Source organism: Aspergillus multicolor (assembly GCF_047715735.1).
Source record: "Aspergillus multicolor strain CBS 133.54 unplaced genomic scaffold BDW74scaffold_64, whole genome shotgun sequence".
NCBI lineage: Eukaryota > Fungi > Ascomycota > Eurotiomycetes > Eurotiales > Aspergillaceae > Aspergillus > Aspergillus multicolor.
Genome location: NW_027396015.1, coordinates 1 through 53,036, shown reverse-complemented (window position 1 = coordinate 53,036; position 53,036 = coordinate 1). Strand labels below are relative to the sequence as shown.

Below are 53,036 nucleotides of genomic sequence, written 5' to 3'. Positions count from 1 at the left end.
GTATATTTGGTTTTCTCCGCAAGCGAGTGGGCTTGGTCCTCGGTGCTTGTGAAGGGGGTATCTTATTATTCACCCTTGTGGATAGGGGTAAGCCGCGAGGATCTTCTTGGTCTAGTTATTATAAATAAGCTAATTTCGCAGGTTAAGTATTAAAATTATAAGAAGCAGGTTCCCTAATAAATTAAAATTAATATATCTATGATACCAGCTTAGGGAAAGAAGGAAGTAAAGGCGTTTAATAAAAACCTAGTTTATTATGTAGATTAATACTAAAGATCAGAATTCCCCCTTCGCGGGGATCTGTCTTCAGTGCGCGCTTAGTCAGCGCTTGGAGGGTGCCTCAGGCATCCACGGATGGTAGGTAGGCGTCACGGTAAGTGTGGCCTTACAAGTTCCCTCTTATATTTCTTTCTTAGCTTTGGTTATATAGCCCCTAGTTATATTTTATTCTGGTTTAATCCTAAGCAAAGTGTTACCTTATGCTTCTTATTTTTATCATGCCCATCAGGAGATTTCCCTAATTCTTTATTAGTAACTTAGATTTATGTTATTTATTATTATTCTTTCTTTATTTGCAATTAAGTGCCTTTTACTAGCACTTCTCTAGTTTTCTAGTTAATTTCTGGGTTCCTTTAGTAAAGCCATGTTATTCCAATAACAGCGTTATAAAATCCTTAAGGCGTGGTTAGTATAATTTTAAATATAATATTCTTAATATATTTACCACTCTTTATTAGTGTCCTATTAGTCACAAGCTTAGGTTCTTAGTGTAGTAACTTTCCTTTAAATCTAAAGATTCTTTGGTATTTTCCTGTAGGCTTAACTGCTAGTTAATATATTTTAATAAACCTTTCACTAATAAACTGCTTAAAATATCCTAAGTTTAATAAGATTCTTGCTTGCTTCCCATCTAATTTTAGAATAATTATAATAAATGTATTATTCTTAATTACAAAGAGCGTTGTTTCCTTTTAGTGTTAATAATAATATTGCTGTTATGTGTTGACCCATTTTTCTGGTAAAACCTATCCTATTATATAAAATACATAGTCCTTAACTTTGCAGTTATAGTAAAAGACTTTTACAAGATTTAAGTGTCCTAGTTCTGTTTCCGCGTAATCACAGTCTTGCTTGCCTAAAAAATAATTATAATTTAGTTATTTAATAATTTTTAGTGTTTGCGGATTCCAGTAAAATTATTATTTAGCTTTGCCATGCTAATAACACTTATTATTATAATATTCCGTCCAGCTAATATCTTAGTATAGCTTCTTACTTAGTTTTAGATAATACCTGCAAAAACATTCTTTTACGTGACCTAAGACTCCACTATATAGGCTTATTCCTTATTTATTTGATACTTACTTATATTCCTTTGCAAATTCCATGTTAACTTTTCTATATTTAAGATAATTTATAAATATCTAATCATAACATTTATTACATGTTAAAATATAATCTTGCTATGTTACTTTAGATTTTTCCTAATAAATTACTTGTACTGGTTTACAACTGCAAGGTTTATTTACTTTAGTGTTACTACCAAACAGGGTTTTTATCTATGTTTTATAAGTCTTATAGTAACTTATAACTATTTTATTATTAATCTAAACTATTAAAGGTGTATGGAACTCTTCCTTTAAATAATATAAGGAAATCTCATCATCGCTGTTTTCCGGATAATCTTCTTTTATTTTATTATTATTACTGTCCTGGAGAGGTTTGTCCTTAGGTGATTTTTTCTAATCAATATTATACTTAGCCTTTCCTTAAGACTTACACAGCATTCTATATGTCTTTTTAATTTAATACGCGCGATTCCTGTGTTAACTTTTATTTTAATTTTTATTTTATTTTCTTGGGTAGTAATCCCTTTATTTTTATTATTTTTTATGAAGTTCTATAAAATAGGTTTTATTGTTGCATAGGCAGCGTGTATTTCTGCGTTATAAGTAGCTGGTCCATAACCTTGGTGCTTTGCTTAATAATTCTGTTTAATATGCCTAATCTTTCTATATTTAAAGCACTTTCCAGTGAACTTCTTCTTTTCCTTGCCATCCTTTTATTTTCTAGTGGTAATAACAGCATTTATTTTTATATTTTTATCCCTGTCTTGTTGTGGGCCTTGCTTGTTTCTTCCTGCCTTATATATATGGTTTTATTACTTTTTATACCATTATTTGTTTTGGTGTGTCTTGATTTGTAATACTGTTTTAATAAGTTTATTAAAAGTGTCTGGTTAATTATTAATTAATGCTAACTAGTTCTTTATCCTAATTTTAAGTCCTTTATAGTACTTTAACATAAAAGCTAACTTATTTTAAGTTAAGTTTAAAGCTATTTAGTGAAACTTCGCAGTGTATTTACTAATAATTAATTTGCCTTAGTATAGGGCGTCCATTTTTCCTTAAGCAGTTTATTTAAGGTTCGGGTTGCCAAATACTTTAAAAATTTATATCTTAAACTTGTTATAATCTCTAAAGATTTTCTTGGTTATTAATTTTTAATCTCTAGCCTTATTTATTTAAAAAGTCGCGCATGTATGGTTTGAACTAATTAAATACAGGTTCTTTAAGGTATATTCCTGTGAACATAACTTTGTCGTGCGCATCCGCATTGCTAAGGTTATTAATATATATATATATATATTCATAAATGTTAAATAACTTTGCAGGGTAGATCTCTTACCTTTAAATAATTCTGCTTTATTAGCTTTAATTCCCTTAAAGCTCTTTAACGCACTAAACTTGCTAGCCAGAGCAGTAATTACTCCCTTTATATGCTTTAGTTCCTTGGTCAGGCTGGGCTTAGTTGCAGTAATCTAAGCCTTTTAAGAAGTTTAAGTGCCCATGTTAATGGTAAATATCTTTGTTTTCTTATGCTTAGGGTTTGTTATTATTAAATAAAGCCTGCTAATCTATCTTAAACTAGTAGGATTTAAGGATATTCTGTGCGCAAGAAAGAAAATATAAGTCTTAAGGTTAAAGAGCTTATACGGAAGACTGAATAAGAACTAAAAGATAGGGTAGCTTAAGTTCCAAGGATAATAAATAGTAACTAAAACTATTTAACACTATAAAGATAATCTTTTAAATATATAATTATATTAAATCCCTATAAAGTGCCTAATATAACTGCCGTTATATCCCATTAAAGCACCCGCTTTGTAGCCTTATATTATTTAATATAATTACAGTCCTGTTTTAGCTTAGCATTATATTATCCAGTATAATCGGGCGGAATAACTTTATAATTCAGGGATGGCATGGTGTTCCTTCAAACTATAGTATAATAAGAATCCATTGGCTGACAGAGCCCCGCGCTGGCCGCGTCCTCTGACATAACCCTTATATATAGGCTTTATAAAATTAAGTAAATTTACTACTCCATGGGTAAGAAGTATTAAGCTTTTACTTTTATAATAACTTTGCGGGTATAAAAAAAATAAAGGCTTTGTTACCCGCAGGGTATAAATATTTTATTTTTACTTTTACTTCTTTCTTTTCTTTTTTTTCCTTAACTTATATTAATTTTATATAGATAAGCCTTTTTAAACTTCCCCCTGCTTGGCCATCTTAGCCTTTATTTTGTAAAAGCCTTTACTTTGTAAAAAGCTCTGCCCTTGCCTTGCGGTAAGCCTTATTTTTATTTTATAACTAGCTTAGCTTTTACTTTATAGTAAGCTAGATTTTATATTAATTTTTAGCCTTACTCCGCGGACGGCTTTTTATTTTTATATTAATCTTAGCCTGCTTTATAAAGTATTCTCTTTGTAAAGCACATGCTTACTATTTTTTATAAGTATTATTAACATATTATATTACTAGTTTATAAACTCCCCTGCGCCCGCAATCTTAGTAATAGCAGTAATAATTATAATAATTCTGCTGTTATTATATTTAGCAAAAACTAGCTAATGCTAACCAGGCCTTATTTTTTTTATTTTTATAATGCCCGTGGCTGTTTATTATAAATTAAATATTAATATAACCCTGCCCTCTGCAAAGCACAGGATTTTTTAGGGTTAGCCTTCTGCCACACCTATAAATTACCTGCCTTTACAGGCTATAACCTTAAATTATAAGGCTTTATAGCTTATTAATATTTACACGTGGCTTTTAATATTAATAAGTTTTTATTAGCCTTTTACCCTTTACAAATATTCTTATTTTATAAGTATAAGGCCTTAGCACCCCTGCAAGGTTAAGCACTAGCTAACTTTTACTTTTAGCTACCAGCTAATTTAATTATTATAACCCCTGCCTATTTAAGGCCACTTCTCTAAGCATACTAAAATACTTTACCTTTAATAATAGTAAATAAAATAAGCTAGTTATTAGCTTATTTTATTAAGTATTCTGCGGGTCCCTTGCCGCCTTATAATATAAAAACCCTTTTACTTTTTTTTAGCTTACCTTTATAAATAGGCTAAAAGCCCTTATTTATTTATAAATAAGTATAAATCTTTACCCCGGTGCATAAATATATTTAATTTATTAGGCATTACTCCCGGGACTAGCTAGTAAAAAATGCTAAACTTATAAAATAATTTTTATAATCTGTGCTAGTAAAAAATCACCCTATAAGTAAAAGTGCAAAAAATATATTAAGTTATACTTAAGGCGCTCGCGAGTATTTCTTATATTTATTTAATATATTTTTAGGGGTATTAAATAAAAATATAATAATTATTTTTATTACTTAGCCGCGTGTTTTTTCTTGCAAGCCTAAAAAGTCTTGGCAGTATTTTATTTTATTTTAACATAGCTTTATTAAAATATACTTTTAGGCACGTAAGTAAGGGGTTAAAAAAAATAAAAGCGCCTGTGCCTTGTACATCTGCGTTTCTTTTATTTTTTTTATTTTTTCTTATATTCTTGCTTTTAGCGGGGCTAGTAAATAATTAAGCTAAGGGTTTTCCCCTTCCGTGGGTGCGCTTTATAATAATTAAAGGTTTTTTTTTCCTAGCACGCACCTCTTATAAAAACTTTTTAAAAACTTATAAATATTATAAGCTATTTATAAATTTTTAAGTATTATTTTTTTCCGCGTAGCCCTTTTATTTAATAAGGTATAATTATTTATTAATCTTATTCCCCTTATTATTAGCCGCCTGCTTTTTTTTTTAAATAACCTTAGGTATTTATTCTTGCGTGCTTTTATTTATAAGCTATATTAAAAATTATTTTATAAAATTTATATTATTAAGTTATTAATACTTATAAAATATAAAAATATAAAATATATTATATCCGCGAAAGCTAGCAGAAGTATTTAATTAATATATATTTTATTAACATACTTACTAATTTTTTATAAACCATAATACTATTAACCTATTTTTTAACTTAGTTAAACACTATCCTAGTTTTTAAAACTAACCTAAATAAACTTGCCAACCTTAAAGATCTTTATAATATACTTTTTATTATAATACTTTTTTTAGTACTTGCAAGCCTGTTCCAAGGCTTATATAGCCCTTTTATAAAGCTTTTAAAACTTTATAACATGCTTAATTATGCCTGGCTTAGCTATATTAATAATATCCGGCTATTAATTTAATATAATTATTTATAAATCCTTCCTAGTTACCATGTAAAAAAATATTATCTTAATAAATACCTGCTTTATATTATTATACGCGAACTTTATAAGTAATAAAAAACTAACTTAATTATTTTGGTTAAAGTTTATATAACTTTATAGATACTATTCCAGAATGCTATTTAGCTATTTTATTTACTTATTAATTTAGGGATGGTACGCGGTGCTTATTATATACTTTATACTTAAGTAATATATAAACTTTAACTAAAACCCCCATATAAAAACTAATTTATAATTACTTATAATTATTATAAGTATATTATATAGTTTAATTATTTTATAAATAAGAATCTTAGCAAGCTTTAGTCCCTTAATAATTTTATAAATTAAAATAAAATAAGTTATTTTACTTAAATAATTCACCACTATTAAGATAGCATTATATAACTGCTAGTTTAAATTTATAAATTACTTATTAGCTAGTAAATTAATAATAAAATTCATGCTAATTTATTTTTAAATATTTTATAAAACTTATAATAGCTATAATAGCTTTTATTACTTATTATATAAAATTTTAAAACTTAAGTATACCACGCAAGCCTTATAATATTAAGATATAAACTATTATATCCGCGGCTAATAAAATTACTGGATAATAAATTTTTATATTTTTTTCTTAATAAAATATCCCGTAAGGGGATTATTATATAGCTTTATAAGTATTTTTAGGTGTAAAAAATATTAATTAAGAATATATATTTTTTTATTATAAAAAAGCAGTCCTCCCTAATTTAACTAGTATGCTAGTTTTAATCTACCCCTGTTAAGCATAATAAACTTTTTATTAAAATTTACTAGGGCTTTGTAAATATTTTATATAACCTAGTCCTGCTTTAGTAACCTAGGCAACCTTTTTTTTAAATTTACTAAAGGATTATTATAGTATGGTTTAATATTATATATAATTTTATAAGTTTTTACTTATATAATATAAAGTACTTTAACTTCCACGCTATATACTACTATAATTTTTATAAGCAGCCACTTTTTTATATATATTAAAATAAGCTAATCTATAAGAATATTTATAATTAATATAAACCCCTTCACAGAGCTATTACACGGACCTGGTTTTTTTTATAAATATTAAATTAAGCTGTTTCTGCAGCTTGTTTAACACTTAAGTATTATACTTAAGCTTATTTTTATAACAGGCTAAATCTATATAATTTACTTAATATAAAGGGCTGTTCGCAGGGTTAAGTTTACTTAATTTATAAACCACGCAGAAGTTAAATCTTATAAAAAATTAAGACTAATAAATCTATATTTATAAAAAAGTCTTAATTTAAAATTAAAAGCTTTGCAAAGCTTTATAATTTATAATTATTTTAATTTTTATATAATAACCTTTAAAATAGTGCTGCTATTTATAAAAGCTTTTAATAATAATTAAAAGCTCCTGCTTGCTAACCCCATAGTTATACTTAAATAGCTATATTTTTTAAAAAAATGCCACAGGCCTTTAGTGCCTGTTATTATATAGCTAGGTTAAAATATTATAAACTACTTGGCTAGAAGTATTACTTTCTAGCCTTATGGGTAAAAACTTATTTTAATAAGTTAAGCTTACTATCTTATAAAAAATCTTTTTAATTATTAAAAAGGCCGCGCAAGCTAGCTTTATTATAATATTTTCCTAACTTTTCGCGGATTTAGAAGTCCCGTTTATAAACTTTTTAAGTAGATTTATTAAGGGAGTTATTAATTAAAAGTATTTTTTATTAAAACGCCTGTATTAGTTTATAAATTTAATAAAGGTAAAAATTTTATAAATAATATATAGCTTAGGCTAATTTATAATAATTATAACATATAAGAACTTTATTTTAATATCTTCCGGGGTAATAATATACCTTAAAAAGTTAATTTTTTTTATTATAAAAATATATTTACTTTACTTATAAAATAAGCTTATATTATACAGGCGCTTAAGCACCTTATAAATATAAGTAATATACTTTTTTTATCCTATAAGTATATAATTATATTATTTATATATACCATAATAAAAATATTATAAATATTATAAAACACCTAGTTTACAAACCCCTGGAACACCGCTGGTGTATTAGTTATACTAAATAGCATAATCTTATACTTATATAGGCTATATTTTATGTGAAAAGCAGTTTTTTATTTATGCCCGCGGGTAATATGGATTTAATTAAATATATTATAAAGGTTTAGCTGTGTGTATACTTTCCCCATGCTAAGCCTTGTAATTATTTTCTTAATAAATAAAAAAGGGTACTAGTTTTTAATAATAACTATGTTTAATTTATAATAGTCTATATATATATATATATTATTATTATTATTTTTTACAGTGTATAATAATAAATACCTGCTAGGGACTTAAATACCTGGATCTATCTTTTTATAATATTTATAAAAATATACTTATAAATTATAAGGGCCTCCCGCGGAGAGTAATTATATAAAAAATTAAATAATAGTTTCTTACCCTTTTTTATTTTAATTTAAAGGTTTACCCCCTTATAATAAAATAATAACTTATTTAATAATTTAAAAACACGTCCGCGAAGTCCTAACACTATTTAGGTAGGTCTTTATTAATAAGTACTTTTACCTAGATTTTATTAATCTAAAGTATTACTATTTTTTATAAAATAAATTTTTTATTTATTTTCTCCGCGGAGACTAAGCTAATATTTATTAATTTATGGTTTTTAAATAAAAAAATACTCTGCCTACTTAATAATAAGGTTATAAAATACTAGCTAGACTATTTTTAAAATAGGCTATAAAATATTTAGGGTTATAATAGCTAGCTTATAAAAGATTTTTTGCATGCTGCTAGTATTTATTAATTTTATTTTTATTTTTATAACGCCTTTATTACAGAGTTTTTACTTATTATAAGGCGTACACACTACAACGCTGACCGTCCGTGGATGCCTGAAGCAGGCACTTAGTTGGTTAATTTTAATTTTAAATTATTTATAAGCGTGCTTTTATAAGTTTTAATTATTTAGTTTTATAAGCTTAAGGCGGACTTATAATTATTATTTAAGGGTTAAGGCCCGGTGTTCTTTATTAAGAAGTTTTAGGTTAATTTACTCAGGGGTTTTAGCCCTAGTAAGAAAAATAAGCTTTGCGGGTTTATTTTTTATAAAATATATACTTATTAATTATACTTGCTCCCTAAGCTAGTTAGTATTATTAATATTTATAAAAAAGTATATTATTTATTCTTATAAATAAGGGTAAGCTGCAAGGATTTTCTTAGTTTAGTTATTTTTAATAGGCTGATCTTACAGGTTAAGGATTAAAATTATAAAAAGCAGGTTCCCTAAGGATTAAGATTAACGTATCTAGGATGCTAGCTTAGGAAATTAATAAAATAAAGGCATGTTTTAGAACCCAGTTTAATATATAAATTAATGCTAAAGATCAGAATTCCCCCTTTGCGGGGACCTGGCTTTAATATATACTTAGTCAGCCCGCGGCTAATTAAGTGCCTGCCTAAGGCATCCGCGGATGGTAAGCATTATAGTGTGTACGCCTTACAGTCCTGCTTTAGGCTTTAGCTTAATTTTTAGTTTTTATATAAAAAACTAGACTTTAGAAGGCTGTTTCCTTGGCTTTAGTACCTTTTTTATAAAAAAAGTAGTTTATATAATTTTTTAGATTACCACATAGATCCCCTTCTTAGGATTAAAGTTTTAAAAAAGGTTAACAGCTGATTAAGGCTTATTATCCAACCTTGGCAGATAAACTAGATTCATGCCCATGACTTGGCAGGCAAGGTAAAAGGTATTTAATGGTTATTACTTATATATATCTGGTTTTTAAAAAAGATCCTAAAAAAGATATATCTATATCCAGTGCTTATATAAATTAATAAGCACAGGCTAAATATAAGCCGCGATGGACCCTAAGTAAAGATTAAGATTAAATTAATATTTTAAGTATAAAAGGTTATTTAAACATATAAAGTGGGGAGCAGCTAATAACTAAAAAAACATTATTAACTATACTTTGCCGCAAAAAATAAAAGTTATACAATATTTTTATACCCCTGTTTAATAAAAGGGCCTTTATATAAGCAATAAAACTTTATTGATATTACTTAGATTAATTAGTATAATAGCTAAATCATTGTGTTAGAGGCGGGGAAATAAAAATATAAGTAGATTTTTAAGGACTTAGTAAAGAAAATTCCTAATAATTTTTTAATAAATATTCTCTGGCTTTTTTAATTTATTATGATTATATTACACCTTAGCTTCCTGTACAAGCTGCAGCTACTTATTTTTAGTAGAATTTATACGGGGGTCCTAGTTAAATGCCCTAGTTAGTGGTTAAAAAAGCCAAAGAATTAGTTAGGCGCTAGCTTTAATATATACTTAAATTTAGGCATAAAGATTAAGATATATTATATAAAATAGTATCAAAGTATAATCCCTAGATAAAGGCTGTATAGAAGGCTGCTAAGGATTAAAAAAAAGCTTTAGTAGCTGATTCCGGGTTTAATTATAGGTATTAAAAGGTAAATACTTATTATTATTTATAGCATAGTTAGTAAAAATATAAGTAAAGGCTTAAGAATATACCCTAATCCTAAATATTATTTTAAAGTTACTTAAATAGCTTTGTACAAAAGCTAATGCCATAATTTTATATATTGTTTAGTAAATAATAATAGTTCATTTATAGCTTGCCTAGAACTAGGTATAACTAATTTGCCTGGCTTTAAATTTAATACTAATTTTAGGTGCGTATAAAAAATATAATTTATATATAAAGAAGGGGCATATTATAAGGCATACACACTATAATGCTTACCATCCGCAAATGCCTTAGGCAGGCACTTAATTAGCCGCGGGTTAATTAAGCATATACTAAAGCTAGATCCCCGTAAAGGGGGAATTTTTATCTTTAGCATTAATTTATATATTAAACTAGGTTCTTAAACACGCCTTTATTTTATTAATTTCTTAAGCTAGTATTTTAAATACATTAATCTTAATCCCCAGGGAACCTGCTTTTTATAATTTTAATGCTTAACCTGTAAGATTAGCCTATTAAAAATAATTAAACTAAGAAGATCCTCGCGGCTTACCCTTATTTATAAGAATAAATAATATATTTTTTATAAGTATTAATAATACTAACCAGCTTAAAAAATAAGTGTAATTAATAAGTATATATTTTATAAAAAATAAACCCGCGGAGCCTATCTTTTTTATTAAGGTTAAAACCCCTAAGTAAATTAACCCGGAACTTTTTAATAAAGAACACCAGGCCTTAACCCTTAAATAATAATTATAAGTCTGCCTTAAGCTTATAAAACTAAATAATTAAAACTTATAAAAGCACGCTTATAAATAATTTAAAACTAAACTTAACCCTTTTATAAAAAAGCAAAATTAATTATTATAAATACCTAATAATAATGTAATATACTTCACAAAGAACTTTATTAATTATTAAATTTTTTATAATTAAATAAATCAGCTTGCGGTCCTAAATAAATATAATAAAAAAAAGAAATTAAAATTTGTAATTTTTTATTTAAATAGCATGCTTAATATGCTATGGCAAAATAATAGCTTATAAGAATATTAAAAAAAAGGTGGATTAACCTTTATAAGTTTTTTAAAAAGTAGCTTAAAAATTTTTATAATAAATTTTAAAAAACCTGGATAAGGGCCTTATAAATAAAGCCGCAGGCTAAAAAAAATTCCTATGCTTACCTTAAGCAGTTTAATAAAGTTATTACTAAAATAAGTAAGAATACTAAGAATCCTAAGTTAATCTAGCTATATATATACCTAGAATCCCTGTTATATAAAGTTTAATAGTGGGTTTATAAGTAACTAAAAATACTAATAAATTAGTAAGACTTAATCTTATTAGTAGTTAAACTTTAGTTAATAATTAAGTCTTTATAAAATAAAAACTTAAAGCTTTTTAAGTCCGCAAAAAATTAAAAAAAATATATATACTTAAATTAAATAAGGTTCCGCGAAGCCCCCGCAGTTTAAAACTAAAAATAATAAGCTTTTAAAAATAAAGGCCGGTCCACACAAGTAAATACTAAGTAATAAAAAAAATATAAGGCGGGCACTTATTATAAATATTATTAACTAAATTACTTTGCAAGAAATTATTTATTAAATAACTAATTTTTTAAATAACGCAAGAACACGGTGCTGTTAAATATAGTAGATTTAAAGGTAAAAAATTCCGGGAATCTTCTTACAGGGAATATAAGCTAATTAACTTTATAAAAAAAATTAAGGCCTTATTTATCCCTGTGAAGCAACTTAAAATACTGCTAGCTAAAGCTAAATTACTTATGGAAAGATTATTTTTATTTATAAGGGTTAATCTAGCTAATAATATTAATATAAAACACCAGGCGCTTATAAATAGCAAAAGTATAATAAATATAATGCCATCCATGCTAGCTAAGCAAGCTAAGTAAAAAATACTTTTTTAATAAGTGTTTACCTTTATAATAAATAAGCAAGAACTTTATAATAAAGATGTTATAAAAATAAAAATAAAATTATTAAATATTAATAATATGCAAAAAATCTTCTGCAAGCTAGCTATTATAAGCCTAAATATTTTATAAATTATTTTAAAAATAATCTAGCTAGTACTTTATAACCCTATTACTAAGTAGGCGGAGTATTTTTTTTATTTAAAAATTATAAGCTAATAAATATTAGCTTAGTCTCCGCGGAGAAGATAAATAAGGAGTTTATTTTATAAAAAATAATAGTGCTTTAGATTAATAAAATCTAGGTAAAAGTACCTATTAATAAAAACCTACCTAAATAATATTAGGACTTCGCGGACGTGTTTTTAAATTATTAAATAAATAAGTTACTACCTTATTATAAGGGAGTAAACCTTTAGATGAAGATAAAAAAGGGTAAGAAACCACTATTTAATTTTTTATATAATTACTTTCCGCGGGAGGCCCTTATAATTTATAAATATATTTTTATAATACTTATAAAGTGTCAAAGCCTCGGGGTAGATAATCAGGTACAAAACAAAGTACTAGCCTAAATGGAATTAATAGGAAGGCGTATATATGTATATTCTTAAGGCTTTATATAGACAGAGACTAACTCCTGCCTTACTAATTCTTGGTGGGTGTTAGCTTTAGATACACCTTTAAATTAGTAATAATGTTATTACTGTATGGTAGGGTAACGGGTGCGCGATGTCTTATCTTATCTAAATCCCTTATCTTATTATTACTTAGCACCTGTGGGTGTGACAACTTGGCCCTCTCCTAATTAAGATTAACCTAATCTTTAAATAGCTTCAAGCCTTTCTAAACATACTTGTTTTGCACTTATTTTATAATGGTTTGGTGTTATTTCCGTGCTCCCAAGTTATAATTCAGGCGTAGTGTTAGCAAGTGTTATAAGGGGTTGTCGCTTAATTGCTTTATTATTATTTTGTTAGGATAAAGGTCTTGTTTAGTTATTTTAAAAAGCTTGTTTGCCCGGTTTTCTATATATTCTGTCTTAAAAGCTTGTTGGTCATGGAAGTGTTAAGAATAGCTGCTGTCTAGGCAACAATTTATAAAGTTACAACAAGGTTATTATGTTATAATTAACTTTATGCAGGTAGCTAAATATAAAAAGATAAATTTTCTCCTACTTCTTGTTCTCTTTTTGATTCTATATTCCCCCCGACTCTCACATCCTTATCTTTTAATTTTTTATTTTAAACCCATATAATCCTCTATCTCCTTGCTGCTAATTTGCTTTTATCATGCCTTGTTATTATTCCCAAAAGACATGCCCTGTCTTAAACTTCCTTGTTAGACCAAAGGTTCTCTGGTGCGTCCACTGTTTCCAGACCGGCATTAAAGTAATAGATGTTAATAACACTGCGGAGCTGTTCTAATTTAGTTATATTATAAATATAGTCTCCTCTGTCCTATGCCAGCAGTGCTTTTATTATCACGCAACCTGCTAAATAGTAAGTATGCTGTGTTTTAATTAAGTTTTGTTACTAATAAATCATGTTCCCTAGACTCATATAATAATAATGGGAGATGCCTTGGATCTGTCCTGTATTATTACCTGGTATTAAGGTTTTTAGTCTAATGACGACAACGATGCGGCCTCCGATAATGATACCACAGAGTGGTCGGGTGATATATGTCTACATGTTCATGTTGTGTTATATAAGCTGCTAAAAGTCTTCGAAGCAGCTGAGAAAGCCCATTATTCCGAGTTTGGTTTGGTAATTAAAACAAAGAAGGATCTGGGTAAAAACTTGGTTAAGTATCATGACAAAGCGGTGGCTAGACATGCTCTTCTCCCTTATGTTGTGGTACCGGCTCTTGACCAAACCGGCGAAGTTAATTCTCGTTATATTAAAGCTACCTATCTTTGTTTGTCTGTCGGCGACGGTGGTTTTGCGGAGTGGACCTCGGCAAAGCATTACTTTCTTAATGCTGTTTTGGCTGCGCTTTATAATTTGTATGGTGAAGCTGGAGATTATAAAGCTCGTGTTAATAAAGTTTTAGCTTTGTTTCTGGTCTTTGTCCACGATGTCTAGGTTTTATTTCAAGCTTTTGGGTTGGCTTTAGGTTTTATATATATCTTAGCTCTGTTTGTGTTAATACCCTGTTATTTTACCCTCTAAGGGTTAAAGTCTTGTTTTGTTTTCTGTTCCGCTTTGGTATTAATAATAACCTTTGTTGTTATTATTTTATTAGTTGCTGTGGTGATTCTTCACCACTGGGAAAGGTTTATCCTTTTTTTTAAACCTTGTCTTTTCTTTCACGTCTTGGTGCCTTCTTCTCTTCGTAGGCTTTGTAGACTTGTAGCATAGTGTTTGTAGTATCCTTTTTATAACTATAATAGTAAGATTTAACCTCTGTTTCGAGGTGGTCTCCCTTATTTAGGTGCGCTACTTGTAGGTTAACTTAGTATTACACTTTATTTTTATTTTCGGCCCTGAGAGGTGCTAGACTCCAATTACATCTTTTTCCTCTCATAATTTCGCACGAGAATTAGTGCATTTATGTCTTTAATAGGTACCCATTGGTTGTATTCTAAAGGCCAGTCCTTCCACTTCACTAAGTATGATTCTTTGTTATTGATGAAGTCGTGACCTATGATGTCATTGATCTCCCAAACTTTGTCTTCTTCTAGATCCGGTATCGTTTTGTTATTAATTCTGCCGTGCCATGGCTTAAGTAAGGAAACATGAAAAATGTTATAAATTTAACCATACTTCTCGGGAAGTTAAAGTTGGTACACTGCTAAACTAATTCTGTTTAGTACACGGAAAGGGCTAATAAACTTAGGCTTGAGTTTGGTAGGAATCTTAAGGTTTAGATTCCTAGTGCTAAGCTTGACCAGTTATTTAGCCGTGAACTTTATGCTTTTTTGCTTTTAATTATAGTAGTTTTAATATTATTCCGTGTTCTTTTCCCATTCTTTTATACATCTTGTACAGATTTTGTTAAGTTTTTCAACTCAAGTTAATGCAGCGGGTACCTCCGTCCGTTTAGGGTCGTCCTCGAGCTGTGTAAGGAATTCAGGATCTTGGCCATACAAGACCCGAAATGGGGATGTATTAAGGGTGCTATTTTATGCATTATTGCAAGCAAATTGTGCAGTTTTTAACAATGTAGGCCAGGCATGATGGTTTTCCATGGCAAAACAGCGTATATACCGCTCTAGAACCTGACTCATGCGCTTGGTCTGGCTGTTGGTTTGAGGGTGGAAAGCGGTTGATAGGTGAAGTTTGGTTCTATAGTGAAACTGTAGCTTTCCCCAATATTTACTAGTAAAAAGTGAGCCTCGGTCTGATACAATACCTCTTGGTTGGCCATAATTTAAAGTCCAATGCTGGTAGAAAACTTCTGCAAGCTCATGTGCTTGAATCGAGGTTAAAACGGGTATGAATTGGCACCACTTGGAAAATCTATCGACGATCACAAGGATAGCATTAATATGTTATTTTTAATATATAGTTGGGGGCAGGCCAATGATGAAGTCCATGGTGATTTTGGCGAAGGGACGGTCGGGTTTCGGTAGTGGTGTGAGTTCACCGTACGGACAATGTCGAGGTGTCAAGGTGTATTAGCATGTAGGGCAAGAACAAGTAAAAGTTCTAATTATAAATCTTATTTCTGGCCAGAAAAACTTCTGTTTTACCAGAGATTTAGTTCTCTGTGAACCAAAATGTCCTGCTAAAGGATTATCATAATATGCTTAAACAATCTTAGTTCTAAGCATCTAATTGGTAGGAACATAGATTCAATTTTAAAATAATAGCAAATCATTATCTGCAATAGTCCAGTCTTCATGACTTTGTGCTTTTGGCTCGTTGGCCTGATTCTGTGCCTTTATAGCAGTAATTCGCTTCTGGGTCTAATCATCCATTAATTGTGACACTGAGAGCAACTCTGTTAAACAATCTGATGTGTGATCAGAGTAAGGGTCCTTAACAAGCATAGTATTTTAGACTTAACACTGGGCTAAGACCTAATTTTTCTCAAGGTTGGACCATATGTCTGTGGTACCATAATTTTTAAAATCAAGATTTAATTCCGTTTTATTTATAAAACTGGGAGGATCTTTATGAATATTAAAGCATTTATTGCACCTAATATTCTGGACTTAAACCTCATGTTCTTTATCCAAATTAAACTACTTTCCATGGGCACTTTGCACTAAATCTTGGCAAGTGATTACTTAGACTTTAGTATCTGGCACTATTTTTTCTTGAATAGGTGCTAAAAGCCTTTCTTTCGAGACTGTTTCGGGCTTGTTTCCATACCTTTTAGATGGGGTATCTGCAGGGTTATGCTTACCTGGATAATATAAGATCTTAAAATCATAAGCAGCTAGGTCCATACACCATCTTGCTTGCTTTCTATTATACTTCCGCTGTTGCATAAAGGAACAGAGATTTGCATGATCTGACCATACCATTATTGGGTAGGGAGAACCTTCGAGGTACTGCCTCCAATGACGGAATGACTAAACAATAGCAAATAGCTCCTTGTCTGGGATTGACCAATTGATCTCAGCTCCCACGAATTTGTGTGACCAAAATGCGACTGGGTGCCATTTCCCATGGTTATCTGGTTGAGAAAAGATTCCAGCCATCCCCGTATTGCTGGTGTCCACCTCTAACTGACCTTTTCGAGTTGGATTAAAATAACGTAGTAGGGGTGCTTTGGTAAAGGCATTGAGAAGGGAATAAAACGCTAACTTCTCACGCTCTTAAAACTATAAAGGTCCAGTTTTCCTTCCATGCTGTATACCTTTTATTAAACTAGTTAAGGGTAAAGCAATTCGCGCAAAATCATGAATAAAACAACGGTAGAAGTTAATAAACCCAAGAAAAGATTGCAAGGCTTTTTAGGAATAAGGTTCTTCCCAAGAGGTTATAGTAGCCACCCGTTCCGGGTCCATTTTAACATCATCTTGGTTGACCACAAAACCTAGGAATTCCACCTCTTCTTTAAAAAATGAACATTTTTTCAAGTTGGCAAATAATTCAGCTTTGCATAATTAAATAAGGACCTGCTTCACATGCTTGACATGTTCTTTTGGGTTAACAGAAAAAATAAGAATATTATTAAGGTAAATAACACAGATTTGGTCCAAAATATTATAAACTGCAGAATAAATATAACTTTAAAATGTAGCAGGGGCATTTATCAAACCAAAAGGCATAATAGTGTACTTGAAGTGACCATAACAACACCAAAAAGCTGTTTTTTATTAGTCTTCTTTGCGAACTTGGATACAATAGTATGTATCTTTAAGATCAATTTTGGTATACAGGGTTGCTCCTGATAAGCGATCTAAGATTTCTGAAATAAGGGGTAAAGGGTACTAATTTTTGACTGTTATTTTGTTAAGTCCTTGGTAATTAACACACAATTGTAAACCTCCATCCTTCTTTGGTATAAACAGGATAGGGGCTCCCGCGGGACTTTTAGAAGGTTTAATGCGGCCATATTAGATATTTTTGTTAATATATTAATGTAATATTGCTAGTTCGGCAGGAGATAAAGGGTAAATCGGTCTGTAAGGAGGTAATTATCCATTAATTATTGTAATTTTGTGTGTGGGCACTGATTTTAAAGACATTGTTCTGGCGCTGTGCGAGGAGAATACGTCACGGAACTTATTTAGTTTAGGTGGTAAATTGTTTGTCCGATCCGGCTTGCCGTTGTTATAGACTTTCTCGGGTAAAGGTATAATTACAAAGACATAAGCTTGATTTTTGCAGGCTTTTTAAAACTTGTGTCAACTTAGAAGTTGATGTTTTGCCGCTTTGTTACCGAACCACCACTGATTCGCAGTGATATAAATGCACATAGCTTGGATAGTTATTATAAATAGGATAATCAGGTATCCAACTCTGTTCTGTTCTATTCCCACATAAGGTTATTTAAATATTTTCGTGGTTCCCCTGGAGTTAGTGACTTTAATAGGTACTCTCCATACTCCTTTAGGACTGTCTTGCTAACCATTATATCCTTTTAAAATGGGATATGATAGTTTCGCTTAATTTAATTAAGCACGCTTTACAAAATCCATACTTACTATATCTACCTCTGCTCCGGTGTCAAGATCTACTTTGGTTTTAATGTCTTTTTAAGGTGCTTTTATAATTATCTTGGTTCGCAGACACTCACCTGTCTCAATTCTGGGGTATTAAGCTGGGGCACAAGACTTTACTCTAGCTCTTTGTTATTTTCCTTACTATATATTTTGTCCTTATTCCAGTTCATATACTCATCTTCCTGCTGTTCCTCCGGGCCCTCTTCATAATATTCCTTATTTCCAGGTTCTTTAGCAATTACCTCATGGATTCGAGTGTTTCAGTTTAGATTTATTAGTTAGAAGTTCGGATTCTTCAGCGGTTCTGTGCAATTTGGTGCCATATGTCCGGGTTTCCCATGTTTATAACAAGTTATTGAGGCTGATTTAAATCAATCCTAATTCGGTACCGGCCCGGTACGGCTTCGTGGAGTTTCTGTGGTGCTAAGAATTTATCTAGTTAATATTTCATTATAAGCTCCTCTAAAAGCTTGTCCTGCCAAATAGTTCCTTTCTTAAGTTCCTCTTCCTCGGATAAATCCTTGTCTATTTAGTTTCATTTCAGGAGTGTTTCCTCCTTGTTCTCCCAATTTAGGTTGTTCATTATGGCGAGAAGTAATCCGGGGTTGTATATGCAGCATTCGTGACCAGTACTGTGATGCTAATTAAACTAAATGTTCTCTAGTGTCAGAAAGTTCTCCATTGTTAAGATCACAGATCTTATCCCGAAGGGCTGGTTATAGTTTGCTAAAATAGCGTCGAACTTGTATCTTTTTGTCGTCTTTAGTAAAATACTGTTCCAAAGTAGCAAGATAGTTGGCAAATTGTCTAGGGTCCTGTTCTTTCTTTTGGTGGGCGTTCTCTAGCTTAACCATTGTATCCGGTAAACTAGTTATTGAGCTTCTGAGAATAGTAGCGGTCCAGTCTTAGAAGTGTTTCCAGGATAATTTTAAATATTCTTTATCTGTACCTTCTAATTCATTGGCGTGTCGGATCCAATCACTTTTACATGCAGAATCCATATGAATTAGAGCACCTAGGATTTGGTGTTGATCTGTTCTATATTTGCTAGTGGCTCCTTTAAAATTTAACTCTAGTGCACTAATCCAATCAAGGCGTTGCTGTAAACTAAAGTTAAGATTATACCTGGGTATGCTTTTATCCTTAATTCTGCCAGAGCTTTTGGGTGATTTATCTCTATAGCGGCGTTGTTTAGAGGGCGTTTCTTGTTCTGATAATTAATTTTTAAGGCGTTTAATGTGTCTTTTTATTTCTTAAAGCTGTTATGCCATAGAAAGTTCTTGGGTGTTCCGGTGGGGGATTGTTATTAGTTCTTGAGTATTTTAATGGTTTTCTGTGGAGGTATTTTTAACTGTCTTATAAATTAGTGATTAGTAAATATTCGAGGGTCCTTCTCTAGGACTATTGGGATGGTCCCTTTCAGGGAGGAGACGTGAGCGTATAGGTGATATAGTACACATTTTGTAGGTGATTAAAGACGAGGAGTTAGAATTGTCAAAGCCTTGGGGTAGATAATCAGGTATAAAACAAAGTACTAGCCTAAATGGAATTAATAGGAAGGCGTATATGTGTATATTCTTAAGGCTTTGTGTAGACAGAGACTAACTCCTGCCTTACTAATTCTTGGTGGGTGTCGGCTTTAGATACACCTTTGAATTAGTAATGATGTCACCACTGTATGGTAGGGTAACGGGTGCGCGATGTCTTATCTTATCTGAATCCCTTATCTTATCATCACTTGGCACCCGTGGGTGTGACATAAAGGGGTAAATTTAGGTATTCAAGTTCTTAGCAGGCGCTTTATTATTATATATTATAAAAAAAACAGCAGCATATACGTGTGTACAAACTATTATAAGTTAAATATAATTATTATTAAGAACTAGTACCCTTTTTTACTTATTAAAAAAATAATTATAAGGCTTAGCACAGGGAAAGTATATATATAACTAAATCTTTATAATATATTTAATTAAATCTATATTACCCGCGGGCATAAATAAAAAAGTACTTTCCACATAAAACATAGCCTGTATAAGTATAAGGTTATGCTATTTAGTTTAATTAATATATTAGTAGCATTCCAGGGGTTTGCAAACTAGGTATTTTATAATATTCTAAATATTTTTATTATAATATACATGGATAATATAATTATATACTTATAAAATAAAAAAAGTATATTACTTATATTTATAAGGTGCTTAAGCGCCTGTATAATATAAGCTTATTTTATAAGTAAAGTAAATATATCTTTATAGTGAAAAAAATTAACTTCTTAAGATATATTATTACCTTAAAGGGTATTAAAATAAAGCTTTTATAAAATTATAACTATTATAAATTAGCTTAAGCCATGTATTATTTATAAAATTCTTGCCTTTATTAAGTTTGTAAACTAGTATAAATATTTTATTAAAAAGTACATTTAATTAATAGCTTTTTTAAAAAATTTACTTAAAAAATTTATAAATAAAACTTTTAAATCTATAAAAAATTAGGAAAATATTATAACAGAGCTGGCTCGCGCGGCCTTTTTAGTAATTAAAAAAATCTTTTATAAGATAATAAGCTTAACTTATTAAAATAAGTTTTTGCCCATAAGGTTAAAAAATAATACTTTTAGCTAAGTAGTTTATAATATTTTAACCTAGGTGCATAATAGCAGGCACTAAAGGTTTATGGCATTTTTTTAAGAAGATATAATTATTTAAGTATAATTATAGGGTTGGCAAGTAAAAGCTTTTAATTATTATTAAAAGCTTTTGCAAGTAGTGGTACTACCTTAAAAATTATTATATAAAAATTAAAATAACTATAAATTATAAAGCTTTATAAAGCTTTTAATCTTAAACTAAAACCTTTTTATAAATATAAATTTATTAGTCTTAATTTTTTACAGGATTTAACTTCCGCGTGATCTATAAGTTAGGTAAACTTAACCTTATAAACAGCCCTTTATATTAAGTAAATTATATAAATTTAGCCTATTATAAAAATAAGCTTAAGTATAGTACTTAAGTATTAAATAAGCTATAAAAACAGCTTAATTTAATATTTATAAAAGAACCAGGTCCGTGTAATAGCTTCGCGGAGGGGTTTATATTAATTATAAATATTTTTATAAATTAGCTTATCTTAATATATATAGAAAAGTGACTGCTTATAAAAATTATAGTAATATATAATATAAAAGTTAAAATATTTTATACCATGTAAGTAAAGGCTTATAAAATTATATATGGTGTTAGACTATACTATAATAAATTTTTAGTAAATCTAAAAAAAAGGTTACCTAAATTATTAAAGCAGGACCAGGTTATACAGGATATTTATAAAGCCCTAGCAAATCTTAATAAAAAGTTTATTATACTTAACAAGGGCAGATTAAAACTAGCGCGCTAATTAAATTAAAAAGGACTACTTTTTTATAATAAAAAAATATATATTTTTAACTAGTATTTCCTACGCCTAAAAATATTTATAAAGCTATATAATAATTTCCTTGCGGGATATTTTACTAAGAAAAAAATATAAAAGCTTATTACCTAGTAATTTTATTAGCTATAGATATAATAATTTATATTTTAATAATATAAGGCTTGCGTGGTATGCTTAAGTTTTAAGATTTTATATAATAAATAATAAAAGCTATTATAGCTATTATAAGTTTTATAAAGTATTTAAAAATAGATTAGCATAAATTTTATTATTAATTTACTAGCTAATAGGTAATTTATAAACCCGGACCAGCAGTTATATAATATTATTTTAGTAATAATGGATTAATTAAGTAAAATAGCTTATTTTATTTTAGTTTATAAAATTATTAAGGGACTAAAGCTTGCTAAGATTTTTATTTATAAAATAATTAAACTATATAATATACTTATAATAATTATAAGTAATTATAAATTAGTTTTTACACAGGGGTTTTGGTTAAAGCTTATATATTACTTAAATATTAAATATATAATAAGCACCGCGTACCATCCCTAAACTAATAAGTAAATAAAATAGTTAAATAATATTTTAAAACAGTATCTGCAAAGTTATATAAACTTTAATTAAAATAACTAGGTTAATTTTTTATTATTTATAAAGTTCGCGTATAATAACACGGAGTAGGTATTTATTAAAATAATACCCTTTTATATAGTAACTAAAAAGGATTTATAAATAATTATATTAAATTAGCGGCTGAATATTATTAATATAACTAAGCCAGGCATAGCCAGGCATGCTATAAAGCTTTAAAAGCTTTATAAGGGGGCTGTATAAGCCCTGGAACAGGCTTATAAGTATTAAAAAAAGTATTATAATAAAAAGTATATTATAAAAACCTTTAAGGTTAGCAAGTTTATTTAAGTTAATTTTAAGAACTGGGATAGTGTCCAGCCAAGTTAAAAGCTAGATTAATAATATTATAGTTTATAAAAAATTAATAAGCATGTTAATAAGAATATATATTAATTAAATACTTTTACTAGCTTTTATAAATATAATATATTTTATATTTTTATACTCTGTAAGTATTAACAGCTTAATAATATAAATTTTATAAAGTAATTCCTAGTGCGGCTTATAAATAAAAGAGCGTAGAAATAAACACCTAAGGCTATTTATAAAAAAAAGCAGGCGGCTAATAATAAAGGAAATAAAATTAATAAAATAATTATATCTTATTAAATAAAAGGGCTATATAAAAAGAAATAACACTTAAAAACCTGTAAGTAGCTTATAATATTTATAAGTTTTTAAAAAGTTTTTATAAAAGGTGCATGCCAGGGAAAAAAAATCTTTAATTATTACAGGGCGCACCCGCGGAAGGGAAAAACCCTTAGCTTAGCTATTTACTAGCCCCGCCAAAAGCAAGAATATAAGAAAAAAATAAGAAAAAATAAAAAAAAACATAAATATATAAGGCACAGGCGCCCTTATTTCTTTTTTTTAACCCCTTATCTACACGCCTAAAAATACATCCTGGTAAAGCTATGCTAGGATAAAATAAAATATTATTAAAACTTTTTAAGCTTATAAAAAAGAATATATAATTAAGTAATAAAAATAATTATTATATTTTTATTTAATACCCCTAAAAATATATTAAACAAATATAAAAAACACTTGCAAGCGCCTTAAATATAACTTAATATATTTTTTGCACTCCTGCCTGCAGGGTAATTTTTTATTAGCATAAGTTATAAAAATTATTTTATAAATTTAGTATTTTTTACTAGCTGGTCCTAAAAGCAGTGCCTAATAAATTAAATATATTTACGCACCAGGGTAAAGATTTATACTTATTTATAAATAAATAAGGGCTTTTAGCCTATTTATAAAGGCAAGCTAAAAAATAAGGGGGTTTTTTATATTATAAGGTAGTAAAAAACCTATAAAATACTTAATAAAGTAAGCTATTAACTAGCTTATTTTATTTACTACTGCCGGAGGCAGGGTGTCCCAGCATGCTTATAAGAGTAGCCCTAGATAAGCAGGGGTTATAATAATTAAGTTAATTAATAATTAAAAGTAAAAGTTAGCTAGTACTTAGCCTTGCAGGGGTGCTAAGGTCTTATACTTATAACATAAAAATATTTATAAAAAGCAAAGGGCTGGTAAAAACTTATTAATACTAAAGGCTATATATAAATATTAATAAGCTATAAAGCCTTATAATTTAAGGTTATAACTTATAAAGGCAGGTAATTTATAAGCATGGTAAAAGACTAATCTTAAAAAATCTTATACTCCGCGGAGGGCAGGGTTATATTAACATTTAATCTATAACAGGCGGCCACAGGCATTACAAAAGTAGGAAAAAAATAAGGCCTAATTAACACTAGCTAGTTTTTACTAAATATAATGGCGGCGGAATTATTATTATTATTATTACTAAGGTTGCGGGCGCAGGGGAGTTTATAAACTAATAATATAGTATATTAATAATACTTATAAAAAATAGTAAGCATATACTCTGCAAAAAAGATACTTTATAAAGCAGGCTAAAATTAATATAAAAATAAAAAGCCATTTATAAAGTAAAACTAAAAATTAATATAAAATCTAGCTTATTATAAAATAAGAGCTAAGCTAGCTATAAAATAAAAGCAAGGCTTATTATAAGGCAAGGGCAGAGCTTTTTATAAAATAAAGGCTTTTATAAAATAAGGGTTAGAATAATTAAGTAAGGGAAAGTTTAAAAAAAGGCTTATTTATATAAAATTAATATAAGCTAGGGAAAAAAAAGCAAAAGTAAAAATAAAATATTTATACCCCGTAGGTAATAAAGCCTTTATTTTACCTTTTACCCGCGAAGTTATTATAAAAGTAAAAGCTTAATAATTTTTACCCGCGGAGTAGTAAATTTACTTAATTTTATAAAGCCTATGCATGGGGGTTATTAAACCTGCCTTATAAAATAAATATTTAGGTAAAGAAAACACCCACAAGCTAAAGGGCTTAAGATTATAAAAAATTATAGTAAAAAATAATAATTACCTGTAAAAAGGCCTTTTTTTATCTGCAGCAAAGTTTTCCTGCTTATAAAAAAGGTTTTTACCATGTAAAGGGTTTTTACCAGCGCTTGCATATATATATTTAAAAAGTTAGTACTACTTACCCCGGCCTTAGGGACTAAGGCCTGCAAGGGGGGGGGGGTAATTATAAGATATATATATTATAATACTTACTGTCCGCGAATGCCTTAGGCAGGCACTTAGTTAGCCGCGGGCTGATTAAGCACACACTAAAGCTAGATCCCTGTAAAAAAGAAATTCTAATCTTCAGCATTAATCTATATATTAAACTAGGTTCTTAAACACGCCTTTATTTTATTAATTTCCTAAGCTAGCATCCTAAATATGTTAATCTTGATCCCCAGGAAACCTGCTTCTTACACATATAAATAGTATATAAGGTAATTTAATTACTTAATTAATTTATAAAAAACTTGCCCTTGTACTGCAGTGCATAAAAGTACTTTTAATATTATTAATTCTTCTATAAAAAAATAGGGGGTGCGTACATAATATTAAAATATAAGCCCATGGGTTAAAGCCACCATGCCTTAATTTATTAATTAGCAGTGCTTGTACTATATAAATAATAGTTTTAAATATTAATCTTAGGGTAAAAAGACTGCTAAAGCTTATACTAAGCCTTAGCTAATAAGATTATTTTAGTCCCTTAATTTAATTATACAAGCTGTGGTTGCTGCTGGATAATTACTAATATATTAAGAAATTATTAAAAAACGCTAACTATTATATAAAAGCTAATACTAACATAAACCTATATAATATAGCAGGAATAGGCATTAATTGTCACGGGCCAGTGCCCGATGTTGGACACGGGCTAGCGCCCGTGCACGTGACCTTGGCATGCTGACAGGAAGAACGCGCCTGGAGAACTTCCCTTTCTCCAAGCTTTTTATACATAGTTCATGGCCTAGCTAGATTAAATATAAGTCTGGCTTTAGCCCTTTACATATAAAAAGCTTCTAATTCTTAATTGTTAATTGATTCAACGAGACGCAAATAAATAATAATTAAAATAATAATAATACGCGACATAACCCCTGACAGCCATGCAGCCACAGGAGTTAACAAGCCCCCCCCGCGTGGGCGCAGACGCTACTACATCAGATGGCATAGACCCAAGTTATATAAAATAAAGAGCGGGAGCAATGTACACTATATAATACTGCCTAAGAAGAATAAATATAATGTCTTAAAGTAATGCTAGAGCAGCATGCCTTATTATTAATAATAATAAATAAAGGACCGGAAACTCCAAATTAAACAAAAATAAAATTAGCGCCGGAACCCTAATAAGTAGAGAATATTTACCGCCTAAAGGCATGTTTACTAGACCTGGTACTATTTAGTGGAAACACAAGCAACTGGCCAACATGGCGCGTTATAATAAAAAATAAGCTTAGTGTGGATGGAGAAGCTATTAGTACGCTACAGGACTAATTTATGTATGTGTTCTTTAGGCTAGAGAAGCTTGCCTGGAAGAACTTGGGGATGTTTATAAAACTATAATAAAACACTAGTAAACCACAAGAACTACTTTAGTATTTTAAAGGTATTTATAAAGACCCTAATATTAAGGCACGTGCAGCAAGACAGCTATATTAGATTTAACAGCTAGAAAACATAAGCTTTTTAAAATTCCTTCCCTAATTAAAGAAGGAGTTCGCGGATATAGACGCCCTAGAATGGTATAATAAAGCTAAAAAATAGATCCTACTAGGCGCGATTAATAGGATAATATTAAGCTCTTTTATAAATTATGGTATTCCTGCCACCTTTTTAGACCTGATCTCTCGGCTCCACAAGATTAGCACGGATATGGACGCTCTTAATATTAATAAGGCAGAGCAAACACGCCGCTAATACTCTGGGTTTAATAAGATGGATTAGACCCCTACTGTCTCTGTAAACTGTACTAAACCGCGTACAAAACCCTAACAATTCGTGAATAAATAATATAAGCAAGTAAAATGGGTTAGCTAGGATAAACTTAACAAGCAACAGGCTGGAGGAACCTGCCTATAATATAGGAGGCCGGGACACTTTATTGCAGAGTGCACACTCCTACCAGCAAAGCCACCAAGTCGCACGTGTATTGCAACAGGCAGGAAAAGACGCGAGCACACCACCAAGGTAAAGAAGACAAGGCCTGTAAATAATAACAAATTAGTTACCACCACCTTGGACAAAGACATAACCACAGAGGATAATTCGGGAAAAGAGTAACTCCTGTTTTAAGTCGCGAGCAGGAGCGAAAAGGTGTTAGGAAGCTACTAAAATATAAGATATTATTATTTATAATTAATGCAAGGGTAAATAAAATCTAGTTTACTTAGGCCCTTGTTAATAGTGGCTGCTGCTGCTATATAATAGTAAATAAGTCTCTAGTACAAGCTCTTAACCTCCCGCGCATTTAGATACGCCCACGAATCCTCGACAGAGTAGTGCCAAACCAGTATTACATCACTTATGCCACGCATTTTAACCTTAATGTACATGGCCATTAGCAGGATGGTGTATTCGCATATATTATTAAACCGCAGGAAGACAGCATGATTCTGGGAGACCCATGGTTGCATAATATTAATAGATAATACTTAGCTAGGAAAGGATATCTGGATATCTTCACTAAGAAAGGCGAGCGAATAAGATGCTGGAACCGCGTAAACAGCTTGATTGGACCTACTAGTGTAAAAAGGCTACGCGTTACACAAGCTACGGCCTTGTTAATTTGTAAACTAATACACAGTGTACTAATATTAGATTAACTGCGAGTTGCTAAGGTTTTATTAGATGATATTAAAAAGGCACTCCTACTAAAAAAGCATGTTAATCTAAGGGATAAGCTACCTAAACGCTACTGGCAGTGGCTAGATGTTTTTAGCTAACAGCTAGCTGACAAGCTACCACCACACCGGCCAGGAATCAACCACAAAATACCACTAAAACATAACTAAAACGGTATTAAAAAGTCACTACTATATGGCCCCCTTTATAGCATGAATAGGGAGGAGCTCCTTTACTTATAAAAGACATTAACAGACCTGCTTGGAAAGAACTTTATACAAGTAAGCTAATCACCTGCAGCAGCACTAATCTTGCTAGTTTAGAAGCCAGGCGGAGGCGTACGATTTTGTGTTGACTACCGCGGTTTAAACAAACGAACGGTGAAGGACCGCTACCCCTTACCCTTGATACAGGAAACACTACGGAATATGGGCCATGCCCGCTGGTTCACGAAGCTGGATATTATTGCAGCTTTCCATAAGATCCGCATCCAACCAGGCAAAGAATGGAAAACGGCGTTCTGTATATGATATGGGCTTTATGAATGGAATATCACCCTATTTAGGCTAACAGGCGCCCCAGCGACCTTTTAAAAATTTATTAATTAGACTTTGCAAGACTACTTGAATAACTTTGTATTAGTATATGTTAATAATATAATTATCTACTCTAGTGGAACACTAGTAAACTATTAATAAAAGGTTAGCAAAGTGCTATAGAAGCTAAAGAGGGCAGGACTATAATATAATATTATAAAATTAGAGTTTAAATAGGACTTTGTAAAGTACCTTAGCTTTATTATTTAAGCTGGAAAGGGTGTCCATGTTGATTTAAAGAAGGTGGAAGCTATTAAAGTATGGGAGGCACCAAAATCCATACAGGATGTATAAAGCTTTATTAGGTTTGCAAACTTCTACCAACTGTTTATACCACGATTCGCCGACATTTCGGCACTGTTAACAAGACTAATAAAGAAAGACGCCTTTTTTAAGTGGGATAATAACTGCTAGCAAGCATTCGCGGAACTAAAGGACCTCTTTATTAACACCCTAATTCTCGCGCATTTTAAAGAAGGACGTGAAACAGTTGTAGAAGCTAATATGTCTGGCTGGGTAACAGGTGCAGTCCTGTTTTAGTACGGACCTAATGGGGAGTTATGACCATGTGCCTATCTATCCCAAAGGCTATCTCCAGCCGAGTTAAACTATAAGATTTATAACAAGGAGCTACTAGTAATTGTACAAGCCCTATGGGAATGGAGACTAGAGCTGAAGATGGTACCCTGATTTACTATTATAACAGACCATAAGAACCTACGGTACTTTGGTAAAGTATAATACCTTAATAAATAATAAATATATTGGGCAGACCTTTTAATAAAGTTTAATTTTAATCTTTATTACTGTCCTGGTAGGCTTGTAGCAAGACTAGATACATTATTATAATAAAGCTAAGACATGCCCACTAGTATTATAAATAAAAGGCTTATAAATTACTATTAAGTCCTACTTAAAAGGGTTTAAATTAAAATAAAATAGACAAATTTATAACTAGCTATAAAAAATCTTAACTTTAAGGAAGATATTCCTTTTTTTAAAGAACCAGAGTTACAGGTAGAATGGCAAAAAGCAAGGGCCTTTAATATAATATACTAATAAATTTCTTATGCTTTGCTTAAGGGGTAATACTAAATTATAAAGCCAGATATTAAGACTAGTTTATTTAAATGCTATATAAATAGCCAAGGGTTACTTAACTTTAGATAATAAATATGGATACTAGAGAATAAAGTCTTGCGCACAGGGATTATATAAAAAATTTATAATTTACATGTGACAGCGTATCCTGGGCAAGATATCACCTATGTAATATTATTTTAATAGTTTTTCTGGCCCGGAGCAGCAAAAGACGTATGACATTTCCTTTAAAATTGCACAGTCTGCGGACAAAGCTTGGTATGGCGTGATACCAAGCATGGACTGTTAAAACCACTACCAATTCCCTAGCAAATCTGGGCCGAGATATCAGTGGATTTTATTACAGGACTGCCACCTTCGGGGCCTACAGGAGCTACAAATTGCATGGTAATAACTAATTAACTAATAAAGAGTGTTATTTTTACTGGAATAAAGAATATAATTACAGAGGATATGGCAGAGGTATTCCTTGCACACTTTTATATACAACATGGAGTCCCGCTAGCTATTACAAGCAATCGTGGACCCTAGTTTGTGGGCGCATTTTGGGGTAGGGTCTGCGAAAGACTATTAATTCAACACTGGCTATTAACTGCTTTTCACCCCCAGACAGACGGCGCAACGGAACATGCCAACCAAGAGATTGAATAAATCCTATGTATATTTACTACATACGCGCAAGATAACTGGAAGGACCTACTACTAATAGTTACTGTTATAATTAATAACCGCGACGCTGCCTTAACAGGAATCTTATTTTTATTCTTTACACACGGATATCATATTAACCTAATTAGCTTAGACAAGACAAGCCAGCTACAGGACGTCCTAACACCACCAGGAATAGCAGGTAAAATATTTGTGAATTGCCTGCAAGAAGCCATTAATTAGGCCCAAGCTGCTATTGCCTCCGCGCAGGCCTAACAAGAGGATTAAGCGAACTAATAATAACAGGCCGCCCCCACGTACAAGAAAGATAATTAGGTTTGGTTAAACCTCCGAAACATACGCACGCAACAACCATTAAAGAAACTAGACTGGCTGCATGCACGCTATCAGGTAGTGAATGTCCTATTACCACACACTGTTTAGCTTAACGTACCTACTGGCATACACCCAGTCTTCCATGTTAAACTAGTCCGCCCAGCTGCTACAGACCCATTTCCATCCTAAATCATGGATAATACACAGCCGCCCCTACTACTTGTTAACAAAAAAGAGGAATTTAAAGTTAAACGCATCTAAGCTGTATGATATAAAAAGATAGGGCAAGGATACCGGGATAAAGTACTAGTAAAATAGGTAAAATGGGCACGCGAGACATAAATAAAACTAGATTTTATCCAGGACTGCGCAGCGCTAGATGTCTTTAAGAAGCAATATAGCCCTGTTTAAGAGGTAATTTAGCGCCAACTTAATAATAATAACCATGTTATTATACCCCTTATAAGGTTTAGACCAGGAGGGGGGTATTATCACGGGCCAGTGCCCGATGTTAGACACGGGCTAGCGCCCGTGCACGTGACCTTGGCATGCTGACAGGAAGAACGCGCCTGGAGAACTTCCCTTTCTCTAAGCTTTTTATACACAGTTCATGGCCTAGCTAGATTAAATATAAGTCCGGCTTCAGCCCTTCACATTAATAATAATATAAATCTTTATCCTGTATGGAGCAAGCTTAAGATAGCTGTTAATTAATTATATAAAATTAGGTTTAGGGGTAATATAAGCCTTATAATAGCGCTGAAGGTCTTATAAATATTTTTATATAGCAGCTAGGGCAAGCTGCTTATATATAAAAAATAATTAATTTTTTATACTAAATTAGCATGGCTATATATAAGATTAGGTTTATTTACCTGCTAATAAAAAACCCTTAATTCTTAAAATGCTGGGAAAGTATTTAGCTTTTATATTTTTTAATTTAACTAGTTATAAAATCTATATAAAGCTAATTTAAAACTTTATTTACCTTAGCTTAATTTATAACTAGGTTTATATACTACCTAAAAAACCCTTGCTGGTATTATATATTTTTTAATATATATGGCTTAAGATTATAGCCTTTAGCCTTTAAGGCTTGGATAATTTCTTGATTTAAAAGGCTAACCTGGTACATAAAAACCTTAATCCATGTATAAAGAACTATATTATGCCATGCTATGTTATTCCTTTTTTAAATATTTTATAAGATAAGGCGGGCCTTAATTATATACTTTTAAACCTAAACATTATAAGAAGTATGGAGGATGCTTGTAATATTTAAAGCACTTATACTAGCTTAATATAAGTTTAAGATCTCTGCCTTATAAGGCTTAAGGTTAATTAAAGGTTGTGACATCTTATATAAAAATATATAATATAAATATACAGGAAAGTAAGTATAAAAGCAAGTACAAAGGCAAGGCGGCAGGTGTTTATAAAGGCGGTAAAGACAAGCGCTTACACCAAAAAAACGTTTTTGCCTAACTGTTCAATTAGGATGCCGTACGGACGTCCACTAATAAGAGGGCAGGCTGTCGCGCATGTTCTATAATTAGCAAATCAGAGCCGCCGCTCATATTCAATCGGTCGCAAATGAGAACCGCGGCCTCTAGAATTGTTGTTTCATACCTTAGTACAGCCATACGTACGATAAGGGGAGCATGTAGTATCTCGAGGCCACCCATAGCGGCTATACAAGGGAAATCATAGGCCACTAGCATCTAACTGGCAGAAAGCGCCCGCATCACTGCCTCAACTCAGCGCCCCACAAGTGATGGATGTTCTCTGCCCACCATTCGTTTAGCGCTGGGTCTCTGAAGATGCAGATGACTGTCGCTTCCTGGCGGCACAGGAACCCATGACCCTGGGCTCTTCAACTACCATGAACTCTAGCACTCCTCTTTACTTCCTCATCTCCGCCAGATATCTGCCTGTGGTCCAACTTTCCTCTAGCCACCTTCCAGCCCGCCCGGACAGTGGGGAGACGCTTGATGCAATTCTCAGAGGTGGCTATCGTCGATCGCACAGTAGACGCCCATATCGAGTCACGACAACCTTACAGAAAACTCCTCCGAAGTATTCTTCCGCGGTCTGATGATGTCCCGCAGACTCCATCCGCCAATGTAGACGCCCCGGGCCTTGAGGGCTGCAGCGCGCTCAGTAAGAGAAACAAAAGTGCATTCTCGATACTTGCTATACTCTCGTATCTACTACCTCTAGAGTTGAATAATTTATACCCTATTCCAGACTTACCCCGCAGATCCTCCAGGGCCCTAGGCCGATGGAGTAGCCGTGAATCGCCGGGAAATCGCCGATCAGAAAAAAGGCTCCAAGATATCAAGCTTGAGACTCAGGGTTGCCGCCAATTTGTGAATCAAAAACGCGACGAGGCTGACCGGGAATCAGCTTCCAACAAGTCGCTCGACCAGAGGCTTTGATTGCCACTTTGGGAGTCAAGATAATCAACCAAAACACAGAAAACCATCAAATAAATAAAATAAAAATCTGCCGGGTTCGCGAGAGAGCCAGCTGAAACACTCACTGCGCCCAAACTAAAAAAGATAAAACAACATCGTGCGAAGCTCAATTTAGTTGCGAACCACACTAATATATAAACCCGAGATTAAAAAATCCAATTTGTCGCAGCAATTCCCAAATACAACAAGCGTGGCAGGAGAGTATTAGTAACGCAATACAGTCATATGCCTAGGAATGCTCCTCTGATCCGCTCAACCAGAGACCCTAAGACTTTTTTTTCCCTGGGAGAGTGGAACTTGCCTGCCCAATATTGCTTGCAGCATTTGACTTTCTCCGCTGTCGGTTGGCTGCACGCTGGCCAACAATGGGACTTTTTGGCAGTTCTTGCACCTCTTGTGCTGCTGCCATACACAGTGGGTGCCGTTTCATCAAGTTTACAACTTCGGCGATCATGACACGGCTGTTATTCTCGACAACCGTCAGCCGTGGAAACACAGTCAGGAGAATTTCATCCGGCATCTCCGCATTGTCTTCACTCTTTGCCGGGCTGCCCTCCGGCACGTCAAATGAAGTCCATTGGTCGTCGTCCCATTTCAGTGGTTCAAAGTCCGGTTCAAACCTTTGTGGAGACCGCTGCATATGATGCCAAACCTGAACCGCCCTTTCGACTATTTTCTCAATGCTTGCGCGGAGTTGGCTGAATTGGTTATCCAATAGCATCCCGTACAGTAACATAGACACATTCCTAACAACAGCTTGAATCCTTGACTGAAGATTGATTGATTCTGTCTCAGGGCTGATTGAAAGGAGTATAGCTCGACAGAATGATTCCTTCTCACGGTCGGATGCAGCGAGATTGGTGAGAATCCCCCGGAGTTCCGAGTCTTCGGCAACGATGTAAGTGGGCTGGAAAATCCGCTTATCGATCTCCCTCGCCAGAGTAGCTAAGACTACAGCCAAACGCATCCGTTTTGCGGCCGGGGAGTTAGAATGTGGGAGGGGGATGCGGTGCTGGCCAGTTTTCTGTGTGAACGTATCCCAAATTGCAGGATTCTGGACGCAACGTGGAGCGTTAGCACAACGCGGACACAAGAAGTCTTCTGGGGACATGAGTGCAGACCTGTAGGACACTCCCAGCGAAGTCGAGATTTAGGTGGGGGGAGAGCTCGATAATGGCATACTGCCACAGATCGAAGAAGGCGTCTGCCCTGGGCAAAATTAGTACGCGCGGGGCCGCTGTAGATCAGGTTCAGGTGTTTCTCACATGGTTTCTTCGGCATAATCAGAGTGTCGGACGGCATATCCTTCCAGCTTATGCACACGAGCTTCCGCTGCTTGCAATGATTTGTTCAGAGCAACTTTCTCTTTTTCCACGTCCTTCGCCCTTTCCTCCGCTGCCTTTAACGATTTTTGATTTGCGGAATAGGAGACTTTGACCTTCTCAATCATGGCGTCTTTCTCTTTCATCTTTCGTTGCAGGCCATCAATATCCCGATGGGCAATTGTAAAGTCTGACTGTAGTTTGGCTTTGTCTGACTGGAGTTCTCGAAGTTGGCGTTGAGTGTCGTTCATTTCTCGCTCCTTGTGCGCAATAACCTTCTCCAGGGCCCGGATCTGGCTTGTCAGAGACTCTATCTCGGATTCAGCCTTTTCTTGCTTCGTCTTTTCGATGGCATTTTCCTTGAACATTTCGGACATGGCAGTTTGCTTCGCCGTCACCTCAGCCGACATTTCATTTCTAACATGCTCGAGTTCGTTCTTTTTGGCTTGTACTTGATTCCGGAGACCAGCCGTCTCATTGGAGATTCGCTCTGCGGTCTGATAAATGGGGCTTGAGGTAATCGAGTTCATCAGGTTAAAGAAGTCTGCCAGGGCCTGGGCATCAGCTGGCGCCTGCTTGGAGGCTGGCCTCTGGTCTGAGGGGAAGGAGGAAGAAGAGGGCGGGTTCCCAGCAGATATCGCGGATGGGGCAGGCATGATTGACGAGAGCAGAGACCGTGTCGACAACTTAAGATACCTAGCCGCTTGATTGAGACTGAGGTGGTGAAAAAAAGTGTGAATGAAGACTAATGTTTTTTTTGCTCTCTGATTCACGACGACATGGCATAGGACCTTGGTTTATATGCATTAGGAGGACAGGCCTCTTAATGTCAGTGCTTGAGCTCATGTCTTTGATTTTCTTGCCTCATCATGATAAATAACAAGGCTGGAAAAGAAAGTGAAAGAAAGCCTCCCCGGTGCGTGCTGCATCATGTTGTAACTTGCATCTATTGCAGCACCGTGCATAGGCATGTGCGCGAAATAGGCGTTCTTTGTTATAAGATTGAGAGCAAACATCTGCGCAGCATCTGGTGGTCGCTAGACGATAAGACGGCCTCTTATTCGCGACCCGCTCGCTTCAGCCGCAAGCACGAACCCATGATTCGTTGAGGGAGCTCTGGGTGTAGTATGGGAGTGGTGTGCTGGGCCTTGCGACGCACTGGTTCATCACTGATCGATTGGGCAGAAAGCATAGAATGTTTTGCCTTAAGTCGAGGAGAGCGGTGCCACGTATTCTCGGGTATTCGCGATCTCCTGCCTTGTGATCCGCGTTGAGTGGACAAACAGTGAAGGGTGGCGCTTGCTAGCCCCCCCACGCTACTCCGCATGCCATGCGGAGAAAGCAGGGCGGCCGCTGATCGAGGACCATAGCTCCGAAAATCAACACGTGCCAACATTGTCGCCGGAGGCAATCTGAGTGAACTGGATTGTTGGGACCAGAAGGCCTGAGAGCTCATGCTGCGCTAACAGGAGATTTGGGCCAATTGAGAAGGTAGCGAACGGTGCCTTTGATGTGCGCCCCGCCATGGAAAGAGAGCTAATCTGGTTCGGCCGGCCTTTCCGGGTCATGAATCAGGTTTGGGACTCGTTGAACCATGCCTATTCTTTAGTGGGAGATTTTATTCGGCCCTTATCAGATGCCACGTCGCAAGATTGACCAAGTCTTATCAATGCGGTTGATGAGTGAGTAATCCCTCGACGTGATCTCAGACGAACACGGTTGGTACGGGAATAGTAAAGTAGTGTGATCCACGAATTCGTTCAATGCCAACCCAGATGTGATTCAGAATATGAAGAGGCCATCCGTTCTGTAATTGGGCTACCAAAAATATCATTAGTGATATGTTCCATCTTGGATGCACTATAACCATCTTTATAAATCCCATGACTGAAATTTTAGGGACAAGGCGTTGCTAGGTGCTGTCCAATCCAACTTTTCTTGCTATTCATATTCACCAAGGACCAGAAGTCTAATCAAGGCAACAAATGAGAGCAAGCCAGTTGTAAGCGAGTATGCGTTTACCAGCATTAACTTTTTCCAACTTTTCCACCTCGAGGCCTGAACCACTGGGGAGTTAGTTGGCATTACTTACTCCTGTAAACAAGAAACCTACGTTAGGCGGCTCATAACTGGATGGAGAAATTAGCTTTGTACAATCCAAATTATGCAGTAATCATCTGGTTTGGCTCATGTTATCCTCCGCATTTTTGTTCACTGCTTAGTAAAAAGACTTTTCTGGTCGTTCTCTGGGAGCTGTAAAGTGAAAGACTGTCTTGATAAATATGGCATCCGGGTTGTATAGTGTAAAGCAATACCTTGGATAAGTACCACTGGCTCTTTCAACTGTATCTACCCAGTGCTTCTTAGACCAGCTATACCAAATAGCTTTCCATGACGCATGATTGGGGGTCATCCATTCACGCAAGGGCGGTGCTAGTCTGTCAAAATACAGCCTGCTGTAGTCATCGACAGCAGTAATGTTAAAAGCCGCCCTTGATATCCAAGCTCGCAGACTATTGAACAATACGGTTGCCAGGCTTTTTACATTTTCTTTCTCGTTCTCAACGCTCATATTAAACTTGAACAGTATAGTTCAGGCTTTTAAGACAGCAGAAGGTCAAGGTAGGGAGCTATCAAACTACGAGGTCTATACTGCATGACTTGCGTTTGCGCTTGTCTCGCTCGTGGCTCTTTGTTCTGTACTCAGTACCCAGGTTGTTGTTGCTGTCTTCGGGCCAGACTCCGCACACGTACCACAAACTAGGTGAGCAACAGACTCCAAACGGTAAAGGCGGGAGCAACCACCATGATACAATATTAGGACCGGAACAGGAAGTTGAATAACTAGATGAATCAATATTGATCTTCGTCAACGAATAGGCTCGGAGCTCTGTCTACTAATAACGTCGACACCTTGGAGATTACTACATATCTAGCCATGGTCGATGGTGGAGACAATATCCCCAATATATCGGGAGAATCATCCCCGTCCGTACCTTCAACAGTTGTATGGTCGTCATGAGAAAGATAACATGACAAATCAGCCGGTTTGGAATTCCAAATCACCTCATTCGAAGCGCACGATAGATATCCTCCACACCCACGCCCATCTCAAGCTCAACCTGGCCTGGTTCCGGCAGAGTTCTCCTCTTTGTCGCATTCGAACCAATCTGCGCCAGTTCCTCGGAAGCCATTTCCACTTCACAAATTAGAAACCTCTTCCATTCAAGAATCACTCGGGTTGGGATCATAACTCACCATGGCAGTAAACAGCGGCCCTCTTCCCGCTCGCCATGGCATGGGGCACGTTGGTACTGTTATCGCTATTGGCATCCCCGACTCCCCACACGCCCTTCACCGAGGTCCTAAGACCAGGCGCCGTCGTATCGATCTTGCCTCCGATCATCCGGACACCCAGCTGGGCCGGGAGGGCGGACGCCTGCGATGTGCCATAGTTGCACATGAGCGCCCCGCATTCCTCAAAAGACCCGTTCGCGAAGTAGACGCGGAACTTGTCGAATTCCCTACGGAGTGCCTGGTCGTAAACCTCCTCGCCGCTCTGGACGCGGGTGATATTTTGGATGGCATCATTGTTTACCGTCACGTTGTACGCGGCAAACACGGCGGACCACTTTGGGTTCTTGCCGGCGATCCGGTTGAGCTGGAACGTATCGTTCGCAGTCCCATTCGCAAAGACGCGAATGTCCTGGTTGAGCGTCGGATGCAGCTCGCGGACACTGTCATAGGCATCCGACAGGTTCCCCAGCACGCCGATGCGCTGGTCGCGGTGCTCGAACCCGTCGCACCACGGGCACCAGTAGATGCCCTTCCCGAAGGCTTCGCGGAGCCCCGGCACCGCGGGGAGGTCATCCTTCAGCCCGCTGCCGAGGATCACCTTGCGGGCGGAGTAGGAGCTTCCGTTGGCGATGGTCGCAGTGAAGATGACGGGATTCCCCGTGGCGTTGAGCGAGACCACCTTTTCGTCAAAGAACGTGGTCGTGTTGTAGAAGGCGATCTGCTTCCGGGCGGCGGCTCGGAATTCGGTGGGGACAACGTCTTTATGGGTTCGCCTCATGGTGTTAGCCTTGTGTTATATTTCTTGTATTCTTTCCCATTCGCCAGGGGATTGCGGTGTTGCTTACGGTCGCTCCCAATGACATCGTGCATATGTCTGGTTGGCTTGTTTCTGTAATCACCCGAGTCAAATAGGGCTACTTTTCTCAGCACGCGTGACAATCCGCTGGCGGCGCTGAGCCCCGAGGGGCCGCCCCCGATGACGATGACATCGAACTGAGTATTATTGAGCTGCTGGGCGAACGAGGCGACAAGCCACGTCAAGAGGATCAACGATGTTACGCACTTCATGGCGTGCTTGCAGGTAAGGATTGATTTGAGCGAGGAAGACCAGCTGCGATGCAATCAAGGGATACCACAATGTGTATGTATACCAGGATTGAAACTAGTAGGCCTCGCGAGGGCTCTCGAGGATCTCCGTGAATTTAGACCCAGCGACCCGACAGCGGAAGCTGTTTCCCTCGCGGAACCCTCTGCTGCCGTCATTGTCTATGCAACCACAGCTGGCGGTCGGCAGGCAATAACACATCATCACCTATAGTCGTTGACGGCACTTCGACGGAGATTATACCATGATGTCATACTCTCTCCTCAAAACACTAAGCACGTACTTTGGGAATGCGGGTTCAATGTGGGAGAGCCTTGATCAATCTACCCCGGGACTAAGGGAATCACCAAGTCGACGTGTAGACTCTAAGTCATTCTAGCGTCAATGACTTTGGATGAAGGGTGCTATCACTGCCTGCACGGAATATCTAATCCGATCTGGGGTCCGCAACTTCCTAGGTAGGCGCTGGTTGCAAAATTGACTTCCGCTGGCTCCCGGATGTAACAGCGGGGTCAGTTAGGGCTGTGTCGAATATTGAAGCAAAACATCAAGCTTGGCAACACTCATGATATATTAGGACTAGGCAGATGTTTTGGCTCGTGGCACGAGACAAAGGGATAATAGATGCAAATAGATGATGAGCTCATTCCAGGCATGACTTATCTATGACACTAGAAACTATTGCCGAAATCAAAGACACAACGGAGATGCTATATCTGAATTGAACAACTTACTATCCGTAATTACAAACTATCCCTTTATCAGGATAAAACATCTGTAATATCAGATAATACCGCCTCACCATGAAGATCGTTGCGGCCCTTTCATTCCCAGCTTTAGCTCTGGCTGCTAGACACTTTGATGAGCAGTGGAGTAATCTCCACGACGATAATCCTGTCATTAGCTGTCAGGATAAACCCGGACTACGCTGCAATCCGTAGATTGGACTTGATTGCTGCCCATCACTTGACTGCACTGCTGATTGCGCTGGATGCTGGGGCTATGTAAGTGACTCCCGTTGGAAAAGTGTATATAGTCGCTGATTTACATACTGCAAGTAGTGTCGGAAGGATCAAGGACGAATTGTAGAGTTTATTATTTTTTGTTCCAGCTAGATGTATGTGCGGACGAAGTTGGAACGGGATGTGAAGCCGAAATTTGGGAAGGTTGAAGCCTTGGGATAGGGTTTTGTCCTTCGTATAATTCTATACTTAGGTTTGCCCTATATTATGCAAATATAGAGGCTTAACTACTCCAGATAATAATATCTCAATTCTCAAGGGCAAACTCAAGCTACTGGCTTGGCCACACCACAGCAATATAACATTTAATTTAAACATTAATCGACGCTAGAGCTCACTTTTGCAAGTCTTGAGTGTAGCAGCCAAGCAGATGTACTCCATAGCATTGTGTTTCGCCCCCCTGATTAGTCGATTCCGTGGTGCGTGCTTCCGGACGCTTCATCAAATGGACATACACAGGCTAGCCAAGTAGGGCTCACAGCCGTCCAAGTCGGCAAGGTTAGCTGGCTGGGGGTAGAGCTCAGACTCGCGCTGGCGTTGAAGGGACGTGTTGCTGAAAAGGCTTGTTTCAGACACGGCAACCGCGCCTTCTCCCTTCCAGACCATTAGGGGGATATTCTTCTTGTGGTGCGCTCTTGATGTAGGATTCAGAATACTAGTCAGCACGTGGGCTCATGAAACACAGCCGTGCTCATGAAATGCCCAACCACCTGGGCTTCACAGGCCGACATGCCTGACTCACTTTTGTCAGCCTCTTTTTCAGCGGCTGGAGAGACAGCGCCTGGGTCAAGTAGGCATGGCAACCATCTGATTGACATTAGCCCCTGGCAGTGACGAGATACGTTGGAACGACGCCCGCACTTGTTTCAGGTTGGCCTGAGTGGACCAAACGCAGGGCATAAACTGCGTGCGTAATGGTGTTACACTTGGCACTGGTCTGCGCGTGGTCTCCTGTGAGTGGTTTCGATACGAGTGAGATGCTACGGAGGCGTATCCCATGGGGAAATCCTGTTGGATGAGAGTTACAGGGATGATGAGAGACCGCCAGGTCTTGGTCATTATAGGCAACGCGGAGCACTCACAATGCATGCATACCCCGGTTTGCTCGGGCTTACGTCTGGGTAATTTTCCGAGTGCTGCATGATAAATGGGCTCGCGACCCCGCGAGCAAGAGCCTCGCAGTCCGTGCCTCCACCTCACCTCACCTCGCCCCTCAACTACTCATATCCATTGTAGGTAGTACACTCAAGGCTCAATAGTCGTCATCATCGTACGTATGCTGATACTTGATACCTCACCGAAGTTTTCCATCGTTCGGCTACTCTCACCATGTCTGGAGTTGAGGTTATCGGTATAGTATCCGGTATCCTTACCATCATCGATGCGACGAAGAGAGTCTGGGACGCCGCCCATAGCGCAACCCACCTGCTAGCCGCCTTTCGCGAAGTTGCTGCGCGTCTCCCCCTCGTTCACGATACCCTCACCCGCATCAAAGATGATCGTCCCGACAAACAACCTGATGGCATGAAAGACGTGATTCAGTCATGTGAGGAGAGGGCAAAACAACTGAAGGAGATATTCGAAAAGGTGGTACCGGGGGAGCATGCGTCGTGGAGCGACAGGTATTTCAGAGCCGTGCGAGCGCTTGGCAAAGGGACGCGCGTGGAGGAGTTGATGACGGGGATCCTCAAAGACTTGAGGGTGTTGGTGGAGAATTATTTCTTGAGGAAGGACTGGAGCGGTGCCACGGCCAGGGCGTTGCAGGTGGCCATTCGGGATGTGTCTCTCGTCGAGCCTTCCCGGGATGATGAGGACCAGAACTATGGGAGCACAATGCACCACTACGGGTCTGGCTCACAGTATCAAACGCATGGTGGTCGACACCAGCACGGTGCGGGTACTAACACCATGGCGGACAATATCTACAACTATCATGGTGAGCCGAAAAAGGGTTAGTCGAGCAGTAGATCTAAGGCTGATGCTGGAAAGGGAGTACCTTCTATCAGAATGCGGAAGCTAGAATAAGTGAGTCTACGTTTGTTAATTTGGGTTCAGTCCTATCGATGTTCCACCAATGTCACCTATCAAAGTAACAAGTCGGCTCTCGAGCTAATAGCCCTTGTAGGCGACATGACCCTGTTGAACAAAATCAGTGATATAGATCCTGAATCAAACAGGCAAGACATCCTTGACGACCCCCAAGGAATCCTGGATGAGTGCTGTGCTTGGATTCGCGACGACCCCGTATACATTGGGTGGCAAGAAGGCCAGAAACCCCGAGTTTTATGGGTGAGAGGGGACCCTGGCCAAGGTAAAACCGGTGAGTTGATATTCTCGAAATTTCCGAGGCAAACTGTAAAAGCTGAGACAAAATTCATTAGTGTTGCTGGCGACAGTTTGCAGAGACCTATGTAACGCCGCTGGGAGCGCCGGCGAAGCATATGTGTCGTACTTCTTCTGTCACAAGTCCGACTTGAAGTTCAAGACAGCAGCAAATGTGCTTCGCGGGATAATACGATTACTAGCGGACAAGAATCCCCGCCTCGTGAAATATATCGCGAAGCACCATGACCCCGCTGACGATAGTCTGTTCAAGGGCAAGTCGGAGTGGCAGGCCTTGTGTGGGGTGTTGAGGGACATGATCTCCGATCTGGGGCCGGGACATGTTTTCCTTGCCGTCGACGGTCTTGACGAATGCGATGTTGACTTGGAGAGGCTTCTGGCATTGGTTGTGAGAGACGAAGAGCCATGGTCGGGCGTCAAGTGGATCGTATCCAGTCGAGAGGTACCACAAGTGTCCAAGAATTTAGCAGGCAGCCCGCCTGTAAGCACCTTGAAATTATCGCAGAAAAGGGTTAAGGATGCCCTAAGGTACTTTATCCACTCCAAGGTCGAGAAGCTCGCCGACCGAAATAGCTATTCCACCGCGCTTCGCGACGAGGTCGAGACGTGCTTCTGGACCAAGGCTGAAAAGACATTTCTTTGGGTGGCCCTGGTTTGCAAGGAGATCTGGCATGTCGATGGCGACAAGACGGAGACTGTCCGAACCAAGCTGAAGGAGCTTCCAAGTGGCCTGAAAAACCTCTATGCACTCATGATACAGAAGCTCGCGTTGCTTCCGCCGGATGACCAGTCTCTTTGCAGAAAGATCCTGGCCGTTGCCTCAATGGCAGAACGGCCGTTACATTGGCGCGAGTTGGTCGTCCTGGCCGATCTACCCAAGGATCTGCATCTGGAAATGGTCCGTAACATGATATCCCGCTGCGGGTCGTTCGTGGCTCTCAGACACGAGGTTGTGCACTTTGTCCACCTGTCAGCCAGAGAGTACCTGACTGCCGAGACCAACCGGAATGAGGATTTCCTGATTTACCCATCTGGCAAGATACGAGTACATTTCGAGCTTGTGTCCTCGTCCATAAGGAGTTTGCACAAAAGCCTGAGGCGGAATCCATATGGCCTCCGGCGTTACGGGATCTTGACTGATGAAATCGTGATTCCAACGGACGACCCGCTGCTGCCCTACATGTACAGCTGCATTTACTGGGTATTTCACCTTCTCAAACTCAACAACCAGCTACGGTATGAAGTTGGGCTCACAGATACAGGGGCAATCCATCGCTTCCTGAAGGAATCTTTCCTATACTGGCTCGAGGCCCTCGCACTCAAAAAACAGATCTCCCATCTCGTTACCTCAATACGTCCTCTCAAGGATGCATGTGTTGGCAGCCCAGCAATCGAGGAATTTCTGCAAGACGCATGGAGGTTCTTAATGTATAACCACTCGATCATCCGCCAGGCCCCCTTACAGATATATTGCTCTGCCTTAGTGTTCGCTCCGACTGATAGTACTGTCCGTCGACAGTTCGAGAAAGACATACCCTACTTCCTAGGGGTTGAACCGTCGCGCCCGTGTCCGTGTTTCTTATCCCCCTATTAGTCTGTCGTGCGTGCTCCTGTCCCCTATTATGCGTGCCCTGTAGCCCGCTCTTTACTACCGCTGCCCTTAACCCTTTATCCTTTACCCCTCCCTAATCATTACCAGCCCTAAATAATAATAGTAGCTTTATTAACGCGTTATGTACACGCGCGCGCCTGGCATACCTATACACATGTAGAAACTTCTTATTACTTTTTCTTTTTATCCTTTTTTATTTTTTCTTTTCCCTTCCCCTGTATTATGCAAATTTATCTTTAAATCCTACCTATGTTAATCCCTAACCTAAAACTACTCTTACCAGGCTAGGTAATATAATAGTATAAATCTTTTTTTTTATAACCCTACCTACCAGGTTTAGATCTGCATAGCTACCCGCTGCTAGTACACCATGACTTCCTTTACCCTCCTTACCCACCTCCGCACCCGCCACTGTAACTACCTATTCACCAAAACCGCCACCCTCCGCGAGGAGGCCCTGGCTTAAATACTACAGCGCCTGTGGCGGGACCCATCACAGGAACCCTGCCTGCAGCCAGCCCCTAGTAACCCGCCTATGCCAGGCCTGCCTGTGTACCAGGGCTATAGCTACCCGCACTGCCTGTATATTACCTGGTTACTGCAGGGGACCCGGGACCATTACTAGAAGAAATATAAGAACCAGGATAACTACCAGGGGCCCGGCTAACTCTTTACCACGCAGGTATATGCCTGGGCAAAAGGCCGCCTGGCCAAGCGTATGGTAAGCTGCCAGTGCTTTTACCTTACCCAGACTAGGAGCCACTTCTTTAAGGTAACCTGCGCGGCGCCCACTCCCCCTGCCCGGGAGGGCACGGAGCCAGCCCTAACCCCCGCTAAGCTTGTCCGGGCCCGCGTGGACCAGGCGCTGCGGGAGGGGGAGGCAGCCGTGGACTAGGCCATGAGCCAGGTCCCTGTCCTGGATCCACACCCCACCAAGGCCTCGCCCTGGCTGGAGCTCACCTGCTGGCCCGAGTACCTTCGCGGCCAGGACCTAACCGCGGCAGCGCTACTTAGGTACCTACCTAACCTGGACATGGAGCTGTTGCTGGTATAGTTTAGCGCCAGCGTGCAGCGGCTGGTAAGCCAGGCCTACCACGCTATTTAAAGTGGCCAGATTAATAAGTTTAACCAGATCCAGATTAACACCTTTTACCGCGAGCCCTGGCTATGGAACCAGCTAATCCAGATCTACCTATGCCCGAAGACCTATTACTGGTACTACCAGGTGTGGCAGTGCCTGGTCTGCTTTGCCCACCGCAGTAGCCGGCCTAACCAGCCTGTCTAGCTCTGCTATTAACTAAATACCGCCTAGCTAGCCGCGCTGGACTAGATGGAGGAGTATAGCCGCAGGCTGCTTGCCCTTGCAGAGGAGGAGGCAAAGGCAAAGGCAAAGGCAAAGGCTATAAAGCCTGGGCCGGCGCTGACTAGCACACCCCCGCGGGCGCCATAGATAGTGCCCTAGAAGAAGCAAACCATAAGCCAGGCAACGCCACTACCACCACTACTAGCCAACACGCTCCCGCGGCTCGCACCACGGCCACCGCCACCCACCCAGGCCCCAGCTACTATTACATGCCACACAGGCCTTATTCCCAAGCTCCCCAAGCCCCCTAGTTGCCCCCGTGAGGCGGCGCTCCAGGCCTGGCTGGACCAGGCCACCCTGGACCTCTTTATCGCGCTGCTGGACCACCCCCTGAAGGGGGACCTGTTTAAGAGCGCGCTGGTGGGCTTCCTCGCGGTGCTTGGGGTGGATACCGCGCGCCAGACCTTCCATAACCTGTATAGCTACACCAGCTACCTGTCCGGCCTGGTAAAGATGGTATAAATACTAGTCGCCCTGCGCGCCGTGCGCAAGGCCAAGGCGGGCCGGGTTAGCCACGCCGCGGACACCCTAAATAAAATACACGAGCGCTTCCTGCTTTTTAAAGTGCGCGCCCCCTTTAGCTGGATCACGCGGCTGCGCATGTATAGCAAGAAAATCCAGAACAGCACTACTAGTATAAGCTATATTTACTAAAGTAATAATAAGCAAACCCTAAGCTATAAAAACCTGCGCCTAAGCATGCGCGGGCTCCGGGAGTTTATCACGGGGTAGGTCTCACAGGCCCAGGCAGAGCTCGCGGGGCTTTTCCTCCTGTATAAGAAAAAGGCACGTGAGGTGGTAATACCGTGCCTGGCCCTGCATGAGCTGCAGGACAACCTAACTAATAACACGCGGGGGTGGAACTTCCTGCGGGACCCGCGCACGCAAAAGGCCCTGCCTACCCGCGGGGACCGCTGGCTGCTAAACCGCGTGCTTGGGGCGGACTGGCTGCGTGATAAGTTCCTAGAGATTTGCTAGATTAGGCAGGCGGATAAGGTGCTTTAGCAGGAGGACCCTGTGACAGGGTACCTGTAGCAGGTGGACTAGTTCCTGCAGCGGCTGCTCCTGCTTATGCATATTACTAGCGGCTAGCCCGCGCGGGCCACCAAGCTGCTGGGGCTGCGCCACCATAACACCCTGCAGGGCCGCCACTAGAATATCTTTATTAAGCACGGGCTGGTTAGCATGGTTACCATGTATCATAAGGGCTATTTTATTAATAATATTACTAAGATTATTTATTACTACCTGCCCAAGGCCGTGAGCAAGCTAGTGGTTTACTACCTCTAGCTAATCCTCCCCTTCCGCGAGGCCCTGGAGCAGCTGGCCCGGGGCCACCGCGGGCCCGCCTTGGCCTTTTTCTAGCCCGCGCCGGCCGCGGGCAGAGAGGACCAGGGGGGTAGCTAGCTAAGTAAGCGCCTGCGGAAGGTCCTGTAGCAGGAGGTAAAAATATACCTATAAATAAAGCTAAATATCCTTTTTTATTACCACGCGGCTATTATAATCTCGCGCGTGCACCTGAAGTGCGGCGGCTTTAAGCGGGACTATAATAGCATAAATAATATCATGTTTAACAAGCAGGCTAGCCACGGGAGCTGGATTACAGGCACCGTGTACGCGCGGGGGCTGCAGGAGGCGCCCGGCCATGTAAAGACACAGCAGCGGCAGTACCGGGCGATTAGCCGCGAGTAGCATGGGTTCCTGGGGTTTAAAATATACCTGGGGCCCCGCAAGCGGGCGTGGCAGTAGGACCAGGACCATAATCATGACCAGGATATAGGGCCTGCCAAGCGACCATGTATTATTATAAATATAGACCAGGACTAGGACTAGGATTAATTTAGTAAGAAATATATTATATTAAGTCTAGATTAATTAGGTATTAATCTAGGATAATAAAAAACTTAGTACTTTTAAAAAAAGAGTATATTTATATATATATATATATATATATATACAGATATACACAGAATTATAATTCCCAGGCGGCTAGCCAGGTGGCTTAGGCAGTCTAGTAGTGGGAAAATATTTAGTAGGATAGCCAGGCTATCCAAATCCCACGCGAGCTAGAAGCCCCGCTGCCTATTATCCCATGCCGCACGGGAGGGTTATTATGCCAGCGGGATCCCCACCAGTGCCAGTACCTAGCATGTAATATAAATACCATGTAAAAGCACTGGCAGACTATCCACTAGTAGTCCTAGTAAAGCCGCCGCGGCCGTGTGAATCCGCAGGAAAGAACACGGGGCGCGGCCGAGCTCGCGCGCTTATACACGGTAATGGCATGGCAGCAGGTATTCCCCACGCGCCAGGGGTTATATTATATTTATATTTAATACCCGGACGGCCGCCCGAGCAGCCCGCCGCCGCCCGCGGAGCAGGCCCAGCAGGTGGTGGACACGGTGGTCGCCGTGTGGGAGCGGGCGCGCGCGCGCGCGGCGGAGCGGGCCACCATTCAGGCAGACAAGGCAGCCAACGCCAACCCGTGGCTACGGATAACAGGGTGGGCGTGGTACCTGGACAGCGTGCACCCGCAGGATCTGCAGCGGCTGGTAAAGGCGCCCGCGGAGGCGCCCCCGGAGGGGGACGCCAGGGATTTTAAGGACCGCGCGGAGCAGGCAGTGCAGGTAGTCTGGGACACCATAAACCAGCTAGCGCGGCGCAGCCAGCGGACAGTGCAGTGTTGCAGCACGGGCATTTGCGTGAAGGCAGCGTGCACAGAGGCCGGGCAGACCCTGTACCAGCCGCTGCAGGCGTACCTGGACAAGGCCAGCATTTAAAAGCACGTGCAGCCGTGGCAGCAGGTGCTAGTGTTTATTACCTGCATGCAGGCAGCCCAGGCGGGCGGGGAGGATTAGGGTAAGGGTGGCTCCAGTGTGCGCGAGTGGCTAGGAAGGTTGCCCGTGTACAGCATGACCCCGCGGCAGCGCCAGAAGTGGCGGGCATTATAGCAACTGGCCATGCCTGCCCCTGTTACCCCGCCATGATATCGCCCGGCTGGTAGGGTTCAGGTTTTGCATACTGTTGCCGGGGCCGGCCAGAGATTAAAGCAAATAAACAGCGCCAGCCCCGGCCCCAGCCCCAGCCCCAGCCCCAGCGCGAGCAAGGCGGAAGCAGCGGCCAAGGTAAAGGCGTGGCAGATACCCCTAATTAAGCAGGCATGCTTAAAGTTTTATATTAAGCTACTAAACCAGCGCCACCGCACGCACGAGTATAAGAGCACGCTGGTGTGCGCCATGGCCGTGCAGGGGTAGGGCAAGGCGCGGTGGCATAATCCTAACAGTTATCCGCCTATCCCAGAGGGGTTGGCGGGATGGGGGCTTGTCGGATTTAGGGTGCGGCCCGATCGGGTTTGGCGCGGGGCGCTAAGTTCAGCGGGTCGCATTGGAAAGGTCACCCATCCACATCGCCCCCAGGGGTCGGGCGGCTTTGAGAAGCGGCTCGCGCGGGAGAGCCAGCACCAATCTGCAGGATATTAGCGGCCGAGACTGCGCGGACGCGAGATGGTGCTGTGGTGTGGGTGCAAACAGGGTGGGTTATGGCTTAGGGTTCACGGCACGGCGCGGGACAGGATGCTGTGGTTTCCCGTAATGCCCCGCGAGCTGCCATGGAAACCATGACCGTGCATGTTTGATGGTTCACGATTATCACCCCCAAGCCCCAAGGCCATGATCATCGAATCCACCAGCAGTTTAGCTTTTTAAGGATTAGTGGTTACTAACCCCATGGAGAACCAGTTGTTCGAGAAGGTCGCCAGCTTGCAGATTATTATCTGCCGTCCATGCAGGCACGGCGTGCGGCCCGCCGACATCCAGCAGCATCTGAAGCGGCAGCATGGTTATAACTTCCAGGCCGCCAGCCAGGTGGCTCGCGCAGTCCAGCAGTGGGAGGACATCCGGCAGGATAGCCAGGCCATCCAGATCCCCCGGGCGCTGGACCAGCCGCTGCCCGTGTTACCGTGCCATCCCAATGGGATGTTATGCCAGCGGGACCCCACGCGGTGCCAGCACGTGACCGCGAGCATGAATTCCATGCGGAAGCACTGGCGGATAGTCCACCAGTGGTCGCAGCAGCCGCGCCGCGGCCGGGTAAGCCCGCGGGACAAGGCGCGGGGCGAGGCAGAGCTGGCGCGGTCGTTCCAGCGCGTGGCGTGGCAGCAGGCGTTCCCGTCCGGGCCCGGGTCGCATTATATCCACATCCGGCACCCGGACGGCCACCCGAGCAGCCCGCCGCCACCCGCGGAGCAGGCCCAGCAGGCGGTGGACGCCGTAGTCACCGCGTGGGAGCGGGCGCGCGCGCGCGCGGCGGAGCGGGCCACCATCCGGGCGGACGAGGCGGCCGACGCCAACCCGTGGCTGCGGATGACGGGGTGGGCGCGGTACCTGGACGGCGTGCACCCGCAGGATCTGCAGCGGCTGGTGGAGGCGCCCGCGGAGGAGGATGCCAGGGATTCCAAGGACCGCGCGGAGCAGGCGGTGCAGGCGATTTGGGACGCCATGGACCGGCTGGCGCGGCGCAGCCAGCGGACGGTGCAGCGGTGCGGCGCGGGCATCCGCGTGGAGGCGGCGCGCACGGAGGCCGGGCAGACCCCGTACCGGCCGCTGCAGGCGTACCTGGACGAGGCCAGCATCCAGAAGCACGTGCAGCCGTGGCAGCAGGTGCTGGCGTTCATCGCCCGCACGCAGGCGGCCCAGGCGGCCCAGGCGGGCGGGGAGGATCGGGGTGGGGGTGGCTCCAGCGTGCGCGAGTGGCTGGGAAGGTTGCCCGTGTACGGCATGACACCGCGGCAGCGCCAGAAGTGGCGGGCATTATGGCGGCTGGCCATGCCCGCCCCCGTTACCCCGCCACGACGTCGCCCGGCCGGTAGGGTTCGGGTTTTGCATACCGTTGCCGGGGCCGGCCAGAGATTAGAGGAGATGGACAGTGCCAGCCCCGGCTCCAGCCCCAGCCCCAGCCCCAGCCCCAGCCCCAGCCCCAGCCCCAGCCCCAGCGCGAGCAAGGCGGAAGCAGCGGCCGAGGTAGAGGCGTGGCAGATGCCCCCGATCGAGCAGGCGTGCTTGGAGTTTTGCATTGAGCTGCTAAACCAGCGCCACCGCACGCACGAGTACGAGAGCGCGCTGGTGTGCGCCATGGCCGTGCAGGGGTGGGGCGAGGCACGGTGGCGCGATCCCGACAGTTATCCGCCCATCTTGTCGCGCGTGATCAAGGTGGCGCGGTTTATGGTGGTGCAGAAGGCGTTGTGGCTAGATCCGCATGTCCAGGATATCATCCGCATGTGGACGGGCAGTCAGCAGCCCGGCAGCCCCGTTTCATGGCCGTTAACCAGCGCGGACGACCAGCTGGTGGATATCCACCAGGGGGGTTTAGCCCGGGAGTCCGCGGTGGGATCCCCAGCAGAACCTGGATTCAGGTTTGGACCCAGGCAGGATGGAAAGATGTTCCACGACCGTGTCCAGCAGATGGTCCGCAGCTTCATGATCCGCGGCACCCACGGCCCCATGCAGACGTTGCTGGACTGGCGCATGTACGGGCTGAAGGTGCATTACAACACCACAGCGCCGGGGCACGTGGGCTGGATGGGCGACGACGAGCTGCTGTACAAGGACGTGCATTTCACCATGGGGGCGTTCCGCGGGTTCGTGCACGGGTTGGTCGGTTCGGCGCGCGAGCTGCTGCGGGAGATATTATATATCACCCCGCCCGCCGCCGCCGCCGCCGCCAACCCCACCGATTTCCCACCCATCCCGTGGTCCGCGCTGTACGACGACCCCACGCAGGGGCAGCCGGGTTGGTGTTTTTTGCGGGACACCCGCACGCGCTGGCCGGTGGAGGGCCAGCAGTGGTTGATCCAGCGGCTGCGCCGCGAGCCCGCCATGCAGCGCCAGTTCATGCGCCGCGGCCAGATCCAGCCGCGGCTGGTGGCCCAGTATTTCGCCCGCGTGGCCCGGTTCAAGGAGAAGCTGGCCGTGGCCGTTCACATCACGGGCGGTCAGCCGGCGCGGGCGCCCGAGCTGTTGAGCATCCAGCACGTGAACACCCCGGCCAGCCGCCACCGCAACATCTTCATCGAGGACGGGCTGGTCACGGCGGTGACCGCGTACCATAAAGGGTTCCACGCGAGCAACGATGTCAAGTTAATCCATCGGTACGTGCCGCGGGCGGTGGGCGAGTTCATGGTGTGGTACCTGTGGCTGGTGCTGCCGTTCACGGAGCAGTTGACCGCGTGGCAGGCCCAGCCCGCGGGCGGTGGATTAGGGTTAGGGTTGGATGAAGACGCCCCAGCTGGTCCGCCCGGGGCAGGATTAGCCAGCCCGTACGTATGGGGCCCCGATGCCGGCACGGAGCGCGCGTGGACGCCGGACCGGTTCCGCGAGGTGTTAAAGCGCGAGACCCAGGCGCGGTTGGGCCAGGCGTTAAACATCCCCGCGTACCGGGATATCGCCATCGGGATCAGCCGGCGGTTCATGCGGGCCGGCAGCGCGTTCACAAGCGACGTGCAGGATGAGAAGGAGCAGCAGGCCGCGGCGCTGGATGTGGACCAGGAGGAGGGCATGAACGCGGAGCAGTGGATAGCGCATATCGCGGATTTGCAGGCGGCGCACTCGTCGCACGTGGCCGGGATGGTGTACGGGCGGCAGATCATGGAGCAGGCCGGCACAACAGGCCACCGGCGGGCGATGTTCCGGCAGTCCAGCGTGGAGTGGCACGAGTTTTTAGGGTTCCCACGAGACGACCACGGTCACCCCCCCACACGCGAAGCCGCAGGCGCCCCACGCAGTTCGCAGGCAGATCAGGTTCGCCACCACCACCCCGCCAGCAGCCCGGGCGGTCCCCAGCCAGTTGGGGTTAGGGTTTACTCGCCAGATGGTCCCCCAAGTAGTTTACACGCAGTTAGGGTGAGCCCGCGCCAGCCCGGCCGCGATGGGATCAGGGTTCGGGTTCACTACCCCACTGTATTGGGCAAGCGGAAGCGGGCGCCGTGGCAGGCCGAGGCGGACGACCACCAGCGGGAGCGGCGCCAGCAGCTGCAGACCATGGACATGACCACCGCGATGCAGCGGATGACCGGGCAGGCCGGCATGCAGTTCCGCGGCGTGCAGGCGCGCGCCATGGCCGCCATCCAGCAGGGCCGGAGCCCGGTGGTGGCCATCATGCCCACGGGGGGCGGCAAGAGCATGTTGTTCATGTTGCCCGCGTGGGCCATGCCCGGGGGCACCACCGTCGTGGTGGTCCCGTTGATATCGTTGCGCCAGGACATGGCGCGGCGGTGCCGCCAGCTGGGGGTGTCGTGCGTGGCGTGGGACCGGCAGCGGCCGCCGGACGAGGCCGCCATTGTATTGGTCACGCCCGAATCCGCGGTAACCGGCGATTTCCAATCGTTTATCAACCGGTTGGTGATGATGCGCCGGCTGGACCGCGTGGTGGTGGACGAATGCCACATTATCATGAATCCGCAGCAGGATTTCCGGCCGCAGATGGCGCAGTTAGGCCAGCTGGTCCGCGCCCGGTGCCCGATGGTGTATTTGACCGCCACGTTGCCCCCGCAGATGGAAGCGGAGTTCAGCCAGCGTATTCATTACCCGCGGGACCAGATATATATATATCGCGGGCGCACCAGCCGCGGCAACGTGGCGTACCGCGTGTGGCGGCCCGTGGTGGAAAGCCCGTACCAGTGGGAGCGGGATCCCGGCGTTATGACATTCATGCAGGCGCGCATCCAGCGGGCGCGGCAGGCCGGCGGGAAGGTGGTGATATACGCGAGCACGGTGCAGCAGGCGCAGGCGATGGCGGAGATGTTCAGGTGCGAGGCGTACCACAGCAGGCAGGTGGACCGCGCGGGGGTGCTGGAGCGGTTTATCGCGGGGATCACGGATGTGATTGCCGCCACCAACGCGCTGGGCATGGGGGTGGACATCCCGGACATCCGCGGGATATTCCACATGGGCATGCCGCGGACGTTGCTGGATTACGCGCAGGAGAGCGGCCGGGCCGGGCGGGACGGGCAGGCCAGCGAGGCCATTATCATCCAGCCCGACGGGATGGCGGCGGGTGGCGCGGAGAGCCGCGACGGGGCGGGCCCGGGAGAGGGCCAGCTGGTGCAACAGTACATGGCGGGCGGCGGGTGCCGGCGGACGGTGTTAGACGGGTATTTGGACGGGATGGTTCATGGATACCGGCGGCAGGGTTAGGGTTAGGGTTAGGGTTAGGGTTAGGGTTAGGGTTAGGGTTAGGGTTAGGGTTAGGGTTAGGGTTAGGGTTAGGGTTAGGGTTAGGGT

The 53,036-nt window shown here is 40.5% G+C and overlaps 3 protein-coding genes across 3 annotated transcripts; 1 reads left to right on the top strand and 2 right to left on the bottom strand.

Moving 5' to 3' along the window:
* Positions 1-32,737: 32,737 nt before the first annotated feature.
* On the bottom strand, positions 32,738-34,818 carry BDW74DRAFT_189902 (uncharacterized protein). Its single transcript, XM_073732075.1, has 4 exons — positions 33,962-34,818; positions 33,818-33,905; positions 33,425-33,750; positions 32,738-33,394 (listed from the first exon to the last, which is right to left on the bottom strand). Exons 1-4 carry the CDS (start codon positions 34,672-34,674, stop codon positions 32,962-32,964), a joined length of 1,560 nt encoding a protein of 519 aa, XP_073577565.1. The 5' UTR covers positions 34,675-34,818; the 3' UTR covers positions 32,738-32,961.
* Positions 34,819-37,080: 2,262 nt separating this feature from the next.
* BDW74DRAFT_171932 (NAD(P)/FAD-dependent oxidoreductase) lies at positions 37,081-38,383 on the bottom strand (the record flags this gene model as incomplete). The annotated part of the gene is made up of 3 exons (XM_073727394.1): positions 37,081-37,217; positions 37,277-38,074; positions 38,161-38,383. 3 exons carry the CDS (start codon positions 38,381-38,383, stop codon positions 37,081-37,083), a joined length of 1,158 nt encoding a protein of 385 aa, XP_073577564.1.
* Positions 38,384-40,771: 2,388 nt separating this feature from the next.
* On the top strand, positions 40,772-47,540 carry BDW74DRAFT_184337 (uncharacterized protein; the record flags this gene model as incomplete). The annotated part of the gene is made up of 6 exons (XM_073730793.1): positions 40,772-41,378; positions 41,432-41,467; positions 41,568-41,762; positions 41,824-43,353; positions 44,906-45,207; positions 47,142-47,540. 6 exons carry the CDS (start codon positions 40,772-40,774, stop codon positions 47,538-47,540), a joined length of 3,069 nt encoding a protein of 1,022 aa, XP_073577563.1.
* Between the last annotated feature and the right edge of the window lie 5,496 nt (positions 47,541-53,036).

What these genes read in the sequence shown, in the direction of transcription:
- BDW74DRAFT_189902 (XM_073732075.1), bottom strand. Translation starts at nt 34,674, where the DNA reads ATGCCTGCCCCATCCGCGATATCTGCTGGGAACCCGCCCTCTTCTTCC. An exon ending in GATTATGCCGAAGAAACCAT is followed by an intron (nt 33,906 to 33,961) that starts GTGAGAAACACC and finishes AATTTTGCCCAG; the next exon opens with GGCAGACGCCTTCTTCGATC. An exon ending in AGGAATGTGTCTATGTTACT is followed by an intron (nt 33,395 to 33,424) that starts GTACGGGATGCT and finishes TAACCAATTCAG; the next exon opens with CCAACTCCGCGCAAGCATTG.